Here is a 72,089-nt window from a genome sequence, read left to right as displayed (position 1 = left end):
ATTTAATGGTATTTACGTTGAAGAAATCGGTGATTATGTTGGTGAATCAAGTTAAAGTTGGTCTGAAAATGAATTTAAGAGGCTTAGCAACACTCGTATAGTAATTTGATCGTATAATATGTAAAGGAAAAAGCCTAACAGGTCTGCAAGTTGAAAATAAAGATCATGCAGAAGGATAGTGTGTGTGACTATCTAGGCCTTGCTGGACACAATCTAGTGAGGTGGAGTACTTTTGTATGTTTCCCTTTCACTTAAAGGACTGAAATAAAAATTGATACAAACACATTTATAAACTGCAAACAGAACCATTAGGCTGGAACGTACCCTATTAGCACTCATGCATTTATTCCTATCCAAATACTCAACTGTAACTGCAATAGACCTCATACACAAGTCAGTGAATTTTATTTTTCCGTCTTTCTAGAATGTTTACTCAGTAATAATAGTAATAGTAGTCAGAAAAATTTTCCTCCGATGTAATGAGCTAAATATAATAATACTTGCTCTCATGTTATAGAGACGTGAATTTAAATATTATTATTAGTAACTTGTTCTGAAAATATGATATTTATTAATTCATCGAATGATAGAAACATGCCAGGTAGTTATGAGACACTGGCAGAATAATTTTTAAGGAGGTTGCAAAGTTTGGTAACAGTTTCAAAATGGCATAGTTAAGTTTGGTGATGTAAAATTCGTTGATATAAAGAATGAATTATTTATTTGGGTAGGCTAATCAACTAGTTAAATTGAGTTCCATTGAATTTCATTAGGGTTCTCATTTGAATAAGTTTTAATAATTTTTATCTGAGATTCAATCAATTTCTTTTTTGGAAAAAATTATATTTTAATTGATTCCACAACCAAACAATCTACATTCTATATACATAAATATAATAATTGTTTACTAATTATAAATGATTAATAATTAATTGCAAAAACTTGAATATTTGAATTAATTAAAATAATTAACTTCCTAGGAATTAATGACATTATTCAAACTCCAGTTACGTAAAATATAACAAAATCTAAAGTTTAAAAGATAAATAGTAACTATGACAATGATGTGTTAATAGAAAGTTTTAAACTCATTCAATTTATGTTTTTTTTTTATTATTTAACAAGTTTGGAATTTTTCCCATGACAATTAATTAATTAAAACGAACGAAAAGACAGTTTTGTCACAACAATAAACTTACATCGTAATTGCAATTAATAATGAAGTAATAATTCATTTGGTAATAAATTTAGTCAAACATAATATAAGCCATTATCAATAGTTTACATAATCGAATAAATACTCAAGTTTGATAATCGAATTGATTAACTATTGAAAAATTTCTTCGTCAACAATAAATGATGTATTGATCATTCAACCAATAGTCTATAAGCCATATATGTATATAACTATCTATTTCGTACAAACTTGACATTTTTCATTGCTTCTAAATCATATCTTGATATTAGAGTACACCATTAATTTCTTTTGTAGTAAATATGATTTAATTTTAACTTACAACGAGTATCTTTATCATAAATAATATCTTGTTTAACAGACTAATCAATTGTAGTCGATGAAACTGCACTTATTTCTCATTAAAAGATGATTTTTTATTACTTTTGAATTAATTGATTGAATTGAATTAAAGAGAAGTTAGTTGTTATTAATAATTGATAAAATTAATAACATCAGTTAATGAGTAAAATATTAACAGTCATAGGAAACGTTATTAAAATATAATTTTCGTCATGCCTGCGCGGAAAGTTCACTTTTCCATTGGAGAGGGGTTGAACTTTCCACTCAGGTATGACGAAAAATTATATTCAGCCCTAAGGAGGACAATTAGACAAGCTTAAACCACGTGTTTACCCCCCTCGCCTTCGGCTCGGGTTGTAATTTTACACGTGGTTTGAGCTAGTCTACTTTTCCTCCCTAGGTGTGAAATATACTATTTATTATCATCGAATCAATTTATTGTTAAGTAATAATTTTAAAATTAAATGAATTTGTTCATTAATATTATAATTAAATACATCTCTCTTTCTATGTAACACTTGCTATTCACAGATACTTGCATATATTTGCATTCTATAGTGTTCAAATAGATTTCATTGAGCAAATGCTACTGATGTATTTACAGGAGTTATACACCTATTCTCTGCAATTTATTATTATTATTTTATTTTTTTCAATTACATAACTAGAAATGAATTCAATTTAAACTTTCTCACAATATAATGATTTTTTTATTATAACAATCTTTTTTAAAACACCCACCAATATAAATCAATATTTTCATCGCAAAACAAGTTTACTAATTAATAATAAATTAGTTTTATTTGACTGAAGTACATGTTTTAAACAATAAAGGAGATTATTTTTACAGTATGCAAAGAAATAAAATTCAAGTTGTGTAATTCCATGTTGAATTATGCAATAATTACTTGAACAACTAAAATTAGAAATTTTTTAATCATTTATTACAATTATTTTTCACCATCTTAATGTTGATAATTGAAACAATTAAAAGCATAACAAACAAGCAATTATAAAAAATAATTCAACGAAACTCAAGTTTATTGACCACCGTGATGAATGGCAAACTTACATAAGACCTTATCCACTTGAAGGATACGGAATTTCAGTTAGCAGATTACAAGAAGAAGGCTGGTAAGATGCAGCATCTTAATTCAAGGAAAAAGGATGTGCAATAGTTAAGACGCCGTGTATCCGGTCATTCAATTCGATCATTCTATCTATTTCCCTCTAATGCATTGTTCCTATCCACATCTAAACCCAGTACCAACTACAAACTCAATATGTAAGACTTGAAGGAGGCGGTGAAGGATAAATGAGTGTCTAGGATTAAATCTGAAATAGAATGGCGTTTTTATCTCAATATAATACTCAATACTTCCTCTGTTGAATTTTTGCAACCGTCTATTGACTGGAATGGTCAACAATGAGTCAAATGAGTCATAGGTCGAATGGTGAGAAATTGGTTCTACGTGATCAGAAGCGAATCACGATTGCCGTTCACTTTTCTCAGTTCTCATAGCATTCGTCGTTGAGAATGGATATGGTACAATAAGCTACGTAGAAGGAGAAAAAAATAGAAAGAGAGAAAGACTTTAAGCAGCCAACTTGGAAAAGTTCGAAAACCGTGTCACGATTTCTTGCGTCGTTCTGCCGCTTGGCTTGCGTTGATTAACTTGATAATCCTACGATTGAGTGTTTTATATACAAAAAAAGGCCAGAAAAAATTGAAAAGAAGCTTCAATCAATTGGAACTTTCTGATTATCATATGTGATGAATGGTGGATAAAAGAGTAATTAAATAGTTGATGTTGGATATAAGGGAACTCTGGACAATCAGCCATTGTATCCTAGTATATTCTCTTTTTAGAATGGTCTAGGAGAAAGCGACCCGCCCATCAAGTAAAATGCATTCCATCTTTTATATAAAAAAAGAAGAGAAGTTTGAAGATTAGGTTCTTCTAGCTTGGTAATTACTGTAATACTATTAAAGATGTTATTACGACAAGGAGATGGTTTTACACAGATGTTACGGTGACAATGTTAAGTTTTCTTTAGCTTATTGCTAATTTACTTGGAGATGCTCTCCTGACAAAGCTTCTATTTAGTTAAATACTCTGTTTTAAAATACACCTTTCTGCCACTTTATGCTAACCATCTGGGTACTCTCTAGTCAACAATTAGTATGTGTTTAAATTACTTGGAGTCTTAGAAACACCTACACCACGAGTTTGTCACCACGAAGATCGCTTTTTAAACCACTGATGAACATTGAACTTGACCGGAAGTGGGTCATGACAATAATTCTTTTCCAAGCAATACCAACTATGGTATTTCATGCGAAACCAATGGCTTAATTTTCTCTCTCTCTCTATCTTATTTTCTTCCCCTCTCATGCTTTTATTAGATGTGGAATAAATTCATTTGTCATCATTATACGAAAGTATATCTAGAGTGTGTATGACGCACTCACTTGAATACCATTTATTCTAATTCAATCTTATAAGTGGAGAGAGCAAACTTACTTTCACTCAACACCGCAGTCACGGTGGGCCACTCAACGTTCATTGCCACCGTTTTTCTAAATTCTTGAGGAACCAACCCAATCATTGAAGTGAGAAGGAGACCTTTGATCTCCGGAGCTTAAAGTGATACATACTCAATTCGTGATGATCGTGATGATGATGCTGGTGATGATGAAAAGGAAAAAAGACTGGTTTTAAGACCTAACGTAGGATGCCCAAAGCCTGCAAACTTGACCTACATACCACAGCATGGTTGACCTACTATACTCACTTTAGAATACTATACACCTTGCGTACACTTTAACTGCTTACCACCCACCCAATTAATTCTTGTCACGAACGCGGAACACAGTTCATACACTTACACCTTGGAAAATTCACACATACTAATCACTATGTAAGCCATTTTTTTAATCAACATTTAATATGTTAGGTTAATATTTACATGATAATTTTTAAATCAATTTTTGCTATTTTTTGTTGCTAATTGTTTAGCATCAAAAGAGTAAATGAAGAAAAAAATATTGTTGAATCAAGAAGAAAATTTTAATCATTGATTCTTTTTTTAAGATACTTATATTTATTATTTTTATCATATTTGGTTTATTATAGAAAATACTTTACCGATATTAGTAATTGATTTTCATTAACAATTAATTTATTTATCAACTAGAAACTAATAAGTAACAAATTGGGTAGGAGTGTTGTGATTATTAATCAATAAATAAGATCTTTTTCACAGAATTGTAATGAATATATTACCGATCATGTGGTTAATAAAATAAAAACAAAAGATAAAATAATTCTTCATCAATGTTTTCATTATTTTTTCCGCAGGTTAGTAAATAATTTATTACGTTAACAAGAGTGTTATATCAATAATTGAATTTTTTATAAGAAAATGGGTTATTCCAACACAAGGGAAAAAATACTTTCTAGGAAATGCTAGAGATAATGACAGGTTGTCATAAGTATTTGTTTAAAGGCAATAAAGAGTTGCTAAATAAGATTATTTAAGACATAATCAATAACAGGAACAATATCTTATTTAATTCTTATATTTTTTATTTTTCTTAAAATATCCTTATGAAACTTTTTGTTTCATTAACAAAAAAGTAAAAACTGTAAATTAATTTCAAAGTTAATTATAAAAGACTTTTTTTATATTTCAACTATCGTTTTAAGAATTGAAACGAATAAATAAATAATAATTAATTAATGTATCATTTTGCAACAATTACATTAATAAATTATTATTCATGTTCAATTGAATAATTTTTTGTGATAAAGCAAAATGAAATGTAATCTTTATTCCTGATGAAAAAAAATTGTCATAATAAAATAACTACATAAAATGACATTAATTATTAGTGTAAAAGTAATTTTCACATTTTAATAGCTCTAGATATTTAGTAAAAATAATGACGTAAATTATAAATTTATCATTATAAATGTTACAAGTAAAAGTAAAAGCACATCAAAAAATATCTATTGCAACAAAAATCACAAATTTAATGTGTCAGTGAAATTTAATGGATCGATAAATTTTTTTCTAAATTAGCTACAGAAATGAAAACCGGATCTTTGATGAGATAAAATAAATTGTTTTGATGATTTCAAATAGACAAGATAAGATGTAGTAATTAAATCTTGAACTACACCTTGACAAGAGACAAGCAAAGTAGACTGATGGATGCTCAAGAGCACAGGAAGGACGTCAATGATAGTAGAAAGAGCTCAGTCTACAATTGACACGGCCTCACTTTCACCATCGGACAAGGTCTAGGACGTTGGACTACATCATTCGATGCCTGCATCTTTTTTTGTTATATTAATATAATACTCATTATTTCATTTAAAAATTGAATGAAAACCACATCTTTGAATAAACCGTGGATTCAATTATTCAGTGAATTCAAAAACACAATAAAAGATGAGCATAATTCCCACACGAGGCTTTTGTGACGCGACTACGAAACATGATGAATACGTGGTTTGCAGTGATAATTATCCTTGGTAGACTGCAGAGACTATTCTTCACTTTCACCATTCGCTATTATAGTTGTTATTACAAGACTTCGAAGTATCATTGACTCGTATCTTAAAAGCTATTTTTCTATAATCGTAGTGAAATTTTTTTCTATTTAATCGTCGTCGAAATTAACGGTAATACCGGACGTGACAATAACCTGCTTGATCATTAAATAAATTGCTACACACTGTTTTATTTTATTGATGTACACTTGAACGTTATAATTAATTTTATTAATAGAAAATCGTGTGAAAGTGTTCATAAAAATGTCTTTGTTAATATTTTAATTGTGATGATGAATTTTAGATTGACTGACAAATTATAAAATTGTCTTCATAATTCAAACAATTAAAGATACTTTTTCTAACCAATTCATTTTTGGAAAGATGCATTTTTTTAATCAATTTTTAAGAATTATATTTAATAAAATATTTTAAATAAAACATTTATGAAAAATGATGTTTATCTAATTGATGTCAAAATGACTGATTAACCATTCTAACATTCTTGTAGTGACACACATTTTTATTGAACACATGTTTAACTCTTGACTAAATTTTTCAAATATTTTTATAACTTCAAACAACTCGTATTCAAATTTTAGTACTCAGAATTATTTATAATAATGAACATGAATATTCAATAGGTGCTTAAAAATTCTTATAATTGGTTATGATATGTATTGTAAAGCCATATAGAATCTACATCATTTTTTCTAATTTTAAAAATATTCTCCTCAATATTATGTATTTTTTTCTCCAATATTTTTTGTGATATTCTTTGAACTAGTATCTGCACCATCTTACCATTCAGCATTCTTTCAATGCACATTTTAATGGAACCTAAGAGCATACCTATAGCCAAGAAAATTAATAAGGGCAATACATCAATCAATTGTACGTCGATCAATGAATCATTTTGTTCCTGAAAACAATAATATACTAATTAGACTCTGTTATGCAACATGGCATCAATTTACAATGCATCATTGTATGGCATAAACATTGTTGTATAATAATATTCAATTAAAATAATATACTAATAAATGTATATTTGCATGAATACTTTATATTGAGAATTATTAGAAATAATTGGTATAATTACTTTGAGAGGTTTTATATCCAGCATTATTTTCTGTGTTATCCCATATTCTCGAAGCGAAAGGATCCTGAAGAGAATAATTGCTTTTCAAAAAATCCGAATTTTTCGATTTCATATAATTATTCATGTTTGAGCTCTCTTACTTAATGTTAATCATTTCTCGGAACGGACTATAATGTTGCAGCATGAAATTAAGATACAACGGCACTTGGATCTTTGTTTTATAAAGTGTACAGTCTTCAAACTGAAATGTTATTGCTTCATACTCCGATGCTAAAAATGCATACTTATTCTTCTGACACACAAGAGTTAATCCTTCTGTTACGTTATTAGGTCGTGATTGTAATCCTTCGAATATTATTTTATCATAAATCTTTTGTAATTTTTTATTTTTTACTGGCTAAAATTCATACAATATTTTGTAGTTTCAATGTTTAGTCAATAAAAATTATTTATTACAAATTTTAAAAAAATTACTCGCAGAAAATTAACTTCATGAATGGCGTATTTTGGAACATTTAAACTCCAAGAGCCATCTTTAAGGAACTCCTCTAACGTTCCAAGAGAATCGGTGGAGGTATCAGTTGCCAATGAACTCGTCAACACTGCTGAATAAGCTGCAAGAATAATCACCATTGTTGCAGAAATTGTTAAATAAATTATTTTAACACATGCTGGTTGAGACTCTTTATCATCTATAAATGGAAAAAATTTTTATTTAATAGAAAAATCTTTTATATTTTTTGAAACAAATTTTTTTTTTATTTCTATACCTTGACATTGATCGAATATTATACTTATCACATTGAAAATATAATTTCCCACGTTGGGTGGATTTTTCATTGCATAGGTTTTACTTTTTGACATCCATCGATTAATAAACATCATAATAGAAATAATAATGCCAAAAATGATTGGAAAACAGCCTAGAATTATCCATATTTGTATCCCAAATGGTTCAAAAAAGTTATTCCATGAAAAGGCTTTTGACGGTTGCTTGATCCATACGTAATTATTATAATCTAAAAAATATTTTATTATATGTATTTTACTTATTGAAGTATATAAGCTTTAAAAAATATCTTCTGTTATATCTATTGATTATTAATATATTAAAAAATATATTATATGTTCTATACCATTTATAGACAAAGAATAATCAATTATATTAATTTCATGGAACTTCAAATAGGAAAAGTGCATATCAGATTTGTTGTCTATTAAAGATCGTGTATCTCTTGCTATGAGATCATTTGGATTGGAGACCATAGAATCTATGTCTACGAAACGTTCACTTGAACATAAATTTTAATAATTAAAAAAATTCAAGAATAAATTTATGGAAGTATTTACAGTTCAAAAATTTTATTTCTCATTAACTTACGTGAAATTCATAGTACTTTTTAAAGATTTTATGATTTCACCACTGATGCCTTTGACGTCAGTTATGTTGGTTCCATTTCTGATGACTTTCGTGTAAGGAATTTGCTTTAAAAAAAAATAATAAACCATGGAATATTTAGCATAGGGAATTATTTAGTATAGTAGTAGAGCTTTACATTTGTTACGCCTATGCGTAATTCATGCCCTTGCATGTTTCGTGATTGGCTGATAGGAGTATCACGTAAGGTAAACTTGTCCTTTGGATTCCACTTCGTTAGGATGTTGCAAATTAATTCTGTCCCTTCTCTAATTCTATACACTTCTGTAATAATTTCTTCAGGTTGATTCATCAAGTTTACTTGAGATACCATAAAATCACAGTTGATTGGTATATAGATATCTTCAAAAAAATTATCTATCTTTGTTTTGTTGCCAAAAAATATGAGCCAAGTTTGACGAGACATTCTTACTGATCGAATTAAATACTATCAAAGGAATAATCATTTTTGTTATTGGATATTGTATTAACATTGTTGAGTTACTTACGCTGGAAATGTCTTTCTTTACATCATCAGAATCATTTAGAAATACAAATAGTACTTTTGATAAATCTTTCAAATTCTTCTCAGGCTGTAAATACAATAAATCTTTATATTATGTTTGTGGAAATAGAATTGATTGTTAATATGCTTACTTGTGAGACAAAAGTTTCGATATCAGTGATAGTAACAAAGATATAGAATTCGTTAAAAGCTCTTTGGAGCTGAACTAGTTTGGTCGTGGTTGATATATCTGGAGAATTGATGATTAAGAAGATTAGTTGTGACAGATGCTGGTCAGCGAATCAGTCAATACCTTGAGTTTGGTGAAGACCAGGTGTAGCATAGAGCAATACGAGTGATCTAGCTTGGGAATGATCATAAACTTCTTTTATCAAGTTGATGTAAACATCATTTGGTCTAATTAAGAATGCTTGGACAGACAAGATAAACAAATATAAATAATAGGAAATGAATTTGCCAATTAAAAACATCATTGACATAGTTGAAACAAAAATGATATTATCTATCAAATTATGTAAGAATAATTTGACAGAAACTTCTATTATTTCAAGTACTGTGGAAAATTATCTACTGACTATGATGAACTCACAATAAAAATTGCCTTTTAAACTATCGATTAACATTTTCTATCTCCACGCAAAAATGTATGCATTATAATTTGCTAGGTATGTAACTAAGTTTACAATGAAAAAATTTTTTTTATCGTGATATAAAGTTAGTATTTATTGATCATTGATAATTGAAACGAAAAGGATACAGTGTAAAATAAATTTACACAATACATATTGAATTTTCGTTTTGTTCCAATCAAGATAAAATAAACAAACATTACAAGTGGTACTTAAGTGCTCAATTAAATTTTTTGAGTAGCTAAGCTTTTGTGTCAAATTTTTCGCACACTTTTATTAGGGCCATTTTACCAGACAACTACTAAGTTGTTTTATTATATACCATATTCTCGATACACGCTATGACAATAGCAAGAATTATAACTGCCGTCATGAAAATCAACAGTGGTAACACGTCTATAATTTCCACCGGCATGAAAGTCTTCGGAAACTTCTGCAATAAATAATAAACATCTGTTTAGATTATTTTAATCAAATGAATATTTAATGATAAACCAAAATTATGATATTTGCCTCATAGAATGTCTTGTTCCTGAATATTCTTTTGATAAAACCATATTGCTGCAGCTCAATAATCCTATAAAAGATGTATTGTTAACAAAAGTGCTATGAATAAATCCAGCACATCAAACTTACTTCATGTTGATAATTTCTTGATACGGACTATTAGCTTGCAATAAACCAGAAAAATGACCCGTTAAAGGGACTTTCATTCTTCGAAGTACACAATCGTCATATTCAATTGGTGATGCAAATTTGTTCGGCGTAACAAATGTATACTTAGGTTCCTTACACACATATCGAAAAGCATCTGTAGCTGTTAAAGGTTTCGATTTTGGACTCACTGTCAACAAGTAATTATAAATTTTTTGCAATCTATCATCATTATTTGGCTGCAAAGAATCTATTATAAAAATTTTTCATCCAATTTGATTGATTTTTAGAATTGGTTATTAAAAAATTACTCTCAAATTGTCGATTGACTGATTAGCATGTTTTAAAAAATTTAAGCTCCAGGTTCCGTCCTCAAGAAATTCTTCAAACGTTTCAAAAGGAACCTTAAAAGTGTTAGATGCTAGTGAACTAGTCAATACTGCGGAATAGGCTGCGAAAATGACCACCATTGTTCCAGAAATGGTTAATAGAATTATTTTTATAGATGCAGGTTCAGCTTCTCCATTATCTGTTAACGTGAATCAATCAAGACTATACTTGGTACTTCTATGAAAAAGTTTTGATTATTTCGTATTTTCTACCTTGGAATTGATTACACATTATGCTGATTACAGTAAAGAAATTAGTCATGATGTGAGGTGACTTCTTTTTTATAAGAAATCTATTCTTTATCAATTTCTGTCGAACGAACATGAATAGAGAAAGCACAGCTCCAAAAAAAAATATGAATGAACCGAGGATTATCCATATACCTTGAGCGAATGGTTGAAAGAATTGGTTCCAAACAAATGACTTCGGTGGTGTGTCCATATAAATTGAGAAAACCATTGCTTGAATGTAAATCCATTGGTTAATTGATCAGTTATTTTATTTTTGTAAGAACATTTATCTACTCTTAAATGAAACACTCAAAATCACAGCAAAATATTGAATATTTACTAATTTTAAGGAAACTGTAATATAACTGTTTGAATATTTATATCCTCAATAACTAGCCTTGACGCATGTATTTTCGTCAGACTTACGCACGTCTCTTTAAATTCTGCATCAGATTGCCATTCATTGTCAAATGGTGACTTTCTCGACGACAATATTAGGTCTACCTGCTTCAGAAAAACGGCAGATACATACAAAAATGACCAACGTAAGTTGAAATATCTAAATCTCTTACGACGATTCGGTTACTAGGAATGTTTATAAACACCAAACAGCTATTAATTACTGTTTCTTTAGTGATGTCTTTCATGTCATTTTTAGAGAGCAGTGACAGAAAAATAAGTGAATTGAACATGAAAATCAGATTAAATGATACATACCTGCAATATCATGTGAATAACCGATAGAAAAATTATACTGAAAATTGTTATTTAAAATGAAATCGGCTTTCTTACTTGTTAATAAAGCAGTGTATTGTCTTAATAGAAAGCCAGCACCTTGTAATACAACTTCAGTAATATTCAGACTGAAATGAAAAAGAAGCAATTTTTCAATGAATTCAGTAAAATTTGAATGTTTATAGATATCGTCACATTTACGTAAAATTCATTGTTCTCTCTAAAAGCTCCATCAGTTCATTGTATATTCCTCCAATGTTAATGAGCTTAGATCCATTTCGAACAAAATCTGTGAATGGTACAGACTAAAAAAAAAGATAACACAAATTAGTACCGATACATTCATCGAAAAATGCACAACTGTATAATAAGACAATATCTACACGAGTAGCAGCTATACGAAATTGGTGTCCTTGTAAATTTCGTGATCGAGCGATAGAAATATTACGAAGCTTAAACTTTGAATCAGGGCTCCATTTTGATATAACGTTTGAAATTAATTCCGTATCCTCTCTTATGTTATATATTTCTGAAATGACTTCTTCCTGACTATTTTCAGAATTCTTTCGAGCCACCACAAAATTACAACTCAATGGAATATACATATCCCCAAAATAAGAGTCGATTTTTGTATTATCATCTAAGAACATTAGCCAACGATAATGTGCTACATTCTTTCCCGATTCTAAAAACTATCGAGTAAATAAAATTACAATCACCACTTCTGAGTTTATCTTATGACTGAATTGAATATTTGTTAGTAGTTACCGAGGAGAATGCTTTTTTCATACAATCCATGTCATTTAGAAATACAAAAAGTGTCAGTGATGATTCACGATAATTTTGGTGTAACTGAAAGTATTAATTATTTCGAATATTATATAAGAAGGACTGATTAGATTTTCTTACCTGTGAGACAAAAGTTTCGATATCAGTGATAGTAACAAAGATATAGAATTTGTTAAAAGCTCTTTGGAGCTGAACTAGTCTGGTCGTGGTTGATATATCTGGAGAAATGATGATTAAGAAGATTAGTTGTGACAGATGCTGGTCAACGAATCAGTCAGTACCTTGAGTTTGGTGAAGACCAGGTGTAGCATGGAGCAATACGAGTGATCTAGCTTGGGAATGATCATAAACTTCTTTTATCAAGTTGATGTAAACATCATTTGGTCTAATTAAAAATGCTTCGGCATTGACGAACATCCAACATGAATAATAACAGATAAAACTGTTGATTAGTAACATCGTTCAAATTGTTGGAACAAATAATTTAATTGTATATTTTTCTGTATATAAAATATCTAAACAAGAGAACTGTCATGTTTTACGTTTTGTAGAACATTATCTATTAACTGCAATAGATTTGTTATAAATATAGGTTTTTATACCGTAGAAAAACATTTTCTACTCACTGCGAAAATTTATCAGATTACAGGAATCGATACTTTAAAAATGCAACTAAGTTTACAATGACAAAACTTTTTATTGGCATAATGTATTTATTTCATAGAGTATTTATTGATCATTGATAATTAAAACGCAAAGTATTCAAACAGTCCAAATAAATTCACTAAAAACTTTAAATTCTCATTTGGTACTTATCAAAATACAACTAACAAAAATTGTAAGAAGTGTTTAAGTGCATAACTACATTTTTGGATTTGCTAAGTTCTCTTCTGCTAAATTTTCCTTCCTGTTCTACGATTTTTTTTCAAATTTCTATTCACGCATAACAAAAAAGAATAGATCTGCCTACAATCGAGACTGTTGAACAATTTTTTTTATCATTTTTATTTCTTTTTTTATAATTTTTTTTTCTTTTTTTTGACGAGTGGATAACGATGCCTTTTAGCCTTCACACACATTTATGCCTGCATTTTTGCGGTTTCAAGTGTTATAATCTACTGACAAAAACGTATTTTTCACTATTTTTTATAGTTATTTCATGTATTCAAATAGAAGAATAAAATTCAATTAAGATATTGAACAAAAAAAAAGTGAAAATTAGCTAAATGCATTTTGTCAAACTTTTTTTACAATTCTATTAGTTTTTTTTTATCAGTTAACTTTCTCGTTGTTTTATTATATACCACATTTTCGATACATGCTATGATAATGCTGAGTACCATAGCAGCTGTCATGAAAATTAACAATGGTAACACGTCTTCAATTTCCACTGGCAATGATAAAAATTTATTATTATTCCATTGTTTTATCAAGTTCCATTCTCTTGATTCGAAATTTTTTAAACAAATTGATATTTCTCTTCCTATAAACTACACCGCTGAAAGTTTGTTTTCCTTTTTTGTTCATATCTGCTTCATTACCGCTATTGTATATTTTTTTATGTGACAAAAATTATTTGTTGAAAGTAATAATATTTGTGTCGTACAAAAAAAAGTTTCCATTGATAATTATAAGTGTTTTGCTTAACATGTCGATGTTGCATTCTTTCCGGTTGACCACAAAAGTTCAGATGGAGATTTTTCATATACAAAAAAAAAATGTTTCTACGGAACTTCAAAAGAGTTCCGTTCCGAAAATGTTCCACTGGTGAGACGCAGCAGAGTTCTTTGAAATTCCGTAGGAACGCTGGAAGAATTTTATAAGAATTCATGTATGACACTATGTATAAGTTTGCACAAATAAAAATATTAAATAATTGGAGAATATAAAATTTATTCTATTCTTTCACAGAACTATTTCTTTTGTAATTCAATTGTCTGACTATAAAAATATTATCGTACTTTATCCACTAATTATACTGATTACCATTTACTTTCATCTTAAACCCGAGTAGAATTTATTTTTGGGAAAGAGTTCGCATCCAATTCAAATTTCCTAAATTCAAGTTAGGCGCCAAATGGGATACCACATTAGGCCCACATTGGGAATGTAACGCTTGTCCCTATTAGGACCAAGTGAGGAAAGCCTAATTAAGGCAAGTTAAATATAAAAACTAAGTTTTGTTTGATTATCTCATTTTTTATGATTTTATATTGTTAAAATACTAATTATTAAACGTATTATAATTAAATTTCCGCGAAAATACAGATGCTGAAATTTGTTCCTTGGGGGATTCGAACCTACGATCGCTAGCTTGCTCGCATCTGAGACCAGTGCCTTTACCCGCTCGGCTATTCATTTAATTAAAAAATTATTACTATTATATTAATATGAACGAATCCATATGTATAATCTTTTAAAAGATTTATGTAAATCATTATTTATTTTAAATCTCCATAATAAATAATGTTAATGGTTTAAATATTTTCATGCGTTTAAATTATTTATTTTTTCTGAAACTACAATATATTTCCAGTCAACATAATTCAGTTAAGGTTTAATAAAAACAATTAACTATTGTTTAAAGAAAAAACAATATCTGAAAATATATTTATTATTACAATACTTTGTTATGGGAATCTAAAGAAAATACTTAATTTAATAAAAAATTTTTATATTGTTACAAATTCATTTTAAATTCATCCTCACAAAGTTTTTATTTGTTCTTTAAACATTTTAATGAGGATAATGTAATATGTGCCTAATTTAGATGTAATTTTTGTTAGCCTAATGCGGACCTGATAAACATTTCCTAATAAATGACGAACTAAGACATCGTTTCAGTTAAGTTTATAAGGTTGTAATTGGGAAGTTATTGGTTAGTGCGAAATTGGGCAAATTTTACTTCATCCTAAAAACAAATTGATCAGGCATAGGTTGGGAATGCCTAATTTACGCTAACCCATTCAATTCCCAATAAGGGCCCAATAGGTATTTAGGCATGCCTAAAATAAATTCTACTCGGGAAATGATGTGAATAAACACTTATCTAAGAGAGCAATTCTTGATTAAACATAATTTTTATTCATTCTTTACAATTTCATGTTGACACTTAATAACTTGTTCCTATACGATGTGACCGTTTAAAAGAATCCTAGTGTTATTCCTTTAATTTTAATAAGCTAATATTCAAGGAAACAATACACATTCAATCTGCACGGAGCCTCCAACCATTATTTAGTAGAAAAAAAAAGTTATTAAATGTGAAGGTAATATTTTAAAAATGAATGGAAACCATGTTTTAGGCGCCTTGAGCGGAAAAAAATAAGTATATGAAGTATATGGACCTTTGCGCACTAGTTTTAGGCAAATAAATAGATAAAATAAGGAAATACCTACAGGAAAAGATTCGCGCAACAACAACCCTTGTAGCCATTGGGAAAGAGACTGCCGCCAGACTTACGTATGTTGCTGTCTTTTAGTTTCCTAACGTAAGATCAACATACGATCAACGTCAGACGTCAGATGCTACTGCCGAAAGGAAACAGATGTACGTAAGTGTGTCGACAATTCTGACGACAGATCTTGGCTACTAGGGAATCTATGGAATGAAACGAGATGAGGACGATTGGTTGAAGAATAAGCAAAATATCCGAAATTAAAAGTCTAAAACGATTTGACAGATTGTTTTTCATATTTATAACTCCTACTTGTTTACATATGGCTGACCAAAATCTGTCAAATCGCTTTAAATTTGTAATTTCGGATATTTTGCTTATTCTTCAACCAATCGTCCTCATCTCGTTTCATTCCATAGATTGTTGTTGAGCGAATCTTTTCCTGTAGGTATTTCCTTATTTTATCTATCTATTTGCCTAAAACTAGTGCGCAAAGGTCCATATACTTTTATGTACCTACATTTTTTCGCTCAAGGCGCCTTAATTATAATTTTTTGTATTCAGATAAATGTTTATTCACATCATTAAAGTTAAAGTGAGTGGTAACTAGTGTTACAGATGGAGAAGATAGTTTTTCTGACAATTATGAGAATAACTAAAAAAAGATGTAAACAATGAGATTAATTTAAACTTCTTTTACATTTGATAATTTTCAATAATTTAATATTAAGATTTGTGCAAAATGTTTCATGGTGTTCATTTTATAATTTAAGTTATAAAAAATAAAATTTTTAACATTATGAGATTATATATCATCAAAAAAGTTAATTGTACATTATTAATACATTCAAATATATTTATTTCTCTTAGTGTTTCAACTTGATTGAATTAATTTTAAAATTTACAAATAAAAAACAATTTTTTCCCGAATTTTATTGAAATCCTTATAAAGTTCTTTTAATATTCTAACATAATTCCAAAACGATTCTGCTGCACCCCACCAGCGAAACATTTTCCGAACAGAATTCTTTTAGAATTTTATAGGAACGTTTTTTTACATGGGTCTAATTATGATTTAGAGAAAAATATATCATATCATACCCTGAAAATCTCAAATTTTGGAAGTGTTTTAATTTAAAACACTACGATTTGCAGTAATGTACTTTTTTGGGTTTATGTGAACATGCATAGTATCTACATTTCACACCTCGGGAAGAAAAGTAGGCTAGCTAAAACCACGTGCAAAATTTCAGCTCAAGCCGAAAGCGAGGGTGGTAAACACGTATTTTAGTATAATCTAATTATCCTGCCTAAGACTGAATATGATTTTTTGTCATACTTGTGTGGAAAGTTCAACCCCTCTCTAATGGAAAAGTGAACTTTCCGCGCAGGTATAACGAAAAAGTTATTTTCTTATAGGAAAAATTATACTATCATACAGAGTAAAGTTTAACTAAGTACCCAGATTATCTCAGACGGCCAGGTAATTTTTACTCAATTCTTTGATCCGTGTGCCTAAATATTCTTTATCTGAATTTTTTAAAGGATTTTTTTTTCCTCAAATCAGGTTTTTCAGATTTTAAGACATTCCATCTAATCTAAATGTATGGTTTTATTATTAATAAAAACAATTCTTTTCTTTCTTCACAAAAACATGGTGCAGATACGACTCAGAAAATTGAAGCAACCAACTTTATAGAAAGTAAAAAAAAATCGAATACTCAGAAAACCAATGAGAATGGGCTACTTTGCCTTTTTGCGTTGTTGTGAAATGAGAATGGATTACAAACATACATACATCTGTAAATATGTATATGTTTATCCTTTTCTAAAATATAACACTCAACTCTAGAGACCTTAAAAACATGAAATATGTTAGTATTTGAGATATCCGGCTAATTGTACTAATACAATAACTTCTAGCTGAGTAGTTAATTATTCGTTAAAGTAATTCAGAGAATACATAAATTCCTATTGAGATAAAAAAAAAAAATCGTTAGATGCCACCTCTCTCTGCCAACTGCTTCCTCCGTGATTTCATAACTGCTATCTTCTTAGTCAATTTCGGAGTTGCTTTTCTTGTATATATCATCTTCTCTATACACGCTATGATAATGGCAAGAACCATAGCTGCCGTCATGAAAATTAGCAATGGTAACACGTCGACCATTTCCACTGGTAAAAAGTGCTTGGGATACTTCTGTAATACATAATAATAATTACATAAATTTTCCAATAATGTGAATCTTTGATTATTAAATAACATAATGATACTTGCCTCAATAAATGTTATATTTCTGAATATTCTTTGTGTTAAACCAAATTCTTGGAATGCAATAATTCTACAAATAAATGAATGTTAATAGTTTATGTCAAACATAAACTAGTAGTATTACACATTCATCTTACCCTATATTAATGATTTCTTGATACGGACTATTTGATTGCAATAAACCAAAAAAATGAGGAGTGACAGAGGTTTTCATTCGCCGAAACACGCAACCATCGAAGTCCGGTATTACTGCTAATTTATCTGGTGCAATGTATGTATATTTGGCTTCCTCGCACACAAATTTAAAACCATCGTTAGGATTCGCGGGTCTACCTTTTAGACTCATTGACGACACATGATCAAAAATTTTTTGCAATCTTTTATCTTTAATTGGCTAAAATAAATGTTTTATTAGTGCTGCTTGGTACAGTTCTTTTTCTAATGCATATGAAAATATTACTCTCATTCCGTTGAGTGATTGGTTAGAGAACTTTGGAGAATTCAAACTCCAGGTTCTATCCTCAAGAAATTCTTCGAATGTTGTAAAAGGAACCTTAAAAGTGTTAGATGCTATGGAACTCGTCAATACTGCGGAGTAGGCTGCAAAAATAATCACCATTGTTCCAGAAATTGTTAATATAATTATTTTAATAGATGCAGGTTCAGCTTCTCCATTATCTGTTAAAGTGAATCAAACTATCACTATATAGCAAAAATAATTGATTGAAAGTAAAAATTAACCTGCAATTCATTGTAACACGAGTATTTTTTATCGACAGAGTATAATTTCCCCTGTACAATAGTTAAATTAACTGTAAAAGTTTCTTCGTTGTGAGGCAAATTTGATGGTCGCGAAGAACGGAATTTAATCTTGTATCCAGATGGCACCCAATTGCAAGGTCATTTTTACTCAATTCTTCCTTCCGCGTATACTTAGCTCTTTTATGACAAAAATTAAAGTAAAAATTATTTTGAATACTCCACCTTGGAATTGATTACACATTATGCTGATTACAGTAAAAAAGTTAGACATGATCTGCGATGACTTATTTTGTGTAGAAAATGAACTCTTTATCAATCGTTGTCGAATAAACGTAATAAGAAAGAGCATAATAGTAAAAAAAATAGTGAATGAACCAAGTATTATCCATATGCCTGGAGCAAATGGTTGGAAAAATTGATTCCAAACAAATGACTTTGGTTGTGTGTTCATGTAAATTGATAAGGTTAATGCTAAAATATAAATGATTCAATTAATCCATTTTTTTCTTTTCTTCTGTGTAAACATTGACTTCAGTAACGTGAAGATAATCGAATGAAAAACAATGGATTACCCAAGTAAAAATGATCAGATTTTGGGCGCGCCTAAAGGAGACCCAATTTGAGCCCAAATGATTTTTCAGACTCTTAACGCGCCCAATCTAAGTCTAAAACTATTTTGCAGGCCTAAAACACGCCTAATCGAAGCCCAAAAATATTTTGAAAATCTAGAAAAAAAAATTGTCATAAAAACTTATCTAGAAAATATTTTTGGGCTTGAATTGAGCGTGTTTTAGGCCTGCAAAATGTTTTTGGGCTTCGATTGGCTCCTTTGACATTTAAGCCTGTAATGGACTTGTTTTAGGCACTGAAAATTTCTCTAAGTCAAGATTGGGCTTCAATTGAGCCTGTATTGGGCTTATTTATTTTTACTCAGGTAATGAAAACACACCTGTAATATCGTGTGAATAGCCGGAGGAAAAATTGTATTGGTAAAAAACTTGCAAAGCAAAATCTGCTCGTTTTTCGATTAACAAATCAATATACTGCCTAATAAGAGAACCGGGGCTTTGTAATTTTACTTCAATAAAATTAGGCCTAAGACATTAAAAAATCTTTAATTATGGATATAATGAAACATTTTTTTTTAAGTATTTTCCTACTTACGTGAAATTCATTTTTGTTTCTAATAGCTCTATTAGTTCACCATTTAATTCCCCAAGGCTCACTATTGCAGATCCGCGCCGGGAGAATTTTGTGAATGGTAAAACCTAAGCAAAAAAATTAAACACATCGTAATCTACAGATTAATTAATCACTCTAGTATGTACAACGATATTTTACATCATGAGCAGCTACATGAAATTGGTGTCCTTGTAAATTTCGTGATCGAGCGATAGAAATATTACGAAGCTTAAACTTTGAATCAGGGCTCCATTTTGATATAACGTTTGAAATTAATTCCGTATCCTCTCTTATGTGATCTAATTAAAGATGCTTCGGCATTGAGTATCAAAAAAAAAACGAAACACATAAGAATTGTAATAATAGACATGATTGAAACTATTTCAATGAAGGGTTAATTTATGGTCTTTATTATACATCATAAGAATACCTGCAGATGAATTTGTACTATATTAACGTTACTGAAAAATTATTCAATGAACCGTGATGCTTTCACTATTTAAATCAATCGATATATACTATCATTGAAAAGTTTTTATCTTCATCACCTGAAGCTAAAGAGTTTATCGATCATTGATAACCTGAACAAAAAGTTTAGAAAATAAATTTAACTAGTATTTTCTGTTTTTGTTTTATTCTGTTCTAAGAAAAATACAATCGCAAATACTTTATAAAAGCTAAATATAAATTTTTCTCCATATTTTCGTTGAAAGTCAACATTTTTTTTTTAGGTCGAAATTGATAAATTTCAGTTTTTATTCAGTATTCATTTCTAAATAAATGATAGTGCAGTCTAGTGCCGTCCTCATTTGAGAAAAAAGGTGTACCGAAAACTCCTCACTGTGACATGATGAAATTCGTATGTTAACCATGTGAACAAAATAAGACATTTTTACCTGCGTGTTTTCCACTCTCGCCGACGATTTGAGTAGTTACAATATGCTCAAGAAATGCCCTATTTTGTATCACTGATTAACAATATACTTTACGAATTTAATAAAATTAATGTTGTAAATTTTTTATTAGCATGGTACAGAATTACATTACTTGTCAAATCGTGGATATTGAAAACTGATAGTTGTATTAGAATTTGTGCTCTATGAATCAAAATTCCACGATTCCTTACATTATGAGAGAGCAGATTCCATATAGTCAAAATTACATATTCGGCCTAATACTTTTCTTATGAAAAGGCAATCGAAGTTCCTTTTCTTGTATATATCATCTTCTCTATACACGCTATGACAATGGCAAGAACGATAGCTGCCGTCATGAAAATTAGCAATGGTAACACATCAACCATTTCCACCGGCATGAAGGTCGTTGGAAATCTCTGTAATAAATTATGGACGAATTTCATTAATGTTTATACTTACATAGGGAATACCGGGTCATGACTGCCTCTTTTAAACGTTATAGTTTTGCAACAATACAAAATTTTGAATGCTGTTTTGTATCCTCCAAAAAATTGTAATGTGTTATTTTGCTTTTCTTTATAATTTCAATTCAATAAGTTCCACTGTTTTCTCACAAGATTTATTTTAGATAATATGGCCATCTTGCCCTGGTGACCCTCAAATTTTATACTATTGAAAAAAATTATAATACTCGCCTCAATGAATGTCATGTTTCTGAATACTCTTTTTGACAACCCAAACTCGATGAATGCAATAAGCCTACGAATAAAAATGTCCATTTAAGCGTAAACTATCACACTGCAAATCCTAATATTTGACAAACGTGTTAAAATAACACACATGAAGCGTGTTTAATGTAAAATGTCTATAAGCAAACTATAGATGATTTGTAGACACTTTTTACACATTTCATAGTGTGTTAAAATCTATAGTTTGTTTACAGCATTTAGCATTAAAAGAGCTTAGTGTGTTCAAAGTGTCGACAAGAATAACACACTTACAATTAGATTTGCAGTGTAGTAGTAGAGTGACATCTTGACCTTACCTGACATTTACTATTTCTTGAAATTGACTATTCGATTGTAATAGACAATAAAAATGAGTAGTAACAGGGATTCTCATTCTTCGTAACACACAATCATCGTATTCAATTAGTTGTATTATTTTGTTCGGTGTAACATACGCATATTTAGGTTCCGCACACGCAAATCTAAAACCCTCGTTAAGATTCGTGGGTCTACCTTTTAGACTCATTGACGACACACGATCAAAAATTTTTTGCAATCTTTCATCTTTAATTGGCTAAAATAAATGTTTTATTAGTGCTGCTTGGTACAGTTCTTTTTCTAATGCATATAAAAATATTACTCTCATTCTGTTGAGTGTTTGGTTAGAATACAGTGGGAAATTTAAGCTCCAGGTTCCGTCCTCAAGAAATTCTTCAAACGTTTCAAAAGGAACCTTAAAAGTGTTAGATGCTATGGAACTCGTCAATACTGCGGAGTAGGCTGCAAAAATAATCACCATTGTTCCAGAAATGGTTAATAGAATTATTTTTATAGATGCGGGTTTAGCCTCTCCATCATCTATTGACAAAAGTCACTTTATTTTATCATCGACTTCTAGATAATAAAGTTAAGCTAAAAATTAAGTTTTTATTCTTTACCTTGAAATTGGTCACACATAATACTGTATACAGTAAAGAAATTAGTCACGACGTGAGATGACTTCTTTTTTGTGAGAAATCTATTCTTTATCAATTTCTGTCGAACGAACATGAATAGAGAAAGCACAGCTCCAAAAAAAAATATGAATGAACCGAGGATTATCCATATATCTGAAGCAAATGGTTGAAAGAATTGGTTCCAAACAAGTGACTTCGGTGGTGTGTTCATGTAGATTGATACGGTTGTTGCTACAACATGAATGAGTTTATGAATTCACTTCTATACTTTATTTCGTGAAGAATGTTGACTTCAGTAACGTAAAGATAATTAAACTGAAGGAAACCAATGAATTGACTAAAACATACGTGTGACATCGTGAGAATAGCCGATAGAAAAATTGTATTGGTAATTAACGGTGAGAATTAAATCTGTTTTTTTTTTCTCTAATAATTCATGACACTGTTCTAATAGGGAACCGGCACTACGTAAATCGACTTTACTGATAATAGGTCTAAAAAACAAAATTTATTCAATAAAATTGGCTAAGCACATGCTCTTATAATTATTAGATAGTTTACGAAAAATTCATTGATGATTGAAAGAGATCCATTACTTCAAAGACTATTCCGGTAACCTAAGAAAAAAAACGTAATAAAAAAGTTTAATATCAAATAGCATATAAAGAGTCGATTGGTAAATCGAATTTTACCAGGATTGTAGATATTTGAAAATGGTGTCCTTGTAAATTTCGTGATCGAGCGATAGAAATATTACGAAGCTTAAACTTTGAATCAGGGCTCCATTTTGATATAACGTTTGAAATTAATTCCGTATCCTCTCTTATGTTATATATTTCTGAAATGACTTCTTCCTGACTATTTTCAGAATTCTTTCGAGCCACCACAAAATTACAACTCAATGGAATATACATATCCCCAAAGTAAGAGTCGATTTTTGTATTATCATCTAAGAACATTAGCCAACGATAATGTGCTACATTCTTTCCCGATTCTAAAAACTATCGAGTAAATAAAATTACAATCACCACTTCTGAGTTTATCTTATGACTGAATTGAATATTTGTTAGTAGTTACCGAGGAGAATGCTTTTTTCATGCAATCCATGTCATTTAGAAATACAAAAAGTGTCAGTGATGATTCACGATAATTTTGGTGTAACTGAAAGTATTAATTATTTCGAATATTATATAAGAAGGACTGATTAGATTTTCTTACCTGTGAGACAAAAGGTTCGATATCAGTGATAGTAACAAAGATATAGAATTTGTTAAAAGCTCTTTGGAGCTGAACTAGTCTGGTCGTGGTTGATATATCTGGAGAAATGATGATTAAGAAGATTAGTTGTGACAGATGCTGGTCAACGAATCAGTCAGTACCTTGAGTTTGGTGAAGACCAGGTGTAGCATGGAGCAATACGAGTGATCTAGCTTGGGAATGATCATAAACTTCTTTTATCAAGTTGATGTAAACATCATTTGGTCTAATTAAAAATGCTTCGGCATTGACGAACATCCAACATGAATAATAATAAACGATAAATCGGTTTATAATCATGGCTTCAGTTTATTTTTTTGATAATATCAAGTTAATATTATTTTTTAATTTGTATTATCAAACAGCTATCTTGAGAATGAACCTCTGTCTGCTTGTGATTACGAACTTAGGTACGAAAAGTGATGTCATTCCGATGTCGTACAATTGGTATTTATATAAAGAAAAAAATTATACAATGTCGTATGAAATAATTCTCTAGGGGTATAACAGGATAAACATTGGAGAATTCATGTCAGGATAATATAGTGTTTGTCTCTTTATTCTTTAACAATAACAATTGATAATGGAATTATAATTTGTACTTTATTCTTCGGAGCTTTGCAATTTACTTATGCTACGTTAGAATCAATAAAAATATTACCATAATTAATCATCTGTGATACAGTGCGAATATTTTTTTAACGATAAAATGAATTAAGCAATTTATTTACTGTTTATAGGTTCAGAAATGTAATTTTAAAAAAAAAAACGTTTTTTCTCTCATTTTTCTCTAATTATTATTTACATATCAATGAAACTTGTAACAACACGAATTTTTAGCTTTTTTTTTTTAATTCTCTCTGTAACCTCCTGTTCTTCAACCGATGAACAATTATTTCGCCACACATTATTAAGATATTCAACACAGTACAGCTAGCCAATAAAACAATTATCGGCAATATATCTCCAAACACCATCACCGAGTATGTATTCGGGAACTAAACGTTTAAATATTACAATCATTAAAACTGTACATGTTTACACAATACACCAATTATATGTAAATGTCAAAAAAATATAATTACAGGATTATTCTTTGGCGCATATCTCTGATGTATTTTATTTAGAATGCCGCTTTCTTGTATCGCGAGAACCTTGAGATACGAAATATTCTTCGTATAACTTGTTTTTGTAGATTATGGAGAGACTTTCACTACCGGGCTAAAAAAATGGTATATTATTATTATTATTATTATTATTATTATGATAATAATGAATAATTCATGTAAGTAATATTTCTGTTACAAATTTTCCTCCAATGTTTTTCTATGCACAGCCAATTTTATAAAATTATAATGGAGTAAACTTCAATATTCAATAAACTTTTGATAGTAATAAATTGAATTTGTTTTCCTAAAAAAAATTAGATTAATGAATCAAATTTCTAAAATGATGATTTGATTGTCTTTTTGATTTGTATTTTTTACACGGGAAACAAATTCGAAATCATCAACCTCAAATTGCTCATGATTCAAAGTATTTATGACACCTAATTTATATGATCCATGTTGGATGAGCTGTTCTAGATTTTCAAAAGAAGAAGAAAATGAATAATAAACTGCCATCGTACTGGCTAACATTGCTGAAGAGGTTGAAAATATTATAAAGACAGTGAAATAAATTGATAACTAAATAATTCGAATTGATGGTGAGGCAAAGGCCTTCACATCAACAATGGAAAAAAACGTTTAATTTAATTATATTATTATATTAGAATAAATTGAAGAAAAATCTTTACCATTTGTCTGATTAAAAATTATGCTAGTAACCATAAATAAATTGTCAAAATCCAGAATTTTGTTTAGAAAATGAGGATTTCCGGATTATCATTTCATGGGTTAATAAAATAACAGAAACAACAATGCTAAATGTAAATATTAAAACAAGAAATATTATCCAGATATGACGTGAAAATGGCCTTAGAAATGCATCCCATGTGGCATATTTAAATATTCTTTTTATATAAATTCAATAAATTTGATCTAAAAAAAATTAATATTAGAACAATAAAAAAAAAACCAAATTTTTGATCCTCTTCGAGGATAAATTCGATCCTAAATTAGGTTGATAGACCAATTCTTTATAGGAAATAAAAAATTTAACTTATAGGAACGTTCGCTTATTATTTAAACAGCAGAAACAAACATATCGGATTTATCAGCTGCTAGCATTTCTATACCTCTAGATAGTGTGTCGTCGTCTAAAACTCGACCAGCATTTTTAATTAAGGTAATATTTTGCCTTGATTGATTACATTGATGCATACATTGATTAAAAATTAAAAACATTTTTAAAAACCAGTTATTTAAAAGTTAATATTATTTAAGTGAAATTTAATTTTTTGTTGATCTCATGCAGGACATCGCCAATGATACCACGAACATCTAATCTTTGTAGAAGGATTGAAAGTCACTTCTGAATCTAGTGATACCTGTGATCCAGGTTTGACATGAGTCAATTAATACTACTCACCAATCAGTAGGATTTAATTCGACTGAAAATTTAACATACATTAACTGCTAGTGCACGAAACACGTGTCCCCGCAAATCTCGCGATAAATACAATAGAAATTTAGTTAATGAAAGCTCCATATTTGGATTCTATTTAGTCAAAACATTTGAAATTAGTCTTCTCTATTCGTGTATTCTATAAACATCACTCAGAATTTCCTCAGATTTATCCAAGGTTTTTTGTGATATCATAAAATCACAATTATACAGTATATAAATGTCTTTGAAATAATTTTCAAGGTGGTGTGCTCTTCTGGATACATTAGCCACGTTTGTTTTGTTATGTCTAATGCTGGAGTAAAAAGCTATAAAAAAATATTATGATGGTACTTGATTGGAAAAAAAAGATATTGTAACAGATTTTACCAATGCTAAGTCATTCCTAAGGTCATCAGAATCATTCAAGAGGACGAAGAGAACTTGAGTTAACTTTTCCAAATCTTTACAAGGCTGTAAAGATAATAATATTATTTATCTATTATGGATGTCTGTATTTTTTAACTATTTTCGTACTTGTGAAACAAAATCTTTGATATTAGTAATAATAGTTAAAATATTATATTCATTAAAAAATGACTGGAAATTTCTTAATCTTGTTACAGTTGGAATATCTGTGTAATAAAAATTGGCATAATTAGTCCAAGCTTTTTGCCAAATATTATTCTTCTTTCTTTTGCTTAGTTGAATCAAAGAAACATTGATATTTTGTTAAGTTATTACCTGGAAATTCATGAAAATTCGATGCAGCATGAAGTATCACATGGAAACGAGATTGTGAATGATAGAATATATCTTTTATCAGATAAACATAAATATTATCTTGTCTAATTAAATATCCTGTCGCATTAAATAAATTCCAACTTAATACTAAATACATAATCAATCTACTCATAATTACTATTGCCCTTAATGTATACAAAAAAATATTTTTCTCTATTACTTCAAAAATAAAGAAACTTTCAACTGTTTTTATAATAGTTTGTGATTCATTCAAAATCTTTCACTCAACTTTTCATTAAAATTTATCCAATGACGAAGAAAATTCTGATGAACTAAATAGCAAGAATAACATGTTCTCTGTTTATTCGAAAAATCTATAAACCAATCATTTATGTTTCTAGAATACAAAAAGCTTTCAATGATGAAGATTAATTGCCTACATACCATAAGTATTTGATCTGAGAATGCATTAAAAACTAAAGAGCAATCTTTAATGAGATTGTTATGAGAGGTAATGAGAAACAAATGAAATAGCTTTTTTCTCATAGGTAACAAGCATATATTGTGAAAATTTTTGCTGAGCATTCCAAGCTTATTATTAAATTATTATCATGTCCCTGATGTGGCTTTTGATAGTTGATTTCATCAATAATGTACCAGTGATACAACAATAACACTTTAAATTACTCATGAAAACATTTATTACAATGTACATGAGCGATAAAATTAACAAAAATATCAATGAAAATATTTTAATTATAACAAGTATATTTAATCTTGTTGATATTTTTAAATTTTGCAATGAGTTGATACAGAGAGAATGTCAGTTTCAATGATAAATCCAGAAATATTAAAGAATTGGTGGTAATAGTTTATCATTTTTTATTCATCTTCCAATTTTATGTTTACATTTTTCACTAATTGAATAATAAATTCTTCTTATTTTATTACAGATGTTAATTAGGGTAAAGCACGACTAAAATGAATCTGTGATGTTTAAGATTGGTGAGTAAAATATCATTAGCTGATCAACAGCCAGTGTATGGCTGTTCTATGCTTCAGTGTGCTTACACTTATATTAACTTTCAAATTATTTCTTATTGCTTTTGGAAAAATATTTGTGGAATTTATTTTGGGGAAAATGTATTAGAATCAATAATGAAATATTAGTTATTGATCATTATATGAAACGGATCATTTCCTTACTAATGCAATAATTTTTTCAAATTTTTCCTCTAATGACCCAAAATGCAATTCCTCGATGAAATGTAGCAAAACTGGTCAAAATTTCATTCTTCCTACATTAAATTTTTACCGGAGGACTAGATTATTGCGCAATATGTTTATAACTCTAAAAAAAAGTGGACTAGTTCGAAACTGGTTAAATTTTTGAATATAACTATAGATCCAGTCTTATATTATTTAGACTTGTACGTAAATTTCTTATGTAAGTAATCCGGTAGCTAGGTAACACGAAACATAGTAAGAAATAAACCATTTTATGTCATAGTAAAAAAGTTTGAATAAAAAAAAAAAGATTAGGTCGAAGTCGTTTCAATTTTGTTTTAAAGTTTTTGGATCTATAAAATGTAGGGTAACTGAGGTTGAGCTTAAAAATTTGGAGTAACATTACAATGACTTATAAAAAAATTTTGTTTATGTCCATTTCGTGCCAATAGCTTACAAAACTCTCACTAAAACTTGAATTAATGTTTTCAAACATTGATTGATGAATTACTTACTTAGTTGTTTAGTAAAATCAATAAAACCAAGTTATTACATTCTTAAATGAGTTCTGAATATTTTTTGAGAACAAAAATTCTAAAAACCACACTTAATAAACATAAAAAAATTTTATGAAAATATTTTGATAAAATATTGATTCACTGAGCATTGATACTTTCACTTTTCTATTGATATTTTAGGGGAATTGGAATAACTGATATAATCTTTATGCACAAATTTTGCAAACACTTTATCATCTGCAATAAATTAATGCTTATCAATTTTACATACTTATCATTATTCTTTCTCATTATTTGTTGTCTTTGATTTATTAGCCTTTGGCATTATTTTGCCATGAATTCTTGATTGTTTCTAATTGCTTCTACAAAGCAGCTAAGATAAATGTATTACATTCAGTAGAATTGAGATGGTATTAACTCAGAATCTCTTTCTATTCAATGTTTTTTTTTATCGATCAATAATGATTATGAAAAGTGTTCGATATAACAGTTAATCTCTAAGTCTTTTCAAAATATTCATGTTGTATGATCCATCAACCAGGATCTTCTTCGTTGTTGAAGGAATATCAAATATATTTATCACTGACCTGCTTGTCACTACTGCTGAATAGACTGCAGGGATGATTATTAGTGTAAGGTAAATGGTCAGAAGAAGATCCAATTTACATCGGTCTGTAAAGATCATTTTTTTATAATAAATACAATCCATCTATATGAAAGTCTTAAATTATATGTCTTGGTAAAATATACGTTGTAAAATGTAAGATATATTTTTTATTACAAAGTCATTTTCCAAGATTACATACCATCAATAGAATATTCACCGTCTAGAAATAGCATGTAATTTACAGGATAATCTTCATATTCATTACCATTTAACTGATTCAAACGACGATTAAAATTTATTCATTATAATAGATAGTTTTACAAATGTCATTTTCAATATTGATAGTTGCTTGTTGATTAACAAATAAATTTATAAATAAAAAAATAAACCTTAAACAGACATTAGAAAATCCACAAAGTAAAAATAAAAACATCAAATGTCTTATTTACCAATAAACTTGAGCCTCTGGATCAAGGATTGTTCTCAAGATTACCACACTTGAATATTTCTAAAGAATTTTGAAAAAATGATAAAAATTCATTAAAAAAATTTATTTGAATTTTAGTTTCTCGTAAAAGATTGTGATGATCTCAACATATCTTCAAATAACTTTAAAACAAGCTGAAACATATATAACCAAGAGATATAATTTAATTAAATGAAGCTTGCATTTAATTATTCAAATAAAGGCAATGAAAATCATTATTCACATTATATATATATATATATATATATATATCAATCGATGTAATAGAATGCATCTCTTTATGTATTTCGTAAGCTTCTAATTGTAAAGTTTCTTCAACGAGATTTGTTTGATTCCTATGTACTATCCTGGAATTACAATACAAGAAAATGATAATATCCTTGAGGTAGTCATTAATTTTAGTGTCATTCCTTGAAAATATTAGCCAAGTTTGGCAAGATATGTTTATAAATGGAGCCAAGTACTATAAAATAAGATGTTATCAATGATTAACTTTATTTATCATAATTGATTTAAAATAACAAATAATTTTTTTTAAAATATTACTGTAATTAAGTTCTCTACGAAATTTTAAGTCTCTTATTTGAAAGTCATGCAAGTATAAAAAAAGTCTGTTTAATAATTTTTCCATCTGACGATAATCGTGTCGTAAGAAATAAATAGCAATTCAGTTATTTATTCACTTAAATTATTTTCCTCTTTACTTACTAAATGTAAAAGCTTTGATGCCAGTTACAGTGGTGGTTAAATTAGCTAATCCATTGAAATAACGTTGAAGTTATATTAATCTTGTCAGAATCAAAACGTCTGTAGGCTGAATTACAAATTAATTTTAAAAAACTTATAAAAATAATTGCCTGACTCCAAATAAATTAAAATAATGAACAATTATTATCCGTTGCTTTTAAATATCTTACAAGGACCAAGTTAATGAAAAATATTTTAATAATTTAATCAGTATTCTTCCTTTTTTAAAAAATACACTAATTTATTAATCTTTATTTTTTATAGGTATCCAAGTCCAGAGTTGATATTTGATGGTAAAAATAGTATCACATAAATGGATGCTTTTTAATATGGTGTGAATAATAACTCATTATTCCCATTGACTACACATACAGGTCACAGTAATTGATACGTATACTTTTCGAGTACTCTAAGCCACTGATTAAATAATTATGCTAATTATAGGGAATTATTTGATGGTTTATTTTGTTAATGATGAGAAATTGATAATATAATGGAAATGCATAGTGAACGTATGGTAAAAATAATATAAAGTTTGTTCATTGTGTTAATAATATTTCAATTTTTATTAATTATTGAAAATCACATTATTATGAATAAATGACTAGTTTGTACATCAAAGACATAAAAACTATATAAATTGTCCATCAGAATTTTTCGCATTAATCTTATCGATCATCTTCATTATATTATGTGACTCATGGATTCATCGTTCTACTTATAAGTAAATAAATTTAAATTGTCTTGAATAAGGTTTTTAGGTAAGGTTTTTTCTTAAATAGCATCAAATGTAAGAAAATTTATAATGAAATGTCTTAAGTTAGTGGAGCAATCAAATTACTTCCTAAACTATTAGTTAAATCCATAATTAAGTCAGAGATGGTGTAAATCACTTTCGGAAGTTGTGATCATTAATTTTAATTTTTTTGTGTATGATTTGCATAATGATTGAATATCATTTTAATTGTAACGGAAAAAATTGAAACTAGTCGTTGACACAAGTTTTATTAGTAATCTAAAGTTAACTAATAGTAAGTTAAAAATAGTAAAAACTCATCAAAAGTTGTTCAATGTTCATTAATCTATAAAAAGCATGTATTAACAGTTTTCGTGAGTGAAAAATCAAGATGATGGATTTTTTAATTATTAAAAATTATAAATAAACAAGCTACGAATATCTCAGGAGTAAAATACATAAAATATTCTTAAAAATGAGTGCTATATCATCATTTGAAATAAATTGAACTGTCGTTTTTACAAATCTGAATCAATGTCTCTTTATCAGTCAAAGGTCTAGAAACATCCTCTTGACACTATTCTGTTATTCTTTTCTGATAACTAGTCACTAAAAATTATTTTTAAAAATTTATATTCATACCATCAAATAGAATAGACGACTTGGAACCTAGTTGGACCCTTCAATAGCTGTAAGTCAGAATTTTTTAGAATGGAAAAATATAATCACATCTCTATTTTTTGTTGCCATTCGAAAAGTGAAAAATGGAAATCATTATGATGCATGGAAGAATCGACTATTGAGATTGAATTGTTTCATTGGTAGCTTTCATAATTATTTCAAGTCATTCTTTAGTGATAATAATAACATGGTTATTTTTTAAGCTAATGATAATAAGCTGTGATAATGAGATCACATGTATAGATGAAAAGTGAATTTTTTTATCAGGATCAACTTTTCTACAAAAATATTAAACTCAAAGACTTCTATAAAGCTTTCCCTCTAGATTAAGTAACAGTTGGAAAGTTTTAGTACTTTAGAAGAAATTGAAAGTCTTCAAACAGACGACAATTAATTCATTATATTGCTTGTACTTGAGATTTCTATCTCAAAAAATATTTTTATAACATCTAAGATTTTAATTATACAAAAATTTCCTTCATTTGATTTTTGTATCATTCTTTCTACTCTATACCCAATTACAGAATATTTTAAAGAATTTTTTTTAATCTTGATTGATAGGAAATAATTAGAAAGTTATGAAAATATAACACATAAAAAGTGAAATGGACAAGCAAGAATTATTGGACTAGGCCATGGCAGGAAATGTATAATATTTTAAAATGAAAACATGGAAGAAATTAATTAAAAATAAAATATGCACATGGGTTCATTAAATTAAATTCCGTCTTGCTTTTCAGGTTACAGATATGTTGACGAATTAGTCAAACATGAATTTCTTATGAATATTTTGAATTCTGGAGGTCAGACATCCAGGGGCTGATCATTAATACCAAGTTCAATTAACAATAAAAGAGTATAAATTATTGAAACATTTATATTTACTGTTCGAATGAAGTTTACCTTTCTATTCTATATTGATCACGTAGAAAAAGTGCAATAATTAATGATTGTGAATTAAATAGAGTCATAGTCAAACATTCATGTAAGTTATCATTTATCATTTGATATCTATATGTTAAGCAATTACGATTATTGAGTATCCTAGAAAAAGTTTAAATAATGTTTTAAAAATTTAGTACATACTGAATAGCTTACTAATGAATAATCCTAAAAAAAACAGTAGATCTTTACAATCTTTAAAAAATACAAAGTATTAGAATTAAAGAAGATTAGAACTATAATTGATTATGTTAAGAAAATTATTGATTAAATGAATGCAATATTGCAAAATAATTGTTCAATACACCAGAGTTACAAAATGAAATTTAATCAAATTGATAAATGTCTATGTTTTGAAAAGAAAAACAATTAACGTAATTAATAACGTTTTTAGAGTAAAAAATAAATTAATTCAATAGTAAATTAAGCAAACAAATTAGTAAATGAGTACAGAATTAATTAAAAATTAAATAAAGTGTACTAATTGAAACATACAAGTGAAATAATATAAATAATACTTTTTATTACAAAGAAAGTGTTCTTAATGAAAAAAGAAATTTTTTTCAGGTCAATTAATTTTTTTTTATTTCTTATCTCTTAATCTGTTTATCTCAGTATCTTAAATTATGAAAGAAACGCTTGTTTCCAGTTTTGTAAATTTTTTTATTTATCATTAATATAACAACGACTCTTGGGTCTCAAGTACGCAAACTTTAACGAGAATAAAGCATAGCTAGACGTTAAACCTATTTTCACGTCTGAATAATGGTGGGAAGGCAACATAAACTGCCTTGTTTAGTTTATCCAATCATATCAGTCTAAAATTTGTAACGAAGACAATTGGTGCTTTTCTTCGATTCAAATGAGTGCGCTTTCTTATAATTTTGTATTTTTTTTAATCCATATAATTGCTATAATTTTTAAATATATTCATCGATAAAACTCAATAAATGATTTTTTTTGTTAATATACAATTATGTCATTTATCTCTTTTTCATATCCTTATTGATCATGTATAATTATATTTATATTGATCTTAAATAAAAAATGCTAGTGCGAGATTAATCGGACCGACCAATCGCAATTACTTTTTCTATACTTTTTGTTTACCTAATTAAAATTGTGCTAATTTATTAGCACAAAAAAATTTACATGAAAAATTCGTTAATACAATAACAATAAAAAATATATGTAATATTTATAATAATTCTTTTTCTAGTCATATAATTTTTTTTCATCAATTGTTCAAAGTAATTCTGTGACTAGTGTCTCTTTAATGTAAGTCATTTGGTTTAGTAAAAATCCAATAATGAAATATGTAATGAGGAAGAACTCAGCAGGTATTACTAAAGAATATTGAATAATTATGGAGTAATATGTTTTCTTGTTTTTTCTCAAATATAATACCATTCATTAAGATAATACAAACATATTTGATAGAGTAGAAAAATACATAGAAAAAAGACAATCACACTCTTAGAGAAAATATCACTTCTATCAATGATAATACAATCCCAAAAATTGAACATCTTTTAATCTGATTAGTAACAAATAAAAGTACTAATGGCTAGTTGAATTTCAATGTCTGAATAAAAATTTTTCATAAATATTTTATGATATTAATCACGATCATAATAATAATAATTAATATGATGATTGGATAAATATTTGTTTTATAAATATATTTAAAAAATGTACGATTGATTGATATTCATTTCTTCATTTGTACATATTCTAATCAAATCTATATAAATTTGTAAATTTTTATTGCTAAAGGTTTACATTGAAATCATTATTTGTGCCTTCCAACGGCTTCAAGAGAGACTTGGTGTATATTTTATACACAATTTCTAGCCTATTGATTAATTTATTTTTTATTATTAATATAATAGACTATTATCATTATTGTATTATTAATAAATGGATGAAAGTAGATAATGAATTATGAATGAGATTGAAATACTGATAAGAAAGTAGAATAAAATGATTTTTTTCAATAAACAAATAATTTAAATAGGATTGATATTTTACAAAAAATTTTATAGAATAATTGGATATTCGTTCTGATGAAATGCTTGATATCTAATTTATCCTTTCCACCTCTAAATTCTCATAATTAGAACTTTAGTATTATTTCATTATCAGTTAATTATAAAGCTAATGACTTAAGCCATGGCTTTATCGATTAACTGATGACATTAAATTCTTTAAAGCAATCAAATATAATGTAGTAACAGCTTTGGTTGTTTTGTATTTACTGTTACAGAATTAATTAAATTAATTACTCCTTCGACGATGTAATTTTATTTTGTTATATAAGATAATTAAATATATATTATAAATTGAATTGTTAGGAAAAATTCCACTGTGGATATCTTTCGAATAATAAATAAATAAATTGTTTTAATTATACTCCAAAACGTTTTCTTATGGAACAAAATTCGATTAATAAATATTTTAATAATAATTTAGAATATATTTATGTATTAATGTAAACAATGATTTTTAAAGAATCATTATGTACTTAATATTTAGAATATTTAGTTGCAGATTAATTTAAAGTATTTTAAATGATATTGAAATAAATTCTTTAATTAAATTAAATTAGCTCTCAGAAATTATTTGAATGTTGCATAAAAATACTGGCACATGTAAATCATTCTCAGTCAGATGCTAATTTTTTAGGAAATCATTTACCAGTGGAATTTGTAACACCTTTCTCTCAAGACTAACCCATATGTTACACAACTTATAATTCATTTTTAAATTACCCGTAATCAAAATTGAAAACTAAATCATAGCTAAATTATTTTCTAAACATCTCAACTATTTTTAAGAATTGTTTCTTTTAACCATCAACTAAAATAATGTAATAATTAAAAATATATTAGTACATATAATCGATGAGTTATTTTAATACCACTTAAATTTTTTTTCACAATAAATTATTACTCCTCAATATATTTTACTCATGTCTCTACTTTATTTAAATTTTTTAGAACTCTGTAGATAAAATAAAATATATTTTTTTCTCCTGAATAAAATATATCCATCTTTAAAATATCCAGACATTGAATAAAATACTCAGCTTTTAGGACTTTTATTTAATCGTGTAAGTGTGATGTGTATTTAGATCTTGATTTTGAAAAATAGTTAGATACGATATTAACTATGAAGTATATGCACTTCATTTAATTCATTGATGAAAGAAATAAGTGAATTCACAGAAAGATAGAAAAATTCGTTATCGTAATAATTATATCAATAACTGATAGATAGATAATTAGTTTTTTTACTATAAGAATTCGAATGAATGAAATAGTATCAAGGAAAAGTTCAAATATTCCATACAATTGCATATAAAACTTTCTTTTTCGAGAGGATTGAACATTGCGCTTCAGCCAGTCCCTGGTGCTGGGTAATCCCCATATAATCTATTATTTCATTAATTCACTTAATCGTTATTATTTTATCTTTGAAAATCATCACATGCGTAATTACTACGCGCAGCTTAAAACTACGTAGCCTAAGTGACATTGATGGACGCAATATGCACAACAATTTTTTTGTGATAAAAATTGTCTTCATAATTTTCTCCCTCAACAATATTCAACATTCATAACTATTTTTCCTCGATATTTCGAATAATTTAGCTATTTAAAAAAAACAACAATTCAAGTGCTGAAAATTCTTCTTAAACGTTTTATTAATTTTTTTTTTTTCAATTAAGTAATAAATTTATTAATTTATGTTAGTATTCTTTATTTATATTTTAAATTTCTCTTCTTGTTCCATCACAGGTTTTTAATAACTTCTGGACTATTGACTAGAAAATGATTCCGTCAACTTATCATTACGGAAGCAATCGCTTGTTCTAACTCATCCTCAGTCTTTATCATCATTTTTCATACAATCTGTCGAAGAAAATTTTACGGCGAATATGGTAAGACTTTTTTTTTGCGAGTCAACACTGATCTTAAGATGCTTGACGACCGCACTCCCGCGACATCCGGCCGCGGGATGTTCTGTTACGCTGCTTTATGTCTTTTTCTTTGTTCTCTTCTACTCGTTGCGTTAATACTTGGACTGGAGCCTGTTCCTTTTTCACAGTCTGCCGTTGGCATAGGTTTCAGTTCCCTGTGAACAAACGTTTCATACTTAGTCTTTTGATCTTGTTTGTTTGTTATCAAACAATGTATATATTTCTCTATTATTTTATTCATCACGTTTTAAATTCTTAAATAACAGGTCAGTGCATTTCAAATATTTAAACAATTATTGAGTTAAAACGTTGTTTTTCCAATTAAAATGATCAGAGAGGACACTTTTGTATTTTGTGATAAAAATTAAATTACTGGTAAGTTGTAACAAAAGAAATGAATAAAAGAAAATAAAGGGGTTAAAAATATTTACGGGTCTAATTTAAACGTTTACTCAGTATTCTCATATAATCAATGATATGTTTTACTTCATAATTTATGATTATAAGCCCGATTAAATCTTTTAGAGTAACAAAAACTTTTGATCTTATTTAATGACTTAATCTTTTTAACATTAGTCTGCTATCTATTCAAAACCCCCAGCTTTAAATAACGCCATTATTTTAGTTTTGATGTCATTTTCTAACATTGGGGCATGCAGCTATTGTCAACTTTTGTTTTGATTAATATATTCATTATATTAAATAGATATTCCTTTATCATATCATTAAATTGAGAGTGTATCGTTAACTCTACAAATTTAAATAATAGATAATAAAAGATATATATAATAAGATATATATAATTAAGATATATATAATAAGATAATAATAGATATATAAATATTAGATAATAGGTATGTACTCGAATGTTATCAGCAGATATGAAGATTACTGACATAAACATTTTATTTCTAGTAATGATATAACATTTTATCAATATCAAAAGTGACGACTTATCATTGATTCCTAAAATTCCTAAAAGTCATTTTTTTCAACTCAAGTAAATATTATAACACCTATTTGAATTATCAATAATTTTTAATAGATTTTTATGGAATAGTTACTTTAATAATATTATTAACTGAGTACTCAAATTCAGCTGATCATCTTTATCAATAAAAAATCAAATTATAATTTGAATTATTAATCACATTAATGATAGAAATATATTTTTTTAAATATACCTGTAGCTAAGTAAATCTTCATCATCAGGCACACGAGAAATAAGATCTAAAACTTCGTTATTGGGAACTGAATGAGGTCTGAGAATTTTTCTGAGGAATTTGTTAACACCCCAGCCGAGAATTAGATACCTCACAGGAACTAGATAGAGAACGATAACACCCAGAACTGCGAGAAACATCGCAAGATAGCTAAGATATGGTACTGTGAAGTTGAAAAGGTTTTTAACTCTCTCACAAAGGCTTGCTATATATCCAATGGAATTTTGTACAGTCTGGGTAACTTCTTGAATTGCTTGAAGTCTCTCTTTTAAGCTTTTTTTCTCTTCCTACACATAAAATAGATTATTATTCTGTGTCTGAATTACTTTTTAATTACTGTATAAATAAAAAGAAAAACCGTTTAATGAAATATGTCACTTTAATTCACCTTGTCTTTATCTTCATCATCGTCATCATCATCTCCAGGTGTAGGGGGTCCATCTTCCACACTGACATCTGGATCCTGTAAACTCGAGGACGTTGAATAGGATAAAGAGCTCTGCGAACTCGTTAATAATGACACTAAGCAGTATTTAAGCATTATGAGTAATGCTGCTGCGGGTAACATGTAGGGCTCGAAATAGTAACAACCAAGAATAAACAATACAAGCGCAACAATACTCCGGGTTTTACTTTCCCATTCCCAACAACTCCTAAAAGTAAAATATAGTCATTGATAAAACATTCATATAATGCTTTAACATGAAATTCTAATTCTAGATATCTCAATTTACTTTGTTAACTTACTGAATATATTTTCCTAGATCTATGAAATACATTATGATAGCCTTGAGCCTTAAAACATTTTTTAAGAAAACCTGCCGCTTAAATTTCACTTCAGGCTCCATGTATTTTTTTTCTTTTGGGTTTATTGTTCTCATGCAAGCTCTCAGTACATTCCAGATCACAGTCATTTCCAGAAGAATCTGAGGAAAGTTGCCTTTTGCACGACATCGCAGCTTTTTGTCTTTCAGGGCATACCATCTTTTTTCTCCATTTCTTATTTTCAACAAAGGAATTGCTACCTTACCTAAAAATTCTACTTTATGGTCACGATCTTCGTCGTAAACTGTTACTTCCAATACTGAGTTGATGTCTTTTACATTGCTGGAAATAATAAATAAATTTTTATTGATTTTGAAGAGAAAATAAGTTAAAAGTAATAATTCAACTAAATTATTATAATCAATCAAAGCCTTGAAATGAAAGTAAATTTTTATAACTATTCATTACATTTTTAGTATTCATAAAAAATTGATATTTTTTGACTGATATTTCCATTAAGTTTTGTTTTATAATTATTTCTATTTTTTTTTACTTTTCCAACGTATTTTTTTTGTTTTTAGTTAATGGAGACATAATGTATCATTTGAAAACAATACTTCTGTTATTGAAAATTCTGAATGATGAATATTATATGCCAAAAACATTAAAAAATCAATTCATATTATCATTACTATTCATAACTTAATGAAAAATATATTATTCATATCTTACAAAGTAAAAATTTTCTGCCAATTGGGTGCCAATGTTTTGTATTCTGTTTGAGTCTGAAGTCTTGAATTTATCAATTCTAGAACACAAAAAGGATCACTCTTGCCTCCTAAGTCAGCACTGGCTAATCCTTGTGCTCTAAAAACCTGTTAAACACAAAAATCATGATAAAAAATTCAAAAATTAGAATTTTAATGTCTTTAATACTTAAATATGAGCAGAGCTTAAAAGTGCTTGAATAAATTTTTCAAGTACCTTAACAATGAGATGTCCAACATCTCGAGGTCTCTGGTGTGTATTCCATAATGAATATTTGGCTTTGAGTCTTTCACGCTCTTGGAATGTCTCTTCATGCGCTGCTAAATCACTTATCGTTTCACTGGCAGTAGTTCCACTGATTGTTAGCAAAAGAAAAATACTTCCTGCTCCATCTTCTAGTTCTTTCCATATCCTATGTGTTGTTTCACGTTCTAAGCTCGCCAGATCGATTGTTGTTCTTCCCATCAGATCATCATTATGACTCTTGTCACGGTCCCAAACTGTGACTTCTAGTTCTTGACCTAGATATGGATCCTCGTAGAGATGAAGGTCAAATTGTTCAAGCCAAACTGGGTTTAGTGTCTTGAGGGCAACTTTGGATTTGTACTTTTCGGTTCCCAATCTTAAAAAATATATACTTTCATTAGATTCTTTCTTGAGATTTGTTTTTATAAAAAAATATGAGTATAATCAAAGTACGATGATCCCTCAGGGTTTAGACAATTTATAACAAAAAAACGTATTTTAAGATCAATTTCAAAGATAAGGAATCCAATACATAAATAAAAATTGACAGCTTTTATATCATGCTCAAAGCGTAACAAATCTAATAAATATTTGGTACAAAGTTTGAATAAACTTATTAATTGTCCATAAAATATATAAAATTTCAGTCTTTTGTTTGAATCAGTTGAACAGTATTATTACTGAAAGTGTTTATTAAAAGCTAATATCAACTTGTTTAATAATAAATACAAAAAATAAACTGTCAATTTCTCATGTGATTCAGAATTAATATTTTTTCCATGCTTCTATTGTACCTTAATAAGAAGTTTGTTCATATATTTTTTGATGGCAATTTTTATCGACTCTATACTTTTCTATTACCATCATTAATTGAAAATTTTTTTGCAAAAATGACTAACAATTGTTTGATTATGAGTGGTACATAGAATACAATTATTCATTGATTGATTGACTTTTAAAATTAACTTGTACTGCGCCTACTATTAATTAATTATTTACATTTTTATAAATGAATCAAGGTTAATTATATGTTTTATAAATTAATTATATATGTTAAAAAAATTTTTACTGATAAACTTCAACTTTAGACAAGGAAAAAAATTTTAATAAAACTTATTTCAAACTCATTTAATTAGTATTGACAATGGTTTAGAAGTACGACAGAAGAAAAGTAATCATTATTTTTCAAGTTTTACGATACAACTTTTATTCTTTTTAACAACGACCATCAAAGCATTGCTAATCTTATCCGATTGCCAATTAAATTTCCGGATTATAGTTAATTTAATCCCATGTTGAATTTATTTTTCTCTGTTGTAAAAATTTCAATTTACCTAAACTTGACATAAGGATCTGAAAGACCATCGATGTCCATAGGAAGAAGGTTTTTGGCTTCGACGAGAACAATGGTGACTACTGAGCTCCATATTTGAGATTTTAATCGTCGATTCACATCTGCTAGACGATTCGTTCTCTGAAAATACTAAAGGTAAAAATGATGAATTTTTTATTACAAGTTACTAGTAAGTTAAAAAATGATTCATCATGTGCTATACGTATATCATTACTCAATATTGACATAATGAATAAATAACGTGTAAAAAAATTAATTATACCCGTGTAACATCATCCAACTTCTCTTTAAATCCCCCACGAAGTCGGTCAAAAAAGTCATGTCGAACGTGTTTTAGTTCGTGTTTATTGTGAACTTGAATTTCAGGAGCAAGAATTGTTGGCATTAATTTAGAGTCAGAAAAGTGGGAATTGGCGGAATGAAAAGAATCGTCAGATTTATCTGAACATTCTTCAATTCTATTGAGAATATTTTTGTCTCCATCAACACTGATGTTATCCCCCTCACTTTCAGACATACTGCCACGTTTAAAATGTTTTTTAACTTCTTGTGTCACTGCTCGAGCTTTGCATCGATCAGAAATCCAAGTTTCAATTGGATGAAGCCAAGGATGCTTTTCTGTACATTCGTCTAAAATTTTTTCGACTCTATCTTCTAGAATGCTTCCAACATTTTCAACTTTTCGCTCCAGGCGACTTTTGAAAGTATTCACAGCTTTTTTAGCATACTTTCTCTCACGTAAACTCAAATAATCTCGTCCCGCTAAATTCTGAGATACTGACGTCTTAGATTTTTTACCATCAGACAGTGAAATGAGTGGAATTTTCAATTCTTCATCTCCAGAGTGCTGTGATTTAGTTTCATTTTCTTCTTCAACTTCAGAAATATTTTCACATATAGGACAATTCTCGTGATCTAACAATGAACAACCTAAATCACTCACATGTAATGCATTTTCTTTGAATTTTGAGTTTTCACTGTCATTTTCAACATCTTGGATATTTTCATTTTTATTTTTTACCTCCAGTTTTTGCATGACTGGATGAATTATTTATGAGACACTATTACTCAACACTTGTAAGACAGCAATGTTATGTTTGTCATAATAGTAGAGCAGTAACTAAAAAAGAATAAAAAATAAACACGAAAAAAATGCCTTCATACAATTTCTATTCACTGAGTCTCACCGATGTCTCTTTCATTTCAAAACTATACATAAGGTAGAATATATAATGTTATCATAAGGTGCACGATTTATCTTTTTCTAATTCTTTCTTAACTGAGTAATCGCCTGTGTTTGCTTACTTTTCATCACCAACAGGTTCATTCTTATATACACACATATACACATGCTTGACGATAACCAGAGCTGAAGTTGGATAAACGTGCCGATTCGATAACATAACAGTCAAAGTTAACGACTGCATGACGAAAGACCCTCACTCATGATAGCTTGGAAGAGGGGATTAGACTAGGTGTGCTCTGATGTATTCTTTTATTAAGCGCAGTTTAATATTACGTTGCGGTATAATTCATATAAAATATCATATTATTACATACTTCATACAACTTTCCATATAAACGTTGTGAATAATTTCATTCTAGATGTTTTTACCTTATTGATTTTAGATTTTTAAATATTTATAATAATTTTTTACAGCTGATATTTTTTTTATCTTCATCACTAGAATTTTTATTTTGATGAATTTTTTATGAAATCATAGTTACGGATAAATCAACAGTAGAAGTTGAAGCCAAATCTTTATGTAAAATATATCTTTTTTTTTGCTATGAAAGTTATCAAAGCAATGAAATGCATAGTTTCATTTCTGAGTAAAATTGAGTATTTTTTCTCCACTCTTTTAATCAATCCTAGTCTTCTGTCAACTAGACACTTAATTGCGGTGTAATTGAAACGTTATAAATACAAATACAGTTCATTTGAATATTTCAAAATGAATGAAGTCAAGGAAGTCACGAGCTAAATACATCAACACTATTAGTCTACATCACTAATTGTTTTTAACAACGCTATTTAAATTAAAAAGTTACCAGTAAATGTTTCGAAATCTCTAATTATTTGTTGTAAAAGTCATTGTTTATAGTTAATTAGGTAATTAAATTAATAAAATTATCAAGATGTCATAATCTTAAACTTTTATCATTATTACACTTGAAAAGAATTTCGACCAAGAAAGTGTTTCCAGTTCTAATCATCTCTAATTGATATCAATTTATAACTTGATTATCGGTGTTATGTTATTTGGAAATAAACTCTTTCATTATTCTGGTGGACATTTAATCACAGCACAAGTTTTATTCATCTTAGCAGTACTCATGAACACTTCACCATCTTTACCTACTATTTACGAGTAAAACCTCAAACGAATCGTCATGATTACTAAACTAAACTGAATTTCAACCGGTACAGAAGCAACCAGCTGTATAGGATAGTGTCCCCTCTCTTTAGCTCTCTATCCAGATTAGAGACATATATGATCCACTTACAACAGAGCCATCGCAACTTATACGACACTTAACTACCAGCATTCACGATCTATTTCCGGGTACGAACATTTCTGAAGAAAAAAAAGCTATATAAAGACATCGAAAGAAGATAAAATTTGATGATCTTTTCAATTACATCATCCCAGGTGGTGCTAAGTCGGATCATTGCTATTATCGGACCTCTAGAACATAAAGGCTAAGCTCTTGGGATGATGAAAAAGGTCTATATTGAATTGAAAGCTTATCACAGTGGCAGGAGGAAAAGAAATGAATAATGAGAAAGAAAAATGAACTAGAAATTTTCTAGCATTTTCTGACCACCATCGAAATGGCACATTGGTTGGATAGATAATGGAATATTGGAAAACATAATACTTATCCCACGAGGAATATTATGCATGCTCTTTCCTCCGATAGTACAGAGCAACTTGAGACTTTCCTTTCCCCGCTGTACTATCATCATATATCCATCAGTGTCACTGCGATATTTATAAACAAACCCATATACATCCACTCCAACGTCATATGATTCAATACAACGCAGTCAAGAGGTAATATACTGACTTCAGGAAGACTGTGATAAGTTAACAGGACGTGAAATGAGCTGGGAGACGGAAGTGGTCTCCCAGCCATTTTATGTTTATCTTGTTGGATAAAGAACACATTGAAGACGAAACAATAAAAGGAAATTTAAGTTAGCAAATAATAATAATACCTGCTCTTTTTCTTGTTGGTTGCGTGGCCATAATGTTGCAGTAAGAAAAATTTCTCCAAGATGTTGCCTTGGTCTTGCTGGATCCTTTAGCTCTAAAGTGATATCCTGAGGTTGTCCCAGGTCAAGTTGGGTCAGATCCAATAGTGCAGCACCCATAAAATCGTCTTGAAGTCCCCAGTCGTAATCGAAGACCTGTTTAAGTTATCACGTGAGTGTGAAAATTTATTATTCCCTTTGCGGATCTTTATCATCTTGAAAGGACTTGAAGTATGTATTAACATCAATTACCTTGATGTTCAGTGGCTCGAACGGATCCTCTATAGGCAGAGTGACACTTTCATCCCATATGGGATTTAGATCGCGATGCACTGTTCGAGATTTATGAAGCAATCGGCCAGCACATTTGATCTTTACATAAGGGTCACTTGCTCCTGCGTGGGAGAAATGATTTACAAAATTTACTTTTTTATTGATGTTAATTGCTAGCTACAAAGTATCACTGTGCTACGTCAACGTGTAATTCAACAACAAGTAAGAAAAAATAATAAAGGCGGAACGAAAAAAAAACTACTAAGTAAAGTAGAAGCAAAAAAGAGGAAAAAATGATGGTAGAAATATTACTCTTATCAATAGGTAATCGTATTACCACATCGATCCATCGCCACAAGATTGGCGCCTCTTCTAATGTGCAAACGTAGTTGGAAGAAAGCATGCTGTCTAAGCGCCAATTCCCGACGTCGGGAAATCTCATTTTGATGACTATCCTCTGTATCACCCATTTTTGATGATGACTCCTCTTGACCCTCACTATCTCGATAATATCGTAGATAATTGGAAACTCTTGATGAACCATCGTAATACTTTCCTGGACTGTCTTCAAGGGAGGCCTTTCCTTTGACTAATGGAGATTCTACTGAAACACAAATAATATCATATTATAGAATAACCTATATAAATAAGTACAAGTATCTAATGCTTGGTCATCGTTTCTATTTATTCTAGTATTGATTATTAACACATTGTATCGATCCTGAAGAAGATGTCATGTGATGTGTTTTATTTTTTATTATCGTATTTAACTATTATTTTCATGTAGCAGAGTATTTGTGACAGATTTCCTTTTTTGTGTGATTTATTGTGTAACAAAGTGTGCAGTGTTTACTAAAATATAGTTATTTCAGTGTTTAATTTGATGAAAAGTCTTTAACTAAAATTATAAAGTGGGTAGACAACTATAATTGATTGATAGTGCATAAGCAATAAAGACTGATAGTAGAAAAACTTCTTCTTGTTTTGAATCAATTCCCTTTACATTTTTCTTCCTATTCATTTAATTTCTGAATAACTGCGTCTCAAAATATTTTTCTCATAAATATTGCAGATGGGTGGTCGTGAATTACCTGGATGATTTAATGTTATTTTTGCTGGGCTGTGTGTAGCTGATGAACTCTTGCTGTGTTCTGATGAATAGTCTGCTGCGTAATCAGATTCCACCCCAACATTACGATGAGGGGAATCTTGAGGATTTGATGGCATTTCCTTACATTTTCTTCTTTCTTTGCTACGACCACGCACCCAACGACTCTTTAACGTTGCAAAGAATGTATGGGTACGTTGTGCTACAGATGCTACATGTCGATGATGGTGAAGAACATGTGAATGACGATGTTGAGAACTTGGTTGTGCTGATTGGGTACGAGAGGAAGATGCATTGTCGTTGTTAGCACGAAGTTCAGTTGCACTTCTTGAAAGTTGTCTATTTCCATTCAAATTTAATCGTGATCTGTCATCTGCTTGAGCTTGCTCTAAATTTGAATGATAATTTTTTAACAAAAACTCAAATTATAAACTAAGTATTATGACAATATTTACCACGTTCACCGTCCTCGGATCCAGCAAGCAGCTCTACACTTTTGCTCATCTTGTTTCAATGCTTTGAAGTGACGAGTTAGGGTCCAAATTGTTGGCAGTTTTAATCTTTTCTTGAAGTAAATGACGAGACGACGTTCGTAGAGCATTGTTTCACTGAAGATTCAACAAAAGTCTTGAGTACCATCGACCACCGAGTTTGAAAACGTCTGAAATGGTGTCAGGATTTTAGCCAATAAAAATAGTCTAGATGATGCAGCGGATTGATCATCCTGTAACAGAAAAATCAAACAACTAATAAACCAAACCTACTTCAGGAAAACAAAGAATAAAGGTCAAATCGATATGAAATAACGACCAACTGACACAAAAGACAACATTTATTTGTATCTTTAACCCGTATATTTTTGATACCTGACCTCTATCAGCCTTGAACTTACACTGTCATCACCAAACGACATTCTAAAAGACATTTCTGAGGTATGTTATCCAGTATGCTTACCCTCGCTTGAATGAAATGGCATACGTACTTAATCTATCACACCAATGGTCATTGCTAGCAAACTACTTGTTATCACGCAATGACTTTATCAACAATGCGACCAAATAATTAATGATATCTCAAACTAACATTATTATTAGGGTTAATCTTGAGATAATTAGATAAATCAACTTGAGAGTAGGATTAAACATGAAAAAAATTACCGAAAAACGTGTTCAAGTCTTTGGACACTTGGAGATGCTTCTCCATGGCTTAGTATACTCTTCTGCGTTCGCGGCACTACTGATAAAGCTCGACAGAGTGTCGTATTCTACATGCCATGCTCACGAAAACTAGAAAAAGAGGAGGGACGATGGAGCAAGAGAACAAGAGAATGTTAGAGAGAGGTGGTGAAGAGGGTGGAGGAGGCTCTATCGACCCGAGCCAATTCACTATATGATGTATAAAATTCACGTGTATCACGCATTTACAAAATAACATCGTTATTAGAGGAAATTAATCATTTTTGTGGTGGCGAGGAACTTGGAATATAATACCGGGAAAAATATTTTTTAAATTATCTTTGTAACAACATAATCAATTATTATCTGATAATGAGTATTAAGACTAATCTCTAGGTCTTTTCACCATTAGGTTGGGTTTTGGATCATTATATATAACATTAATTCCATTTATTTTTTAATTTAATGAAAATAGAAGTGACAAAGCTTGTTAGCTTGATGTTGTTATTATAAGAATGGAAACTATTATCTTAATTAAGAATTAGTAATTAAAAAAGTTAGTGGAAGATATATTTATTAACAATAATTATGATGTTGTTAAGAACAGATATGGCGGGAATTAATATCATAGATGCATCAGGTTGGCGGTCAGTTGGATAGTACGTGACCTACTGGTATCCTGGCAACGCCTCCGTTTATGTTTTCAACCCCATGATTGTAAGCGATTCTCAGTGCGATGGAAAAATCGACCTCTGGTACACGCAACGTTTAGGTTTATGCAGAAGAGGGGAATGAAAAAAAGTTGTATTAAAACTTTCAAGAGTTATTTTCACTCACTCTTATATTTTACTATAAAAAATAACGATACTATTATAATAAAATTTATTAATCAATGTACAAAATTTTTATCCGCATACACAGTATGCAATTAGTGCGCTACAGAGTACGGTTTTTACAAATTTTTTGTGCGTCAATTAACGCAATATACATTTTTATTTCTCCATATAAAAACTTTTATATATTTCATAATCTTTGTTCTTTCAATAGAATTAACTTTTTTTCGAAAGACAGGAAATATTTATTTACATGAATAGATAGTGAAAAAAACTAGTGTAGAAAGAATTTAAAGCACGCGCGTGCGCGATTCTTTACGCGCCTTTCTGTTGAATTGTACAAAAGCCCAATATATATCATGTGGTTCAGTAATTTCGATTCACGCTTTCTATCGATTGAGATCAGTAATGATTCACAAAACCATGATTCGCTCTGACTAGAAATTATATTGAAATTACACAAATCTCCGAAACATTTGTTAACTTCGAATCACGAAGGAAGCATTTAGAGCTTCATCATTAGCTGGGTATTCAAATTTAATGAAGAGACACATTAATGGAATTATCTCTCATCATGTCTCCGAATACTATTAATTTGCTTTCAACTAAATAGAATCATTAAACTAACAATAAATTTTGCATAAACGATGATTGAAAATAAAAATGATCATGTTTATATAGAAGGGTTCTTCCCCCAGAATTAATAAAAATAACTACAAATAATATTTTATCCAGAGACCGGTCTCTAATAATGATATCAATACAAATAAAATTCTTATCACAGCCAGTTTTAATTGATTCATGGCCCTAAAGAACTGAGTCTATAGCATTTATAAAAGCTTTTGAAGGGGAAGCACAGTTTTATTGATTCGTACGATATTGCCAAGAAAGAAATATACGGAAACCTGTGTCGCTAGTGCATATTCGATGAAATTTGAAAATTCTATATAAAACAATTTTAATTCAATAAAAATTTAGATCATTATTACCTTTTAGTGTCATTATTTGGGATTAAATAACCCAATTATCTTAGAATGTCAATAAATATCTCATCTAACTTCTTTTTAACAATGTTGAAGGATTTATAGGCTCTTTTGATTTATAAATAAATCATCTTAAAAATTTTTATGTAATTGGCGATAAGAATAAATTTATTTATCCCAAATAATAACGCTTAGGTAAATGAAACTCATCTGAATTTATGATGAATAAAATTTTTTACACAGAATTTTTATTACACTGATTGCTGGTGATAACATCAGTAAATGATGTTATCGTTGTGGTCTATAATTTGATTGTTAGCTACCAGCATTCAGTAGTATTGACAATTTATTGATGTAATTAATAATTCCGCATTTAACAATAGCGATAGGTAATATTGTTATCAATATATTTATTAAATGTAACTGTAAATGATGCTTTCACCTACTCCAACGTATTTCGGAAAAAGCAAGGGGAAGTGCACGAACTGGAGAAAACTTAATTATTGTATTTTATTATTACACTTTTTGAAAGTAATTTTTGTTGACATGTCTGTGCTTATAATTTGTCATTTTGATAATACGGCCTAAAATACGAGGTGATAAGCGAGTGTTTTAGGTTAATTTATAATCTTTTCAATACTTATAAAGTCAAAGCTGAAGTATTAATAATAACTAATTCCATTAATACACTCGCTTCTTATTCGTTTTTTTTCTCAAGACGATCAGACAAAAGAAAATTAATGATATTGACATAATTAGTACGTTTTGATTACTTCTATTTTATATTACAAACTCTTATTACGTCTGTCGTTAGAATTTACGTTATACAATTTGCCGTATCATCAACTAAATCCCTTGAGAGATTGAGAGCTCATTCACTGAGACAACTCGCATTTTTTTTTAAAATAACCCCTCACTCTACCTATTAATCTTACGCATATACATACACATTTGTACGCATGAATGAGAAGGATCAATCCAGCTCTGTAGAGCAAATTATAATTTTTTCTTTTTTTTTTTAATGAGCAGTGATGATCCTTTTATAAATTGTTACATTATTTACAAGAAAAATAGAAACGATGATTATACATCCTCTCAATTACCAATCTTATTCTTATATCAAGCTTTCAATTAATAATTCCACTTGATCAACCATTTTACCAATTGCCTGTCCCTCTACCCCTGCCCCTAAATCCACCGCTACCACCACGGAATGGACTTCCGCGTTTCATTCCTCGTGGCAAAAAATTGCCAGCAGGAGGTCCTCGTGGTCCTCTGTCACTCCAAGGTGCTCGGGGTGAACCTCTGAAACCTCCCCTGCCGCGTGGACTGTTACCTCTCCAGGCTCCAAATTGATTTCCGGATGTTGGTGATGTCAATGTGGGTAATCTTGCACGAAAGTTCGGACTTCCGTGTTGCCCATCATATTCAAATACCATCCCAGGTTGTGACTCCGTCGCCCCATGAGGTCCATTAGTACCTGTTGTAGAAGATTGAGGACCATTAGGCAAAAGTGCTCGTTTTTTAGCCGCCACCGTTTCATCATCCTGTTGGTCAATTAAATTACCATTTGATGATTGTCTTTTTAATTCATTCGCACCTGTTTTACCGGAATTCATTAGAGCTTCTAAATGCTCCGAAAGATTTCTGGGAGGCTCATCTGCTCGTGCAACTGAACCTTCTTGTGATCTGTCTTCACTAGCAATTTCTTCAACATCTCCTGGAGGCACGTCATTACTCTCAGTTGGTCCATCTACTGTTGATGTTTCGTCAGGCACAGGACTAGAATGTCCGGGAGGCCGAAGCTCCTCTTTTGGCTCTTCAATACTATTTCCTGGATGTGCTACAGAATCAGTATTATCCGGCATTATTGGTATTCCATTATCGTCAAATATTACTACAGTTTCTGGAGGCTGAAGTGCAGATAATTGATTATTTAAGTTATCAAGATTCTCTGCTTGTTCTTGACGTCCTCTGCGATTGTGTAAATTGCGCTGAGATAAAGTATGGTCTTCAGAGTAACGATCACGACGGTTCCGGAAAGCACCTCGCCCTCTTCCGCCTCGATCATTTCTATAAAACATTGGTGAATCTCGGTGATGTGGTGGATGTGAATGAAGATGTTCTGGTGGTGGATATCTGTTACGCAATAATGAATCATCATGATATTCTTGGCCCGGCAGTCTTTGATGTGAGGTATCTTGAAAATCATACATCTCTGGACGTGGTTGATGAAAATCTTGTTGAGGTTGGAAGTCTGGCGGAAACTCTGATTGTTGATTAGGCATAAAGCCTGGACGAGGTAAATTTGGCCGGCAATTTAAATTAGAACTAAATTCTTCCGGATTCCGGTTGAAATCTGGAGGTTGATTAACATTAAAGTCTTGGGAATGATGGAACGATGCACCAGGAATAGGTCCTGGATGAACGTTATGCATATCTGGAGGCATTTGTCCACGTATAAGAGGATTATTCGGTATTGGCATCATTCGCATGTCCATATCTATGTGATGTGGTGGTATTGGTTGTGGAGGAGCAGGAATAGGTCGTGAATCACGATCTTGAGGTCTTACATCGACAAGAACTCGATTTTTCTGCTTAGTCCCTTCTGTCTCTTCGTCTGACATTTCCATGTCAACGCTCTCAACAATATCTCCAGGTTGAACTTGTTGTCTAAAATAAAAATCAATAAGTGACACAGTGATATTCTTACGTAATAAATAATAAAAGGAAGATTTACCGGTAATCTTGATCAGTGTTAGACCACAAACCATCACTATTAGATACTGGTACTACGGATTCAGAATTAGCTGCACTATTTGCTGGACTACCGGTTAGACTAATTAAATTCCGATGATCAACATCAGCACCTTTCATCAATCGATGAGGAAGGTGAGCATCTGTTGGCATTGGAATTGAGATTACTCGATGATCTACATCAGCAGCACTACTTAATATTGGCTCTTGTGTCTGCGGATCGTTGTATTGCACGGGCTCTCTAAAGCTCGATTTTTCATACAACGGTGGAGACTCAGGTGTCTCTGTGAGAATTGGTCCCTTGCCTCTCATACCATTTGACCAATCGGGATCATTTGGATCCCATCGATCGTTACCATCCCATTGATTCTTCCCTTTATCACTATTATCACTGGTCCAAGAGGAATTCATACTTTTTTCTAAACAATACATAACAAAACAGAAGATTAATATCGCTATTAGAAGTAAATACAATTGAACGAAGGCTCACCTTCTATGTTACATATAGTTGATTCCTTCGTACCTTCATTTGTTGGTGTCCAAGTCGGGAATTTCGGTGGTAATTTATTGTAGCAGTTTTCATCATCGAGGAAAATTGGTGGAGGCAAAGGAGGAGGTGGTAATGGATTAATTGGAGCTGCAGTTGATGTGTCAAATGGGATGTTACTTTGGCTTCCTTGACTTGAGTACGGTGATGATGTGTGAGACTCGTTTGCTAAACTCCTACACATCTGATGATTTCCCAATGTATTTTGCATATTCAATATTCTTGATCCTGCTGAAACAGGATTAAGTTGTCCTGCAAGTAAATGTCCATAATCTGGACGTTGTGGAGACTCAGTTCGAGGTTCAGGCACATCTAAACCTAAACCCGGAATTCCACTAGAATTCGGAGCACCTTCGGCAGTTGGAAGAACTGACTTTAGAAAATTCGCAGCAGAAAAATCTTTTACGTCCCCTTTCGAAGGTCGCATGTTTATAACCTCAATTGGCATTGCCTGAATCAGATAAAGTTTTGTTTTATTTTAAATTCTACATTTTTACTTCTACTCAAATGATATATACCTCTGACGGTGTATTGTATGAATGATTACTGCCTGTCGGAGTCATTGATCGGTCATTGAAAATATTTCTCTGAAAAATATATATAATTCATAAATCATCTTACAAAATATCTAACTTAAATTTTCATACAATGCCTTATTAATGGAAAGTAAAAAAATTACCATGTCAAAATCAACGTTTCCGCCCATAAATGATGAAAAATTACTCGTAAAATCTGTGGAACTATTTCCTTGAGAAATGTCTGCTCCGGGTACCGGTACAGCGTCATATTCTTGACCATAAGAACCATATAGGCCCATCGGTGGAACACTTTGCTGATTGTGGTCCTCTCCAGGAAGTTCAATATCACTATCAGGACTTGGTGAAGGGGCATTAATATCCGGTGATGGAATTGGTGATGTCAAAGTAGGTAATAATTCATCTAACTTCTTTTTTAAATTCTTCACTCGACTGCCAAAGTTACGATAAGCCTAAAATAAATCAAAAATAGTTAGTATTGAAAACTTAATTATGATTTAATTATATTATTACTTACATTAGCGACTATCTTAACTTCTCCCCGTTGAGTCTCATAAAATTGATCTGCTTGTTCAAGTAAATCCAATACCTGCGTTCTTTCTCGAATCTCAGCTTCAAGAGCTCGAACATAATTTTCTACATTCCTTACAGCAGCTTCTACCTCTTTTTCCGCATCTTCTACACGTCTTCTATCTTTAAGAGACGTACATAGTTCTTCTGCATTGTCAATATCAATATTACTCTCTCGTAAATCGCGTAATCGAGCATCTGTGGCTTGTTCCAACGTAGCACAAGAACGCATTGTTGAGATCAAAAGAGGAGCCTGGAATTCTTCTGGAACACTGATAGGTTGAGGTTCAGATTTTTTTTTAGGCGCTGCTGAAATAAGTCCTGATAAATCTGCGAGAAACTCCTCATCATAGACTTGTCTTTGATCCCATATTTTGAAGATCCTAAGGATTCTATGCTTAACTTTTTCATCTCTGACCATTGTTGTTGCCCTTTGAAGCGTAGTCCCCCAAGATTCAACAAACTCATAGTTTTTTCTTTTGGAATACTGAATAACATCATTGGCCAAGTAAAATAGAGTGAGTCTATGCTCTACTTTGACTGCAAAATCAACAGAAAATTAATGATTTAATCAATACTTACAAAGATGCACTTAAATGAGAAGGTTATTACCTTTTTTTAAAACTTGTAACCATGAAGCTACTATTTTTTTATGATGTTGTCGTCGTTCCAAACACCAAGATGAAAGACTTTGAATAGAATCCTGAGAATCTTTAAGTGTTTGGAGTCTTTTTTCAAAGTATTCAACATCAAAGTCAGTGGACGCCATTGTCCACTAATTTTCACAATATTTAAGAGGTAATATATATAATACCGTCAATCGTGAACGTGAAAGAACACGACATGAATTTTAGGCTCATCATAAAATATCACTAACTCCTAAATCTATTCAGAAACTAACCTAATGCTCAAAGATTGCTGATGCACAAACTAAACAATTGATGTTATAAAGATGATTCAATGAACGTGTTTCTTCTGTCTATTTCCAATAGTATCACCTTGATTAATTGCTAGTACGATTCTTAAGAATACGTTTTAATGTTTTATATCACTAAAAAATATTTAGCGATTTAGAAAAGTTCACACCAGGGGGGAAATTCACTACTGGAAAAACTTTACTTCAACACGTTGTTGTAAGTAGTTGAATGAACATGATGATCTTGAGATAACATGAAAGATACACAAGATGTAATTTATTGAACTTTTGTGCAATATCTATCACAAATTAAGATACGTTCTACAGATATTTCACATATCTAAGACCGCTCCAAGGAGGTTTAGAGCTCCGCCATTTTTTTCGAGATCAAAACACGGTCGCGCAATGGCGTTCGGCGGCAATCAGGATAATAAATCTATTTTTTACCAACACTCATTACTCGACAACAACTTTATTTGAGACTTGATCTCAATAATTATATCAATCAATTATAGCATTTAAACAGAAAAATATCGTTTTTGTTGCAACAAGAGTAATTATTTTTTTAAAAATAATTGAGAGTCGATCAAGTGATTTTTCACTCCCTCTATCTCGCCTAATGAAGAACCATAACACTATTTTTTAATGGGTAATCAACTAGCAGTTGATAATAGCGATTACTCCTTTTTTCATTGTTTTTATTTTTTTTTGAGAATTTTTTTTTGCACACATCATTATTCAAGCGCATGCGTGAAGATTCAAATTGTTAATCGTGTTAGGTGTTATAAGATTCATGAAAAATAAAATCAAGACATCATTGAGTGATTACACGCAGACGAATAAAACTAGCTTTCAAAAAAGAATCAATCGAAATACTTTACTTAATCATTTCAACAAAATCGTTCAAGTTTATTGTTATTTAATTTATCGTTAAATTTATCATCCTTGAATCAGTCTTCTAAACAAGGTAAACAATTTAAAAATCTCATTTGATGTCATAGATAAATTTAACACACCTATGATCAATTATTTATCTACATTTTTGAACAATTATTTGACTATTTTTAATCCATTTTCTCATTTTATTTTTCAATCTTCACATTAATTTAGTTAAAATATTTCTCTTTTATCATCAAATAAACCACTATTCTATTATTTTTCATCATCACCTACTTTTTATATCTGATAAATGATTAAAAAATATAAAACAGACTAAATAATTATCTTGAATATTAAATAGTCACTTTATTAATACTAATGATTAATTCAAACTGTCAGCAAGGTGAAGGCTACACAATGTTTTTACACGTCAATTACAATCATAATAGTTCCATTTTTGACATTCAGGCATGATGTTATAGCATGAATCTAACATTACATTAACATTATAATCATCTTCCCACGCTATGCAAATACTAAACAGGCAAAACCTGCAGACATAGAATACAATTATTTATTAGTTTAAATAAAGATGATTTTTTTTTAAATTATTCTTCATTAGTCATGTAATATAATAATTACATAGCTATTTAGATGATCAAGAAAGATGATTGCGAAATATATTTTTCTCATTCGTTATTATTTATTGTTTTTTTTATAGTTATCGTTCAAGGCTATCAATCCATCATGAATCTACGAGGTATTTTGGTCTATTTACTTTTCCTTGGGGTTTTTTCCGTTTCTGCATTACCTAAGAGAGGAAGAAGAGTCTCGACAACTGATCCAAGTTCAATATCAGAATGCACTCATGACAATGATTGTAATAATGATGAATGTTGTGTTATTGGCCCAATTCGATACAGTGTGCCACAGTGTAAAAAATTGCTAGAAAGAGATGAATTCTGTAGACCTATGTCTACTCCATTGTTTAATGTTACTTTAGGCTATCCTGATGGTAGTCAAATTCATTTAAAAAAAGTTCATTACATTTTCTGTCCGTGTGCACAAGGTCTCACGTGTAATAGAAGTGATGAACTTTGTAACGGTACAAATGAAAATAATAATCAAATTGATGATTTTGGAAATTAACTAGTATTTACGTTTTAACTTTTATATTCACATTTAATAAAGAAAATTTGATAAAAAAATATTTTGAATGATTATTTTTGTTTAATATATTTCACAAATTTTTGCAATTAATTATATAAGTTTATAGAATAATTGATGCGAGAATGTTGAAGAAATTATACTTTAGAACATGTCTATTTTTACCAGAGGTTGAAACTTATAAATATTACCGCCTTGAATTTATGGCATATTTATCTGTTTGTATCTCCATCAAAACAATAAAGTTGACATAACAAGTTGTTCACTAATATTTGAAGTTATCATATTTTTGACTTATTTATTTATATGGCAGGTGTTAAAATTAATGTCGAATATTGGTAAGAAACTTGAAAAATCACAAAAATACTATTGGTAATGTTAAAAAAGCTTCTCAATCATAATAATATAGAAAACTAACCTCTTCAGCAAAACATAAACACATACTTCATATTAGAAAAACTATGAGTTGATAATTGAAATATGAATGGAAATTAATAAAAAAATGATCTATTTTCAGTGGTGGATGTGGCCATCGAAAACAATTTTTAGAACTTGCAGAATTATTGAAACAAGGTGTACCAGAAGTTCAAATATCAGGAGCTCCTGGAAGACAAGGTGGCATCATCTTTCATCTATAAATTAATATATATTAATGAATTATTTATGAAGATATTTTATTTATGACAGGCTCTTTTGAAGTAACAATAAATGACGAACTAGTTTATTCAAAGCGTCAAACAATGGCATTTCCAAGATTTTCAGAAGTGATTGATGTAGTGAAAGAAGTTTCAGAAGGACAAAAACCAAGACAAATAACTAAACAACAGCCTATAAATTGTGTTTTATCATGATGAATATTATATTTTATCAGGTATTATTTTGTATCTTTATTTATTTTTATCACAAAAATTAGTCGCATAACAATACAAGCTGTAAATAATTATTTAATTCATGCAATGAAAATATATTTCTTTTTAGCAAATATTTAAAAGTTTATGGTGTTTAATGTGGTTTACTATTTGAGTCAGTAATAGTCACAGAATCACCAAGAGAAATAATAGTTGAATCATTAATTTTCTTACTTAAATAAATACCAAACTTCATTTTTCCATGAAATTCTTCTGCTAATAATCTAAGTGGTTCTACTGTTTTTTGTCCAGTATTCTGATCAACACATACCATTTGACATCTAGTACAAGGACCATTGACCTATAAATTCAATTAATTTTATTACTCTTTTTCACTGTTTTTTTTTGTTTACAAATATTTGTCGATTTTACCTCAAAAATCTCTTTTCCTATCTTTACTTGAGTCCAAGAATATTCTTCAAAAGGTAAACCTCCTTCAACAATCAAATTTCCTCTAAAACGATCTAGAATAGAGTTTTTATCACAATCGGAATCTTCTGAAATTTTATCAGCAAGCCACTCAATGCTTGCTTTATTAATCAGTAGGTATTGTGCTTGACTAGAAAATGATAACTCTGGTTTAGATTGCATCGAAGGCTTATCAAAATTATGCTGACGAATTAATTTCAAATTAGGTCGACCTAAAGCAAGACTGAGCCATTCCCCAACTTCTATTCCACAATCAACTCCTTCAACCCTATGTCCACAAACTCTACTTCGACACATTTCCCCATTAATTCTATCCTTAGGCGTATCATCTAAAGGTATCTGGATTGTTGGCATACCTGAAATAGTAAATATTTCTCGCAGTCTTTGCCTATTCATTTGATTAAATAGTTAATTTAACAACACTACCTGGATAATCCAATTTCATTACTTTGTTTTGAAGGCAAATTATGGGCTTGATCAAGCACAACATTACTTCTTGTTTCTGAGTCAAACAAATTCCAGCAGCCGTTGTGATCATCCATTCCCTGTCATATTGAAGTCCTTTACTTGTCAAGATCCATGAATTTTCTACTTTGAAAGCTCCACAAGATTTAATTGGATAAATAAATATATTACACAATTTTAAAAACTTATTTTCTCCATCAATGTTTGCATTTTTAAATGTTTCTGAATTTTTTCTAATGTCTTGTTTTATTTTTTCTTTATTTTCTACATAATCATCTGCTTCAACGTCTTCATCTTGATACTGATTACTCCATGTAATACTTTTTTTCTCATACCACCTAGGAATTTTTCTTACTTCTGGAGAATCTAAAAAGCACTTACGAATCATTAAAAGTATTGTTTTCACATCTTCAATAGTAGACATGTATCCAAATGAAATTCTCACTGCACCAGTAGGTTTTCCATTAACCAAGTCAATTCCTCCACCACATTTAACACCAGAATCATAATTATTCATGACATCTTTATTGGAGAGATTCAAGTGTCTTTGACAAGTACCAGGATTACAGAAGCATCCAGTTCTCAAATGGATCTTGAAAAGTGCTGCCATGTGAAGTACTTCCATATAGCCCACATATTCTCCAGTAGATCTCAAGATATTGAAAGCCACAATACCACCTTGAAACTCTTTATTCTGATAACCTGAGTCTGTATAGAGCTTGACAACTGGGTTGCCATTGTGGTGATGTAGTGTCAAAAGAGAATGATGAAGATATTGAGCAAGAGAAAATACATGATTTGATATATTATCCATTGAAATCATTGAAAGTGCATCGAATCCATGCTGAAGAGAAATAATGGAAAGGAAAGAAATTGTACCATCTTCAAACCTAATAAGTAATTAAGTAATGTTTTAATTAAAATTTAATTAATTTTTAGTTTGTTAAATCTTTGTCGTTATTATTGTTATTATTATTATTATTATTATTGAACTCGCCTTTCATGAAAGACTTCTCTTTTAACATGATAATTTTGCAGACTCAACGTCATGTTGACTGTTCCACCGCCATAATAAATCTTTTCCAGAGAATCAATACTAGTATTTTTAACTATTAATGCACCAATGCCAGTGGGATATCCAAACATTTTATAGAAAGAAATCACGACAAAATCAGGTTTATATATAGCTAAATCTAGCCGATTAGTTCCTACAAAACAAGCTGCATCCAGAAGAACAAACCAATTGGATTTTCTATTAATTAGTTTATTCAACATTCCTTTGTGTACTTGATTAATCCATGTTAGAGGATATTTAAATCCAGAAAAATTACATTGTGCTGGATAAACAAATAATGAGTTATCAGTTGTCTCTGAATGGTTACAAAATTGTTCACTATTTTTAGAAAATACATCAAAAGCTGCATCATGATTCAAACATTTTACTTCAGCTTCTTTTTGAGCAACTACATCTCTCATTCCTAACACTGATGTGTGATTATCTTGTAGATAGACAAAATTCCCTTTAAATTGATTGGTACTTTTAAATTTAAACGTTTCTGCAATGCACTTCAATGATGCTGTAGTGCCAGAAGTAAATACTAAACTGTAATCATCTGAAGAAGCATTGAAGAAATCTAATATTCTATTTAATTAAAAAAAGAAGCATAAAATGAGGTTACATAATAATTCATTACTCGTTTAAAAGATAATCAAGTCATAATAATTACCTATATCTGGTTCTTTCAGTGATTTCCTGAGTAAGATTACCTGATCCTCCGCCTGAATGTGGATTTGGATAGATATTCGATGAAAGATCTTGATAAATCTTCACCATCTGTGAATCAGAATGCAATGTTGCACCTGCATGATCAGTATAACACTCTCCTTCAAGTCGTTTAAATTCATTATTTAATTGCTCTTGAATTTTTTTTTCGTAAATTGGAACAAAAGTTGGATTAAGTATGTCCATGTTAATGCACTAGAACTTACTTTTTGGCGTTAGTTTTTAATCTGACTGGATTATAATAAGAAGAAGAAAAAAGTTGTGCAACCAGTTGTTGACTACTGTTATTTGATTCGTCATCTGTGAGTGATTATCCTCTAATCATACAGAAGTTTTACTTTAATATTAATGTAGAGAAGGATATGTCTTTTTAGTCACGCTGATTAAGTTTCTAATGTTGAATATCTTCATTAAATAATAATGAATAATAAACTGTACGATTACTAAAACATCAAGGAAATAAATTTTCTCTGAATTTTATCATTAAGGTTATCTCTCTCCCTCTCTAAGATATTAAATCTTAAGTATCATTGGGTATTTGAAAGTAAGTTTACGACATGAAGTAGTACGATATTATTGACATATTGTTTTTATCATAAACAATTTTCTCTTATCATTGATGAGTTATTTTCAATGGTATTATTATCAGTGAATTTGATATACATTTTTGGAATTTTTATTAATTATTTCAAAGTATAAAAGAGTTTTGTTTGTTTATTTATTATTTTTTATATGTAAATAATTTATAACGTGAAAAATTGTGTAAGTTGATTTTCTAAAAAAATTTCATATAAAGTAAAGCATTATGAAATCATTCTGTCATGGGACGAGGTGGCCGAGTGGTTAAGGCGTTGGACTGCTAATCCAATGTGCTCTGCACGCGTGGGTTCGAATCCCATCCTCGTCGATAGTTTTTTTCCCATTTTAGACTAATTTTTTTTGGGTCACAGTTCTCATTTCAGATATATTTATACTCTCAACATTGAGATCTTAGCTATAAATAAAAAAGAAAACATCAAAAGCTGTTATGGTTCTTAGTGATGAAGAAAGCACGACAGATGAAGAAATGACGAAGCTTAAAAAATCTAGAATTACTAAAAAGAAGACATATTTTAATTTAACTAAGCATGTTAAATTAAATCAAAAGGCTCAAAATAATTATGAAGCTAAATTTCCTATAGTGGACAAGTCTGTTGGGTTTATTAAAGTTATTGATTCAGAGTCAGATACAAGTACAATTATTTCATCGATCGAAAATGGAAATAATAAACGTTCATCTGTTCCTTGGCATTTACTTCATGCTGAGCCTACAAAACCTGAAGAAATTGAAGATGATCTGATCTTAGATCAAGTTTTGGCAAGTCAAAAACAAATGGAGAAAAAAGATGAAACAACAAGAGTAAAATCTAAACATGTAGAACATTTTATAAAAATAATTCAGAATGTTAAAGAAAGTTTTAGAAGGAGAAAAAATATGAGTAAGCCTAAAAAAAAAAATTCTAATAGTTGAAGGTCTATTGCCTGAAGAAGAATTTGCCGAATTAAAAAGAAAATGTGTAGAAAGAAGTCTTATAGTAGAAAAGAGTTTGGCTTCTCATTAACTCTAGTCAATATTAAATGATCTTCATAGCATTAAACTGATGCAATAAATATTTACTGATGTTTTTTAAGAAAAGGAGGACTACCAATTATTTCGTAAATAATAACAAAAAAATAGTATATTTTATGTTGCAAATGAATCTTTTCAAAAACATGTTTTACTTTTCCAATTATTATCCAGACATTCTCAAACATTATTTTTATAATTAAAACAATATTCTTTGTAATAAACCAATTTTCTTCTATAAAATCTATCAGAATCTTATTAATATTTCGAATCATTATAAATTTATTATTCAATATATTTATTGATCAAGTAAAAGATAAACTATTGTTTCTATAACATTAAAACTGGACTGATCGATTTTCTAGTTTATTACCAATTTGCGTGGAAGCTACTTTATTATACCAACGATGAAATTTACAAATATTTAGATTATCATTCTACTTTTATCGAAAGAACCGATTAATGTGATTTGTCATGCTTGTTTAACGATCTTTATGTACAAAACTACACATTTATGTAGATTATTTCATGATCACATATCTGTTGTAACTTTCCTATAATACAGTTTTATTCATTGCGATGATATTTAACAGGGATTTTTTGCTAAATTAAAAAATATACAGTAACCATTAATTTATAATAATGATGGATCTACCTGTAGTACTTATGTTAATAGTAATTTTATTGAGATCGGCTAATTCTAATTTAATTAGGTCTATTGGAGTGTATGAGAGTATTATACAAGGTGTATGTCAATACTATCAATGCAAATCTATTATTATATTTTATTCAAATCAGAATTATTCATCAATTCAAGGTAAATTAATATAAGTGTATGACTCATTGTTTGTATTTTTATATCATAATATATTAATAGTTATTATTTTGTACTCACAGGTAGTTATATAGATGTCGACGTTTCAACAAATTTAAGAAGTCTTTACATAGATTTAAATAGACATATGATCCAGGTTCTCATCACAAATATTGACAATTTTATAAAACAAGTAAGTAAAAAGTAAATACTTTTTTATTTAGTTAATTTATTATTTTGTAATAAATATTTGAGCAATAAAATATGGCTCAATACATATATGTATATAATAAAAATTTGATTAATTAGGATCCTAAAACTTTAAGAAACTTGGAAAATAAACTTATGGTATTTCTGGATGATTCAGATAGCTTGAGGACTCAATTCAAAAATGTAAGTAATTTTTAAAATTGAATATAAAATGATCAAATAAGTATTTTAACTCGATTTTTACAGAAATTAGTACCTTTAACAGAAATATCTGATCCAGCCTGGTTAATTTTCTTTAAAAGTGATACTAAAATTGATGAATACTTTGAAGACTTATATATACCGTTTAATTGTCGATTCATGGTATCAAAAAAAAATATATTCCAGCATAAGAATAATGAAACTATCTGGGAAATATATAAAGTAGCAAAAAGTACACAATTAAAGTACAGCATTCTTGGACATTGGAGTTATCGAACTAAGATTAAATTATCTAATTTAGATTTATATCAACGAAGACATAATTTGTATGGCCATTCATTACGTGTTACATTAGTTAATGTAAGTAATTCATTTTTACATAAAATTCATTATTATTGATTATTATTTCATAAGTACTTATAATTTCAATAAATTCATATCATTTGAACATTCAATTAGTCTATTCCTAATTCAATCATCACGGTGGATAAGAACAATAATATTAAATTTAAAGGTATTTTTGGATCTATTATGGAATTACTAGAACATTATCTCAATTTTTCGTAAGTATTTAAAAATCAGTCATTTTTATTGTAGATGTTAGTTCATTTCAATTTTATGTATCACTTTCTTTCTTTTTTCGATAAAAAATAGCTCAACCTACCTTGTAGTATCTAATTATGGTATTAAATTGAATAATGGTTCTTGGATAGGAGGTATGGCAACCTTGGTAAACAATGATTCTGATATATTTCCAACTAATTTACGAATGACTTCATCTAGAGCAGAATCAATACATTTTACAACACCAGTTTATCTAAGCAGGTATGTTTATAACATTATCAGTTTAATAAAATAATGTCAAAACAATTTTCAGCGAATTTTTTTTCTTCAAAAATGAACCAATTGTACCATGGAAAACGTTCTTCAAACCATTGGATTCAACTGTTTGGTTTAGTATTGTATGTTCAATTATTCTTAATAGTGCTCTGCTAATTTTTATTGTGATAGTTTATCAGAGAAAATGTCTCCATATACAAGATTACCGACGTCCTGAAGAAATTTTTATGTATATCTTTGGAACATACTGCAATCAAGGTAACTTCAGAAGAATAATTCAACTCTTTCAAAGTTAACTTTAACCATTTTTTACAGGAATGCCAATATCTTCGATTAATTCCATAAAAGTTATCTCATTTACTATTCACGTAACAGCAATGATTATATGTACAGCTTATTCAGGAATTCTTGTCAGTTTCTTAACACTTAATGTACCTTCTGCCAGTCCCCAAACATTGAAAGATCTTCTTTATGATAAATCTTATCGAATTGGATTATTAAAAAACTCTGCATTACATGATTTCTTTCGAGTGAGAAAATTGTAAATTAAAATTATCCCTATTCACTTTATATTTATTAAAAGACTCTGGAATAATTTTAGGAATCTAAAAATCATATTGTCCATTATATTTATGACAAAAAAATATCAAAAGAGTCTTCTTTACCAATGTCTTACATGGAAGGATTACAACGTGTATGTAATGAGAAGAAATATTCATTTATTGCTCCAATTTCTGTTGCATTGCAATTCCAAATGAAAAACTGTACTTTGATTAAATCCAATCTTGTACGCCAAACAGCTGCAGCTATTGGACTACCACGTAACAGTCCATATCGTGGATTAATCAATCACTAGTGGGTTAATATAAAAAATAAACTTATTAAAGTTTCTGTTAATAATCTTTCAAATATTTCAGCATATACTTATTAAAAAATAATGGTGTGATCAACAAAATTATGTATGAGTGGACCCGTCCTGCATCTTCAACACTAAACGTAAGAACCAGTTTAATAATACTTAAAACACATTGAATAGTACATTAATTTAAAATTCTCCATAGGAAAAACCCACATACGAATCTGTGGATTTTCTTCGAGTGATCCCACTTGTTTACTTCTTTTTAGGGAGTTGCATTTTAAGTATTGTATTACTTGGATGTGAAAAACTTATTCATAAAATAATATCGAAACAGAAATATCAGAGAGTGCAATCTATAAGAAAAAGTAATCTTCAAACAATTGTGAAGATATATCCTAAAGATAAAATTTACAATAAAATAAGTTAAGCGAATAATTAATGCATAAATATAAAATACTAAAATGTTCAATGTTGAGGTTGAATGAATGACTAATTTATTGATTCATTACGACTGATTGTTAGTATTTTAATAATATATTGTAACAGAAAAATCATTAAAATGAATGCAGTAGTAAAACAAGTAATATAATACTCTTCTTCATTTTACAATGTATATTTTATTATTGCACGTTGATTGCTATTTTATCTTTTGCAAAAAAATGAATTTGCTCATGAAATTTCATGACAATACAAAATTAAAATATCAGTTGAATTGAACTTCAATCAGTTATAACTCTTATCGGTATTGTTTATCATAGTATGATAGAACATATATTATGCTCTGACACGTTGTCGCATAACTGGTACCACAGAAGAGAATTGATATTCCAAGGAGCTAATATAAACAGACAAATAGTGCATGAAAATATGTTAACGACACATACTTTGAGAAAAAGTTTGCTAGTTATAGGTTTTTTGTTGCAATATACTAATACTTATTTTATCAGATCAAATGAAGTGTATAAAGAAATAATTGAAGAAGTGTGCAATTACTATCAATGTGATTCCATATTTATACTTGTACCCAGTGTCCAGAGTTGCATTCCAAACGTCACGGATCAAGTCATGTAAGTCCAGCCAGTTTCTTAATACAATTAAGGGTGATTGACTAGACTAAAGGGCGGCTAATATTGACGCAATTGTACTATTTTTGGGCTGTGAGGAAACCGGGGGACCCATGGGGCTTAGCGGAATCTCCAAAGGCAGAAATAACGTTCTTTCGTACCACCATAATATATATATATATATATTGGAAATCGACAGGGACTGTTTCGGGGCTCAGAAGGGAACCAAGGCAACTTGGGAACCTAGGGAACCTGCAGGCCTAAGACATAAAACGACCGCCTTTACTGTGCAAACAGACCCTGTGGCTAAGTGCAGGGGAAGGCGGGACATTCTAAGACATCTTCCAAAACCTTACAGTAATATTATTTTCCCTGAATTGTATTTATTGCTCAAGCAAATCATTTGATTCAGTTGAAGTCATTTTAGTCGTATTTGGATTGCTCTCAAAAGTGGAATTTGTATGGAAAACTGTTAGGATAGTTGATGATCTATAGAATCATCCATCCAACTACACGGGGATCGTGATCACCCTCATTAAAAATTAAAGATCTTCTCCCCACATATATCAATGGCGCTCGAACAGAATTTATTGAAGTTATAATTTTTTGAATTTATTGAATTTACTGAATTATTGAAATTATTAATATAATCGCACCATAATTTTGGCAGTTAAAAATAATCTACCCAAAGTACAATTGTCTCAATACTTAGTCTAGAAATAATTATTAATAATTTTATTAACAGATATAACTGAATTTAGCCTTTGGCTAAATCAACCATTAATTTATTGTGCGTTTGTCGAATACGTTTGTAAAACGTTTTTGTTTTGTTCAATTTATTTTTCCCTACAAAAAGGAAAAAAGAACAAAGAAAAAATTTGTTTACGCAGAATATTCTAGAAATAAAATCATTCATTATTCTAAAATAGAAATAGAATATTAATTATATTACCGGTCTAATGTAAAAGTTAAAACGCTAATTAGAGTTATCAGCCCCATACGGTAAACCTAAATGCATCGATACACGTACTTTAACAACAAAAAGAAAACGCAAAAAAATCATTGCGGAAAGCAGAGGGATAGAATTAAACGAAATGGATATTAACAATATTAATACCGAGGACCTGACCTTGTCTAACACCATAACACGAGCAGGGTTGGAAGGCTTGAGAGCGGAAGCGGGGATTCAACCGTCTGCAAACGTGGAATTTATCGTACGACGGCACGGAGGATAGTAAAGTAGATTCTATAATATTTCTTAAGGATTTAGAAAGTCAATTAGCGTCGAATAACTGCATCGAAAAATACGGCGAGATAGCCAAATTAGTCTTGCGAGGCGTAGTTAAGTCATGGTACGTATCTAAAGCCGATATCATTAAATCTTGGACGGAATTCAAATATACGTTTGTAAGATATTTCCCTACACGAGCCGGCGAGAGTATGAGACCCGGAGAAACTCATGTAGCTTATGTAGATAGAAAATATTGGTACGAAAAACTTCAAAGTATCAATGAATGGAAAGATATTTACAGCAAAATAACAACTTCGTCGATTTCTTGGTATGATAAATTGGTACCATAGACACCTGAAAATGGTCGCGGACATCCAAGGTTTTTTGAACAACTTATGTAGAAAAAGATATTGAGTATTCAATTACTTGTATCTCCAGGCCTTTTCTACCAGCAGAAAGAAATTATCATACATCTGAAAAAGAGTGTTTAGCAGTCATTTGGTCGGTCAGTAAACTTAGACACTTCCTTGAAGGAGTTCCATTTTCTGTATTTACTGATCATTCTGCCTTAACATCGTTGACGACAGCTACTAGTCTTAAAGGTAAACTAGCTAGATGGGCCTTATTATTGTCTATGTTTGGTATTACCATCGATCATTATAGAGGAACAGTTAATGAAGCACCAGATGCTTTATCTAGAGCGTTTGAAGATCTTGATGAGTCAGCTAATCATAACACACCTTCGCGAATAGCCTACCAAGATATCCCTGATTTCTCTTATGCTTTATCTATGAAGTCAGACGACAAAAAGTCAAATAGCGATAATCAGGATAAGATTCAAGAAAAATCTAGGATCCCGTATAATCTTTGGTACGAAAACCGATATAAACAAGTTAATAAATTTCCAAAGAAATATCCATCGTGAAAAATAGTCAATAAAGAATTTTTCTTTCATGTTAGTGACCTTACCTCACCGATCGAGGAAAACTACTGGAAAAAAGTACCTCCAGATGAAGCCACGATTCAGAAAATTTCATTCGCATTCCATAATAACAAGCTTGCAGATCACATGGGAATAACTAAGACCGACGATAGAGTTAGGGAACATTACTTCTTTCCCAGACTCACAGAAATTGTTAGAAAATATGTATCTGATTGTTCCGAATGTTTTAGATCAAAATATAGTCAGATGGAGATAGTCAACTACGCAGGTAAAAGACCTAGAACTAACCCGTGGTTTATTTGATCAATTGACACCACCGAACCTTTCCCGCGGTCCGAACATCGAAATAGATATGCTATAGTCATTTTGGATATTTACACAAAGTTCATACGTATAGGTGGAGTTAGAAATAATACTGCGAAAGAGGTTGATAAATTTATTCGTTCTGTAATTTTTCAATTTGGTATTCCAGATCAAATAATTACTGACAACGAAACAGAGTATGTAAATAAGTCCATAAAACAATTAAGTCAAGAATACAATACAAAACTAATCAATACTCCTCTAGGGTGGCCCCAGGCAAATCCTGTCGAAAAAGTTAATCGAACCATTAAACATCTCATTTTTAGAAGACTTAGATCATAGGGAATGGGAAGAGAATCTATTAGAATTAGAATACGCGTACAATACATCTGTACATTCAGAAACAGGATTTACACCGTACTTCTTTATGTTTGGAAGAAGTCCAAAAAACCCCCTCGAGTCAACTAGCTGAGAGAAGTACAATTGAACCGTATATTCAACCTGTACCTATGCGTAAATTATCAATAGGTGACGAAGTCTATTATCCTTATAAAAGACTAAGCCAAGCAGTTAAAAGCTATTCTGCTAAACTAGCTAAGAAATACGTAGGGCCAGCTTACATAAAATCTTTTCCTCGGCCACAATTAGCACTTCTCCATGATGCAAAAGGGAAGAAAGTGGGTCTTTACCACGTCAATTCCCTCAAGTATCGTACTAAGTGATTGGACTGGGCTCATTTTTATTTTTCAGGTCAGATTCACCATCCACATCGAGACAGGAAGGTGAGATTGCTCGTATGCTCCGAGAGCTACGACGTCAGCATGATTTAAAAACATTAAACACTACATCACATGAGTCACATCAATCAGACGAAGAAGAAGATCTTACATCTTTAGCGATAGATTATCCCATAGCTAGAGCTAGAAAGTCTCGACGAATTCAATTAAAAGAGCTTTCTATATGTTTAGTCAGATGCGATGAAAGACGTAATATGACACGTCTGAGACTCCCGGCATTCGAGCCCGAGTCTACAATTCCAGCGTTACGGGCGGCATCACTACTTAGAATACCTAGAATACCCGTACGTGCACCTACCCCGTCCTTACCACTAGCATATTCATTCCTACAAATATCTGAAGGCGATTACTCTCATAGCAGTCGACGAGACTCAGACGCAGACGTAAGTCGCGAGTTTTACTCGATACCACCTGACGCACGTTTACGTCCTTACGTTAATACCCAAGTTTATGGTCTTAAGTTTCATTGTTACTTAAACTCATTAGAAAAAGACCTAAATATCTACTATGGAAAAACACGGTTTGTTCTTCACACGACTACAGGCACGAGGTACAGGGCAGCGTTACCTATACCGGATATACCGTCTGAGTATAGTATCGTGTACTATAATGCTGCTGAGCATGATAATCATCCTATCCATTACAACAATATACCTCGAACGAATCACTCGCCATATTTCCAGCGTAAGTATATCCGTGGCGAACTTACAGCAGCAGATGCAGCCGTTCTTGCGCAACTCGGCTATATCAGCCTACCAGATACCACTGAGAGCTGGAAAACAAGCCCGCAAACCCGGCATCAGGAGAGATTCGTGGCGTGGCAATACCACTTAGTAGTAACACAAACCGATGTTCGAAAGAACTTAGATAAAGTCGAATTTAAAGACGCTATCAGGCCAACGCTTATGACACTCCAAGGGCTAGACTCCCGGCGATACCCCATATGCGTTAATTGTGATTCGGCAAATCACCCATTACATCTATGTCCAGAAGTCTTAAGAAGAGACATTTGTTGGGGTTGTGGTCAGATTGATATCGAAACTCAAGAGTGTTATAAGAAACATAGACATCTGCGTCCAGGTTGGCCAGACTACCAAAACAAGAATCATTTAGAACCTAGAAATAGACCTAAAGAACTGAATGTATATTCTAAGATAACTATCAAACAAGAACCATGACGTCCAGCTGATGTACAATCGTTAATAATAGTCGTAAGGTGACAGACATTGTAAGTCAGAATGAATGCAAATTTTACCAAATGTCAACTGTAGTAGATAGACTCTCGATACAAATTGTTCAAGCTGTAAGGCAGCACATAAGTTTATATGTTCATTCAAAAGTCAATAAAAAGTCAGAATGTTGAAATTAAACTTCAAACTTTATCAAATCATTTGAATTCTAAATCAAGTCCCAATAGTCTATAAGCAAAAGAGTCAAAGCCTTAATCAACATCAAAGGCACAGTCATAAGAAAACGGTAACGTTCTCCTCTAAATTCATTTAAATCTAGCATGCTCTTTTACTTCCGACTATATCTTAAAATCCTACTTGATTGATGCTCGAAACTTATAATCTAATCTATGTACATTTCAATCTTTTCATCTAAATGAAGCTGAAGACAAGACACATCTGAAAGTCATAAAGCCACAAGTTGACAAGTCAATCACCGATTACCTGGCTGGCATTGCTCTTCAACTTGAAGCACAGCTCCAAAAGCAAGAATGCCTTATGCTCTCGCTAACCGGGGGAGACTGTGAAGTGTTGGGCTTGACCAACGGCAAACACCAGCTTCAGATATGTCTTGGCCTTAAAGTGACATTACCAACGGGAACTACAAACCCTTTGACTAGAGTTTCAGCCCTCCAACGCCAGGCGAAGCAGCATCGAGCAGAACGAGCGGGAGAAAAGCACGCAGAAGAGGGGATAACCGAAGCCACGAGGAGCACGGCAATTACAACCGACGCCACTCAGCCCAGAGACTTCCTACAGACAACTAGGCATCTAAAATAGTTGCTCTGCCAGTGACGTTGTTCTGTCTTAAGTCAATTGTAGTCTTATTAGAGCATTCAGACGCCATAGTTAGTCAATATATCCAAGAACCATTGTCGGCTCTGAAGTCTGGCGTTAAAGAAGTGTCCTGACAGGAAGAAAGTCAACCAGAGTAGTCCAGAGGTCAACTGTAGTCCAGAGACGGGATACATTAAGGAAGACAGCCACTGATCGACGGCGTTCCGGATTTCCTGTAGCCCAGTGTCACAGATTGTACCCAGTGTCCAGAGTTGCATTCCACCCGTCACGGATCAAGTCATGTAAGTCCAGCCAGTTGCTTAGTACGATTGAGGGTGATTGACTAGACTAAAAGGTGGCTAATATTGACGCAATTGTACTATTTTTGGGCTGATGTCACTAGAAGTTTCTGTTAAAAAAAATGTTAGAAAGATGTTTTAATTTCGTATTTTTAATACTCTATAACTTTAATGAAGTCAGTATATACACAAGCAACGACGAGTGATGAGGGCTGATCAGCTAACCGAGGATCCGCGAGGTGAGCACTGGATGAGCTGGCTGCCGGTGAGAAGTAGCTGAAGAGTTAGACAGTTGAATCAAATGTCTCAGGGTATGAACCTGGACAAGTCGAGGGCGACTGGGGAAGGATGATTGACATCTTCCAGCTAGCCTTAATGTCTCTAGTCGAGACCTTGATAAGAATTGATTGTTTGACTGATGAGCAACTCAACGTTTCTGTCCCAAGTTGTAAGCCTGGACAGTTCATCAGTGGCTAGGGAAAGGATGATGAGAGTCATCACTTTATAGCCAGCTGATCAATATGATCTTTAGCGAAGATCAGGGATTGAGTTGAAGTCGATCTAGTGGATCGACCAGCCAAAAGACTAGATAGCGTCATTTTGGAGGAGCTTGTCTATATACAGACCTCAATTCAGAAGACAAATGATCTCTTACCACACTGTCGAGCTTCCTGGACCTTCGGTGCGAATAGTAGAAACAGCGAACTTAGTTGC

General features: G+C 30.3%; 6 protein-coding genes and 1 non-coding gene across 17 annotated transcripts; 4 read left to right on the top strand and 3 right to left on the bottom strand.

Moving 5' to 3' along the window:
* Nucleotides 1-36,970: 36,970 nt before the first annotated feature.
* On the bottom strand, nucleotides 36,971-47,486 carry Mctp (multiple C2 domain and transmembrane region protein). Of its 5 annotated transcripts, none has more exons than XM_035084471.1 (13): nucleotides 47,412-47,486; nucleotides 46,710-46,978; nucleotides 46,238-46,642; nucleotides 45,484-45,750; nucleotides 45,126-45,268; nucleotides 44,838-45,029; nucleotides 41,595-41,743; nucleotides 40,231-40,636; nucleotides 39,979-40,121; nucleotides 39,229-39,588; nucleotides 38,870-39,134; nucleotides 38,443-38,768; nucleotides 36,971-37,413 (listed from the first exon to the last, which is right to left on the bottom strand). In XM_035084471.1, the coding sequence occupies exons 2-13, from the start codon at nucleotides 46,756-46,758 to the stop codon at nucleotides 37,305-37,307; spliced, it is 2,814 nt and encodes a 937-aa protein (XP_034940362.1). In that variant the 5' UTR covers nucleotides 46,759-46,978; nucleotides 47,412-47,486; the 3' UTR covers nucleotides 36,971-37,304. The 5 variants fall into 5 exon arrangements, with proteins under 5 accessions (XP_034940362.1, XP_034940365.1, XP_034940363.1 ...); XM_035084474.1 differs by having other exon boundaries at nucleotides 41,595-41,734; XM_035084472.1 differs by having other exon boundaries at nucleotides 45,484-45,747.
* An 810-nt stretch (nucleotides 47,487-48,296) lies between these two features.
* Nucleotides 48,297-55,120, bottom strand: LOC118067630 (regulation of nuclear pre-mRNA domain-containing protein 2). Of its 3 annotated transcripts, XM_035084470.1 has the most exons (8): nucleotides 54,268-55,120; nucleotides 53,603-54,195; nucleotides 53,229-53,537; nucleotides 53,068-53,136; nucleotides 52,493-53,000; nucleotides 51,986-52,421; nucleotides 50,846-51,918; nucleotides 48,297-50,725 (listed from the first exon to the last, which is right to left on the bottom strand). In XM_035084470.1, the coding sequence occupies exons 1-8, from the start codon at nucleotides 54,422-54,424 to the stop codon at nucleotides 50,403-50,405; spliced, it is 3,468 nt and encodes a 1,155-aa protein (XP_034940361.1). In that variant the 5' UTR covers nucleotides 54,425-55,120; the 3' UTR covers nucleotides 48,297-50,402. The 3 variants fall into 3 exon arrangements, with proteins under 3 accessions (XP_034940361.1, XP_034940359.1, XP_034940360.1); XM_035084468.1 differs by having other exon boundaries at nucleotides 48,297-51,918; XM_035084469.1 differs by having other exon boundaries at nucleotides 48,297-51,918; nucleotides 52,526-53,000; nucleotides 54,268-55,119.
* Nucleotides 55,121-56,197: 1,077 nt separating this feature from the next.
* LOC118067629 (astakine-like) lies at nucleotides 56,198-56,599 on the top strand. The gene has a single exon (XM_035084467.1). The coding sequence runs from the start codon at nucleotides 56,198-56,200 to the stop codon at nucleotides 56,597-56,599; it is 402 nt and encodes a 133-aa protein (XP_034940358.1).
* A 198-nt stretch (nucleotides 56,600-56,797) lies between these two features.
* Nucleotides 56,798-60,665, bottom strand: mal (maroon-like). 5 transcript variants are annotated; one of them, XM_035084448.1, is made up of 7 exons: nucleotides 60,147-60,665; nucleotides 59,417-60,061; nucleotides 58,381-59,309; nucleotides 57,898-58,310; nucleotides 57,700-57,826; nucleotides 57,036-57,249; nucleotides 56,798-56,963 (listed from the first exon to the last, which is right to left on the bottom strand). In XM_035084448.1, exons 1-6 carry the CDS (start codon nucleotides 60,386-60,388, stop codon nucleotides 57,239-57,241), a joined length of 2,367 nt encoding a protein of 788 aa, XP_034940339.1. In that variant the 5' UTR covers nucleotides 60,389-60,665; the 3' UTR covers nucleotides 56,798-56,963; nucleotides 57,036-57,238. The 5 variants fall into 5 exon arrangements, with proteins under 5 accessions (XP_034940339.1, XP_034940340.1, XP_034940341.1 ...); XM_035084449.1 differs by lacking the exons at nucleotides 56,798-56,963; nucleotides 57,036-57,249 and having other exon boundaries at nucleotides 57,477-57,826; nucleotides 58,381-58,785; nucleotides 58,870-59,309; XM_035084450.1 differs by lacking the exons at nucleotides 56,798-56,963; nucleotides 57,036-57,249 and having other exon boundaries at nucleotides 57,477-57,826; nucleotides 60,147-60,253; nucleotides 60,409-60,665.
* On the top strand, nucleotides 56,802-57,602 carry LOC118067620 (migration and invasion enhancer 1). Its single transcript, XM_035084452.1, has 3 exons — nucleotides 56,802-56,955; nucleotides 57,135-57,232; nucleotides 57,305-57,602. The coding sequence occupies exons 1-3, from the start codon at nucleotides 56,924-56,926 to the stop codon at nucleotides 57,466-57,468; spliced, it is 294 nt and encodes a 97-aa protein (XP_034940343.1). The 5' UTR covers nucleotides 56,802-56,923; the 3' UTR covers nucleotides 57,469-57,602.
* Nucleotides 60,666-61,027: 362 nt separating the features above from the next.
* Nucleotides 61,028-61,109, top strand: TRNAS-GCU (transfer RNA serine (anticodon GCU)). The gene has a single exon. It is a non-coding gene; the product is annotated as a tRNA-Ser (tRNA).
* Nucleotides 61,110-62,011: 902 nt separating this feature from the next.
* LOC118067621 (probable glutamate receptor) lies at nucleotides 62,012-65,217 on the top strand. The gene is made up of 11 exons (XM_035084453.1): nucleotides 62,012-62,625; nucleotides 62,706-62,815; nucleotides 62,932-63,015; nucleotides 63,079-63,393; nucleotides 63,493-63,596; nucleotides 63,688-63,858; nucleotides 63,911-64,131; nucleotides 64,189-64,403; nucleotides 64,475-64,728; nucleotides 64,791-64,869; nucleotides 64,935-65,217. Exons 1-11 carry the CDS (start codon nucleotides 62,451-62,453, stop codon nucleotides 65,157-65,159), a joined length of 1,953 nt encoding a protein of 650 aa, XP_034940344.1. The 5' UTR covers nucleotides 62,012-62,450; the 3' UTR covers nucleotides 65,160-65,217.
* Nucleotides 65,218-72,089: the final 6,872 nt, after the last annotated feature.

This window comes from Chelonus insularis, unplaced genomic scaffold (genome assembly GCF_013357705.1).
Source record: "Chelonus insularis isolate UGA/USDA-ARS -01 unplaced genomic scaffold, ASM1335770v1 contig_390_pilon, whole genome shotgun sequence".
Lineage (NCBI taxonomy): Eukaryota > Metazoa > Arthropoda > Insecta > Hymenoptera > Braconidae > Chelonus > Chelonus insularis.
Note: the sequence above shows the minus strand (reverse complement) of the source record. Positions and strands in the feature narration are given on the sequence as shown.

Coding starts and splice junctions, on each gene's coding strand:
- Mctp (XM_035084471.1), bottom strand. CDS start 46,758: ATGAGCAAAAGTGTAGAGCTGCTTGCTGGATCCGAGGACGGTGAACGT. Junction 46,643..46,709: donor ATCCGAGGACGGTGAACGTG/GTAAATATTGTC, acceptor ATTCAAATTTAG/AGCAAGCTCAAGCAGATGAC. Junction 39,135..39,228: donor GATCTAGGAAAATATATTCA/GTAAGTTAACAA, acceptor TTTTACTTTTAG/GAGTTGTTGGGAATGGGAAA.
- LOC118067630 (XM_035084468.1), bottom strand. CDS start 54,424: ATGGCGTCCACTGACTTTGATGTTGAATACTTTGAAAAAAGACTCCAA. Junction 53,137..53,228: donor GAAACGTTGATTTTGACATG/GTAATTTTTTTA, acceptor TATATTTTTCAG/AGAAATATTTTCAATGACCG. Junction 52,422..52,492: donor AACTATATGTAACATAGAAG/GTGAGCCTTCGT, acceptor TGTATTGTTTAG/AAAAAAGTATGAATTCCTCT.
- LOC118067629 (XM_035084467.1), top strand. CDS start 56,198: ATGAATCTACGAGGTATTTTGGTCTATTTACTTTTCCTTGGGGTTTTT.
- LOC118067620 (XM_035084452.1), top strand. CDS start 56,924: ATGGCAGGTGTTAAAATTAATGTCGAATATTG. Junction 56,956..57,134: donor AAAATTAATGTCGAATATTG/GTAAGAAACTTG, acceptor ATCTATTTTCAG/TGGTGGATGTGGCCATCGAA. Junction 57,233..57,304: donor AGGAGCTCCTGGAAGACAAG/GTGGCATCATCT, acceptor TATTTATGACAG/GCTCTTTTGAAGTAACAATA.
- mal (XM_035084447.1), bottom strand. CDS start 60,388: ATGGACATACTTAATCCAACTTTTGTTCCAATTTACGAAAAAAAAATT. Junction 59,310..59,416: donor AGAGAAGTCTTTCATGAAAG/GCGAGTTCAATA, acceptor ATTACTTATTAG/GTTTGAAGATGGTACAATTT. Junction 57,827..57,897: donor TAGGAAAAGAGATTTTTGAG/GTAAAATCGACA, acceptor TTGAATTTATAG/GTCAATGGTCCTTGTACTAG.
- LOC118067621 (XM_035084453.1), top strand. CDS start 62,451: ATGATGGATCTACCTGTAGTACTTATGTTAATAGTAATTTTATTGAGA. Junction 63,016..63,078: donor TGAGGACTCAATTCAAAAAT/GTAAGTAATTTT, acceptor CGATTTTTACAG/AAATTAGTACCTTTAACAGA. Junction 63,859..63,910: donor ACACCAGTTTATCTAAGCAG/GTATGTTTATAA, acceptor AACAATTTTCAG/CGAATTTTTTTTCTTCAAAA.